This window comes from Heptranchias perlo, chromosome 42 (genome assembly GCF_035084215.1).
Source record: "Heptranchias perlo isolate sHepPer1 chromosome 42, sHepPer1.hap1, whole genome shotgun sequence".
Taxonomy (NCBI): domain Eukaryota; kingdom Metazoa; phylum Chordata; class Chondrichthyes; order Hexanchiformes; family Hexanchidae; genus Heptranchias; species Heptranchias perlo.
This window is the reverse complement of record NC_090366.1, coordinates 10031317-10102526: the sequence shown is the minus strand read 5'-3', so window position 1 is coordinate 10102526 and position 71210 is coordinate 10031317. Positions and strand designations below refer to the sequence as shown.

The window sequence follows — 71210 nt, the reverse complement described above, 5'->3', positions numbered from 1 at the left end:
CCCTCACTCCCTGCCTCCTCCCCGTCCCTCACTCTCTCCCTCCTCCCCGTCCCTCACTCTCTCCCTCCTCCCCGTCCCTCACTCTCTCCCTCCTCCCCGTCCCTCACTCTCTCCCTCCTCCCCGTCCACTCTCTCCCTCCTCCCCGTCCACTCTCTCCCTCCTCCCCGTCCCTCACTCTCTCCCTCCTCCCCGTCCCTCACTCTCTCCCTCCTCCCCGTCCCTCACTCTCTCCCTCCTCCCCGTCCCTCACTCTCTCCCTCCTCCCCGACCCGCACTCTCTCCCTCTGCCCCGTCCCTCACTCTCTCCCTCCACCCCGTCCCTCACACTCTCCCTCCGCCCCGTCCCTCACTCTCTCCCTCCTTCCCGTCCCTCACTCTCTCCCTCCGCCACGGCCCTCACTCTCTCCCTCCGCCCCGTCCCTCACTCTCTCCCTCCGCCCCGTCCCTCACTCTCACCCTCCTCCCCGTCCCTCACTCTCTCGCTCCTCCCCGTCTCTCACTCTCTCCCTCCTCCCTGTCCCTCACTCTCTCCCTCCTCCCATTCCCTCACTCTCTCCCTCCTCCCCGTACCTCACTCTCTCCCTCCTCCCCGTCCCTCACTCTCTCCCTCCTCCCCATCCCTCACTCTCTCCCACCTCCCCGTACCTCACTCTCTCCCTCCTCCCCGTACCTCACTCTCTCCCTCCTCCCCGTCCCTCACTCTCTCCCTCCACCCCGTCCCTCACTCCCTGCCTCCTCCCCGTCCCTCACTCTCTCCCTCCTCCACGTCCCTCACTCTCTCCCTCCTCCCCGTCCCTCACTCTCTCCCTCCTCCCCGTCCCTCACTCTCTCCCTCCTCCCCGTCCACTCTCTCCCTCCTCCCCGTCCCTCACTCTCTCCCTCCTCCCCGTCCCTCACTCTCTCCCTCCTCCCCGTCCTTCACTCTCTCCCTCCTCCCCGTCCTTCACTCTCTCCCTCCTCCCCGTCCCTCACTCTCTCCCTCCGCCACGGCCCTCACTCTCTCCCTCCTCCCCGTCCCTCACTCTCTCCCTCCTCCCCGTCCCTCACTCTCTCCCTCCTCCCCGTCCCTCACTCTCTCCCTCCTCCCCGTCCCTCACTCTCTCCCTCCTCCCCGACCCGCACTCTCTCCCTCTGCCCCGTCCCTCACTCTCTCCCTCCACCCCGTCCCTCACTCTCTCCCTCCGCCCCGTCCCTCACTCTCTCCCTCCTTCCCGTCCCTCACTCTCTCCCTCCGCCACGGCCCTCACTCTCTCCCTCCGCCCCGTCCCTCACTCTCTCCCTCCTCCCCGTCCCTCACTCTCTCCCTCCTCCCCGTCCCTCACTCTCTCCCTCCTCCCCGTCCCTCACTCTCTCCCTCCTCCCCGTCCCTCACTCTCTCCCTCCTCCCCGTCTCTCACTCTCTCCCTCCTCCCTGTCCCTCACTCTCTCCCTCCTCCCATTCCCTCACTCTCTCCCTCCTCCCCGTACCTCACTCTCTCCCTCCTCCCCGTCCCTCACTCTCTCCCTCCTCCCCATCCCTCACTCTCTCCCACCTCCCCGTACCTCACTCTCTCCCTCCTCCCCGTACCTCACTCTCTCCCTCCTCCCCGTCCCTCACTCTCTCCATCCGACCCGTCCCTCACTCTCTCCCTCCTCCCCGTTCGTCACTCTCTCCCTCCTCCCCGTCCCTCACTCTCTCCCTCCTCCCTGTCCCTCACTCTCTCCCTCCTCCCTGACCCTCACTCTCTCCCTCCGCCCCGTCCCTCACTCTCTCCCTCCACCCCGTCCCTCACTCTCTCCCTCCTCCCCGTCCCTCACTCTCTCCCTCCGCCCCGTCCCTCACTCTCTCCCTCCGCCACGACCCTCACTCTCTCCCTCCGCCCCGTCACTCACTCTCTCCCTCCTCCCCGTCCCTCACTCTCTCGCTCCTCCCCGTCCCTCACTCTCTCCCTCCTCCCCGTCCCTCACTCTCTCCCTCCGCACCGTCCCTCACTCTCTCCGTCCTCCCCGTCCCTCACTCTCTCCCTCCTCCCCGTACCTCACTCTCTCCCTCCTCCCCGTCCCTCACTCTCTCCCTCCACCCCGTCCCTCACTCTCTCCCTCCTCCCCGTCCCTCACTCTCTCCCTCCTCCCCGTACCTCACTCTCTCGCTCCTCCCCGTACCTCACTCTCTCCCTCCTCCCCGTCCCTCACTCTCTCCCTCCGCCCCGTCCCTCACTCCCTGCCTCCTCCCCGTCCCTCACTCTCTCCCTCCTCCCCGTCCCTCACTCTCTCCCTCCTCCCCGTCCCTTACGCTCTCCCTCCTCCCCGTCCCTCACTCTCTCCCTACTCCCCGTCCACTCTCTCCCTCCTCCCCGTCCACTCTCTCCCTCCTCCCCGTCCCTCACTCTCTCCCTCCGCCCCGTCCCTCACTCTCTCCCTCCTCCCCGTCCCTCACTCTCTCCCTCCTCCCCGTCCCTCACTCTCTCCCTCCTCCCCGTCCCTCACTCTCTCCCTCCTCCCCGACCCTCACTCTCTCCCTCCGCCCCGTCCCTCACTCTCTCCCTCCACCCCGTCCCTCACTCTCTCCCTCCGCCCCGTCCCTCACTCTCTCCCTCCGCCCCGTCCCTCACTCTCTCCCTCCGCCACGACCCTCACTCTCTCCCTCCGCCCCGTCCCTCACTCTCTCCCTCTGCCCCGTCCCTCACTCTCTCCCTCCTCCCCGTCCCTCACTCTCTCGCTCCTCCCCGTCCCTCACTCTCTCCCTCCTCCCCGTCCCTCACTCTCTCCCTCCTCCCCGTCCCTCACTCTCTCCCTCCTCCCCGTACCTCACTCTCTCCCTCCTCCCCGTACCTCACTCTCTCCCTCCTCCCCGTCCCTCACTCTCTCCCTCCGCCCCGTCCCTCACTCTCTCCCTCCTCCCCGTCCCTCAGTCTCTCCCTCCTCCCCGTCCCTCACTCTCTCCCTCCTCCCCGTCCCTCAGTCTCTCCCTCCTCCCCGTCCCTCACTCTCTCCCTCCTCCCCATCCCTCACTCCCTCCCTCCTCCCCGTCCCTCACTCCCTCCCTCCTCCCCGTCCCTCACTCCCTCCCTCCTCCCCGTCCCTCACTCCCTCCCTCCTCCCCGTCCCCAACTCCCTCCCTCCTCCCCATCCCTCACTCTCTCCCTCCTCCCCGACCCTCACTCTCTCCCTCCGCCCCGTCCATCACTCTCTCCCTCCACCCCGTCCCTCACTCTCTCCCTCCGCCCCGTCCCTCACTCTCTCCCTCCGCCCCGTCCCTCACTCTCTCCCTCCGCCCCGTCCCTCACTCTCTCCCTCCGCCACGACCCTCACTCTCTCCCTCCGCCCCGTCCCTCACTCTCTCCCTCCGCCCCGTCCCTCACTCTCTCCCTCCTCCCCGTCCCTCACTCTCTCCCTCCTCCCCGTCCCTCACTCTCTCCCTCCGCAACGACCCTCACTCTCTCCCTCCGCCCCGTCCCTCACTCTCTCCCTCCGCCCCGTCACTCACTCTCTCCCTCCTCCCCGTCCCTCACTCTCTCGCTCCTCCCCGTCCCTTACTCTCTCCCTCCTCCCCGTCCCTCACTCTCTCCCTCCTCCCCGTCCCTCACTCTCTCCCTCCTCCCCGTACCTCACTCTCTCCCTCCTCCCCGTCCCTCACTCTCTCCCTCCACCCCGTCCCTCACTCTCTCCCTCCTCCCCGTCCCTCACTCTCTCCCTCCTCCCCGTCCCTCACTCTCTCCCTCCTCCCCGTACCTCACTCTCTCCCTCCTCCCCGTACCTCACTCTCTCCCTCCTCCCCGTCCCTCACTCTCTCCCTCCGCCCCGTCCCTCACTCTCTCCCTCCTCCCCGTCCCTCAGTCTCTCCCTCCTCCCCGTCCCTCACTCTCTCCCTCCTCCCCGTCCCTCATTCTCTCCCTCTGCCACGACCCTCACTCTCTCCCTCCGCCCCGTCCCTCACTCTCTCCCTCCTCCCCGTCCCTCACTCGCTCCCTCCTCCCCGTCCCTCACTCCCTCCCTCCTCCCCGTCCCTCACTCTCTCCCTCCTCCCCGTCCCTCACTCTCTCCCTCCGCCCCGTCCCTCACTCCCTGCCTCCTCCCCGTCCCTCACTCTCTCCCTCCGCCCCGTCCCTCACTCTCTCCCTCCGCCCCGTCCCTCACTCTCTCCCTCCGCCCCTCCCTCAGTCTCTCCCTCCTCCCCGTCCCTCACTCCCTCCCTCCTCCCCGTCCCTCACTCCCTCCTCCCCGTCCCTCACTCTCTCCCTCCTCCCCATCCCTCACTCTCTCCCTCCTCCCCGTCCCTCACTCTCTCTCCCTCCTCCCCGTCCCTCACTCTCCCTCCTCCCCGTCCCTCACTCTCTCCCTCGTCCCCGTCCCACTCTCTCCCTCCTCCCCGTCCACTCTCTCCCTCCTCCCAGTCCCTCACTCTCTCTCCCTCCGCCCCGTCCCTCACTCTCTCCCTCCTCCCCGTCCCTCACTCTCTCCCTCCGCCCCGTCCCTCACTCTCTCCCTCCTCCCCGTCCCTCACTCTCTCCCTCCTCCCCGTCCCTCACTCTCTCTCCCTCCGCCCCATCCCTCACTCTCTCCCTCCTCCCCGTCCCTCACTCTCTCCCTCCGCCCCGTCCCTCACTTTCTCCCTCCTCCCCGTCTCTCACTCTCTCCCTCCTCACCGTCCCTCACTCTCTCCCTCCTCCCCGTCCCTCACTCTCTCCCTCCTCCCCGTCCCTCACTCTCTCCCTCCTCCCCTTCCCTCACTCTCTCCCTCCACCCCGTCCCTCACTCTCTCCCTCCTCCCCGTCCCTCACTCTCTCCCTCCTCCCCGTCCCCCACTCTCTCCCTCCTCCCCGTCCCTCACTCTCTCTCCCTCCTCCCCGTCCCTCACTCTCTCCCTCCTCCCCGTCCCTCACTCTCTCCCTCCTCCCCGTCCCTCACTCTCTCCCTCCTCCCCGTCCCTCACTCTCTCCCTCCTCCCCGTCCCTCACTCTCTCCCTCCTCCCCGTCCCTCACTCTCTCCCAACTCTCCGTCCCACTCTCTCCCTCCTCCCCGTCCAACTCTCTCCCTCCTCCCCGTCCCTCACTCTCTCCCTCCTCCCCGTCCCTCACTCTCTCCCTCCTCCCCGTCCCTCACTCTCTCCCTCCTCTCCGTCCCTCACTCTCTCCCTCCGCACCGTCCCTCACTCTCTCCCTCCGCCCCGTCCCTCACTCTCTCCCTCCTCCCCGTCCCTCACTCTCTCCCTCCTCCCCGTCCCTCACTCTCTCCCTCCGCCCCGTCCCTCACTCTCTCCCTCCGCCACGACCCTCACTCTCTCCCTCCGCCCCGTCCCTCACTCTCTCCCTCCGCCCCGTCCCTCACTCTCTCCCTCCTCCCCGTCCCTCACTCTCTCCCTCCTCCCCGACCCTCACTCTCTCCCTCCGCCCCGTCCCTCACTCTCTCCCTCCGCCCCGTCCCTCACTCTCTCCCTCCGCCCCGTCCCTCACTTTCTCCCTCCGCCCCGTCCCTCACTCTCTCCCTCCGCCCCGTCCCTCACTCTCTCCCTCCGCCCCGTCCCTCACTCTCTCCCTCCGCCCCGTCCCTCACTCTCTCCCTCCGCACCGTCCCTCACTCTCTCCCTCCTCCCCGTCCCTCACTCTCTCCCTCCTCCCCGACCCTCACTCTCTCCCTCCGCCCCGTCCCTCACTCTCTCCCTCCGCCCCGTCCCTCACTCTCTCCCTCCGCCCCGTCCCTCACTTTCTCCCTCCGCCCCGTCCCTCACTCTCTCCCTCCGCCCCGTCCCTCACTCTCTCCCTCCGCCCCGTCCCTCACTCTCTCGCTCCTCCCCGTCCCTCACTCTCTCCCTCCTCCACGTCCCTCACTCTCTCCCTCCTCCCCGTCCCTCACTCTCTCCCTCCTCCCCGTCCACTCTCTCCCTCCTCCCCGTCCCTCACTCTCTCCCTCCGCCCCGTCCCTCACTCTCTCCCTCCGCCCCGTCCCTCACTCTCTCCCTCCTCCCCGTCCCTCACTCTCTCCCTCCTCCCCGTCCCTCACTCTCTCCCTCCTCCCCGTCCCTCACTCTCTCCCTCCTCCCCGACCCTCACTCTCTCCCTCCGCCCCGTCCCTCACTCTCTCCCTCCACCCCGTCCCTCACTCTCTCCCTCCGCCCCGTCCCTCACTCTCTCCCTCCGCCACGACCCTCACTCTCTCCCTCCGCCCCGTCCCTCACTCTCTCCCTCCGCCGCGTCCCTCACTCTCTCCCTCCTCCCCGTCCCTCACTCTCTCCCTCCTCCCCGTCCCTCACTCTCTCCCTCCGCACCGTCCCTCACTCTCTCCCTCCTCCCCGTCCCTCACTCTCTCCCTCCTCCCCGTACCTCACTCTCTCCCTCCTCCCCGTCCCTCACTCTCTCCCTCCACCCCGTCCCTCACTCCCTCCCTCCTCCCCGTCCCTCACTCTCTCCCTCCTCCCCGTCCCTCACTCTCTCCCTCCGCCCCGTCCCTCACTCCCTGCCTCCTCCCCGTCCCTCACTCTCTCCCTCCTCCCCGTCCCTCACTCTCTCCCTCCTCCCCGTCCCTCACTCTCTCCCTCCTCCCCGTCCCTCACTCTCTCCCTCCTCCCCGTCCACTCTCTCCCTCCTCCCCGTCCACTCTCTCCCTCCTCCCCGTCCCTCACTCTCTCCCTCCGCCCCGTCCCTCACTCTCTCCCTCCGCCCCGTCCCTCACTCTCTCCCTCCTCCCCGTCCCTCACTCTCTCCCTCCTCCCCGTCCCTCACTCTCTCCCTCCTCCCCGTCCCTCACTCTCTCCCTCCTCCCCGACCCGCACTCTCTCCCTCCGCCCCGTCCCTCACTCTCTCCCTCCACCCCATCCCTCACTCTCTCCCTCCGCCCCGTCCCTCACTCTCTCCCTCCACCCCGTCCCTCACTCTCTCCCTCCGCCACGGCCCTCACTCTCTCCCTCCGCCCCGTCCCTCACTCTCTCCCTCCTCCCAGTCCCTCACTCTCTCCCTCCGCCCCGTCCCTCACTCTCACCCTCCTCCCCGTCCCTCACTCTCTCGCTCCTCCCCGTCTCTCCCTCCTCCCCGTCCCTCATTCTCTCCCTCCTCCCATTCCCTCACTCTCTCCCTCCTCCCCGTACCTCACTCTCTCCCTCCTCCCATTCCCTCACTCTCTCCCTCCTCCCTGTCCCTCACTCTCTCCCTCCTCCCATTCCCTCACTCTCTCCCTCCTCCCCGTACCTCACTCTCTCCCTCCTCCCCGTCCCTCACTCTCTCCCTCCTCCCCATCCCTCACTCTCTCCCACCTCCCCGTACCTCACTCTCTCCCTCCTCCCCGTACCTCACTCTCTCCCTCCTCCCCGTCCCTCACTCTCTCCCTCCGACCCGTCCCTCACTCCCTCCCTCCTCCCCGTTCCTCACTCTCTCCCTCCTCCCCGTCCCTCACTCTCTCCCTCCTCCCTGTCCCTCACTCTCTCCCTCCTCCCCGACCCTCACTCTCTCCCTCCGCCCCGTCCCTCACTCTCTCCCTCCACCCCGTCCCTCACTCTCTCCCTCCTCCCCGTCCCTCACTCTCTCCCTCCGCCCCGTCCCTCACTCTCTCCCTCCGCCACGACCCTCACTCTCTCCCTCCGCCCCGTCCCTCACTCTCTCCCTCCGCCCCGTCCCTCACTCTCTCCCTCCTCCCCGTCCCTCACTCTCTCGCTCCTCCCCGTCCCTCACTCTCTCCCTCCTCCCCGTCCCTCACTCTCTCCCTCCGCACCGTCCCTCACTCTCTCCGTCCTCCCCGTCCCTCACTCTCTCCCTCCTCCCCGTACCTCACACTCTCCCTCCTCCCCGTCCCTCACTCTCTCCCTCCACCCCGTCCCTCACTCTCTCCCTCCTCCCCGTCCCTCACTCTCTCCCTCCTCCTCGTACCTCACTCTCTCCCTCCTCCCCGTACCTCACTCTCTCCCTCCTCCCCGTCCCTCACTCTCTCCCTCCGCCCCGTCCCTCACTCCCTGCCTCCTCCCCGTCCCTCACTCTCTCCCTCCTCCCCGTCCCTCACTCTCTCCCTCCTCCCCGTCCCTTACTCTCTCCCTCCTCCCCGTCCCTCACTCTCTTCCTCCTCCCCGTCCACTCTCTCCCTCCTCCCCGTCCACTCTCTCCCTCCTCCCCGTCCCTCACTCTCTCCCTCCGCCCCGTCCCTCACTCTCTCCCTCCTCCCCGTCCCTCACTCTCTCCCTCCACCCCGTCCCTCACTCTCTCCCTCCTCCCCGTCCCTCACTCTCTCCCTCCTCCCCGACCCTCACTCTCTCCCTCCGCCCCGTCCCTCACTCTCTCCCTCCACCCCGTCCCTCACTCTCTCCCTCCGCCCCGTCCCTCACTCTCTCCCTCCACCCCGTCCCTCACTCTCTCCCTCCGCCACGACCCTCACTCTCTCCCTCCGCCCCGTCCCTCACTCTCTCCCTCTGCCCCGTCCCTCACTCTCTCCCTCCTCCCCGTCCCTCACTCTCTCGCTCCTCCCCGTCCCTCACTCTCTCCCTCCTCCCCGTCCCTCACTCTCTCCCTCCTCCCCGTCCCTCACTCTCTCCCTCCTCCCCGTACCTCACTCTCTCCCTCCTCCCCGTCCCTCACTCTCTCCCTCCTCCCCGTCCCTCACTCTCTCCCTCCTCCCCGTCCCTCACTCTCTCCCTCCTCCCCGTACCTCACTCTCTCCCTCCTCCCCGTACCTCACTCTCTCCCTCCTCCCCGTCCCTCACTCTCTCCCTCCGCCCCGTCCCTCACTCTCTCCCTCCTCCCCGTCCCTCACTCTCTCCCTCCGCCCCGTCCCTCACTCCCTGCCTCCTCCCCGTCCCTCACTCTCTCCCTCCGCCCCGTCCCTCACTCTCTCCCTCCGCCCCGTCCCTCACTCTCTCCCTCCGCCCCTCCCTCAGTCTCTCCCTCCTCCCCGTCCCTCACTCCCTCCCTCCTCCCCGTCCCTCACTCTCTCCCTCCTCCCCGTCCCTCACTCCCTCCTCCCCGTCCCTCACTCTCTCCCTCCTCCCCATCCCTCACTCTCTCCCTCCTCCCCGTCCCTCACTCTCTCTCCCTCCTCCCCGTCCCTCACTCTCCCTCCTCCCCGTCCCTCACTCTCTCCCTCGTCCCCGTCCCACTCTCTCCCTCCTCCCCGTCCACTCTCTCCCTCCTCCCAGTCCCTCACTCTCTCTCCCTCCGCCCCGTCCCTCACTCTCTCCCTCCTCCCCGTCCCTCACTCTCTCCCTCCTCCCCGTCCCTCACTCTCTCTCCCTCCGCCCCATCCCTCACTCTCTCCCTCCTCCCCGTCCCTCACTCTCTCCCTCCGCCCCGTCCCTCACTTTCTCCCTCCTCCCCGTCTCTCACTCTCTCCCTCCTCACCGTCCCTCACTCTCTCCCTCCTCCCCGTCCCTCACTCTCTCCCTCCTCCCCGTCCCTCACTCTCTCCCTCCTCCCCTTCCCTCACTCTCTCCCTCCACCCCGTCCCTCACTCTCTCCCTCCTCCCCGTCCCTCACTCTCTCCCTCCTCCCCGTCCCCCACTCTCTCCCTCCTCCCCGTCCCTCACTCTCTCTCCCTCCTCCCCGTCCCTCACTCTCTCCCTCCTCCCCGTCCCTCACTCTCTCCCTCCTCCCCGTCCCTCACTCTCTCCCTCCTCCCCGTCCCTCACTCTCTCCCTCCTCCCCGTCCCTCACTCTCTCCCTCCTCTCCGTCCCACTCTCTCCCTCCTCCCCGTCCAACTCTCTCCCTCCTCCCCGTCCCTCACTCTCTCCCTCCTCCCCGTCCCTCACTCTCTCCCTCCTCCCCGTCCCTCACTCTCTCCCTCCTCTCCGTCCCACTCTCTCTCTCCTCCCCGTCCAACTCTCTCCCTCCTCCCCGTCCCACTCTCTCTCCTTCCTCCCTGTCCAACTCTCTCCCTCCTCCCCGTCCCTCACTCTCTCTCCCTCCTCCCCGTCCCTCACTCTCTCCCTCCTCCCCGTCCCTCACTCTCTCCCTCCTCCCCGTCCCTCACTCTCTCCCTCCTCCCCGTCCCTCACTCTTTCCCTCCTCCCAGTCCCTCACTCTCTCCCTCCTCTCCGTCCCACTCTCTCCCTCCTCCCCGTCCAACTCTCTCCCTCCTCCCCGTCCCTCACTCTCTCCCTCCTCCCCGTCCCTCACTCTCTCCCTCCTCCCCGTCCCTCACTCTCTCACTCCTCCCCGTCCCACTCTCTCTCCCTCCTTCCCGTCCCACTCTCTCTCCCTCCTTCCCGTCCCTCACTCTCTCCCTCCTCCTCGTCCCTCACTCTCTCCCTCCTCCCCGTCCCTCCTTCTCTCCCTCCGCCCCGTCCCTCACTCCCTCCTCCCCGTCCCTCACTCTCTCCCTCCTCCCCGTCCTTCACTCTCTCCCTCCTCCCATCCCTCACTCTCTCTCCCTCCTCCCGTCCCACTCTCTCTCCCTCCTCCCCGTCCCTCACTCTCTCCCTCCTCCCCGTCCCTCACTCTCTCCCTCCTCCCCATCCCTCAGTCTCCCTCCTCCCCGTCCCTCACTCTCTCACTCCTCCCCGTCCCACTCTCTCTCCCTCCTTCCCGTCCCTCACTCTCTCCCTCCTCCTCGTCCCTCACTCTCTCCCTCCTCCCCGTCCCTCCTTCTCTCCCTCCGCCCCGTCCCTCACTCTCTCCCTCCTCCCCGTCCCTCACTCTCTCCCTCCTCCCCGTCCCTCACTCTCTCCCTCCTCCCCGTCCCTAACTCTCTCCCTCCTCCCTGTCCCTCACTCACTCCCTCCTCCCCGTCCCTCACTCTCTCCCTCCTCCCCGTCCCTCACTCTCTCCCTCCTCCCCGTCCCTCACTCTCTCCCTCCTCCCCATCCCTCAGTCTCTCCCTCCTCCCTGTCCCACACTCTCTCCCTCCTCCACCTCCCACACTCCCTCCTCCCTGTCCCACAATCTCTCCCTCCTCCACCTCCCACACTCCCTCCTCCCTGTCCCACAATCTCTCCCTCCTCCACCTCCCACACTCCCTCCTCCCTGTCCCACAATCTCTCCCTCCTCCCCATCCCACACTCCCTCCGCCCCGTCCCTCACTCTCTCCCTCCTCCCTGCCCCACACTCCCTCTCCCTCCTCCCAGCATCCTCACTGTGTTGAAATCCAGACTCATCGCCCAGTCTCCTGCTCTTCACTCATCCCTCCCTCCCTCCCTGTGAAATTGTTCATCCCCCTCAAACTTCACTTCCTCCTGAACTCTGCACTATTTTAAAACCCACACTTAATGGCTTTTAATCACTGCCTTGATGATTCACCGTTTTTTTTTGCTATCACAACACTCGGTAACTTCCCCATTCATTTATGCTTCAATGATGTTGAATAAAACATCCTGGATTGAATAGCACGCCTTTTTTGAGGAGAATTTGTGGGCACGGAGACTGACCGACAACCAACAGGACACACATTCCCCAGCCACAATCCTTACTTCCTGCTAACTTGAATTTTTGACATGCTTTTCTGTCCGTTTTTAGTGGCTCAGTCGGTCTGACCCTCTCCTTCCAGTCCAAAGGTCATGGGCTCGAGCCCCCACTCCAGAGACCTGAGCCCTGAATCCAGGCCGACGCTCCCCGGTGCCAGTCTTGAGGGAGTGCTGCACTGTTGGAGGCGCCGTCTTTCGGATGAGATGCTAAACCGAGGCCCCGTCTGCCCCTCCCAGGTGGATGTGAAAGATCCCCAGGGCCACTGTGTCGAAGAAGAGCAGGGGAGTTCTCCCCAGTGTCCTGCGGCCAATATTTATCCCTCGACCAACATCACTAAAACAGATTATCCAGTTATTCATCTCATTGCTGTTTGTGGGATCTTCCTGTGCGCAAATTGGCTGCCGCGTTTCCTACATTACGACAGTGACTACACTTCATTGGCTGTAAAGCACTTTGGGATGTCCTGAAGTCGTGTAAGGTGCTGTAGAAATGCACGTTCTTTTTTTCTTTATTGTAAATTTCTATGTCAACATTCCCCATTCTATTTTGCTATGTCAACTGTCACAGTGTAGTTGTAGGACCTGATCGGCCATGATCTGATTGAAAGGGGGCAACAGGCTCGAGGGGCTGAGCGGCCTCCTCTTGTTCCTATGCCCCTGGCCACTCGGCAGCTCTGCGGAGCTAGCTTCTGAAATAAATCTCCCAGCTCCACCACTTCCTGTAACTGTAACGCTTACTTCCTGTCACGCTTCTTGTCACATTTTTGCCGTCACACTATCTCCATCCTGCCTGGCTGTGGTGTTCAAGTTTATTTATTTGCTATATTTGCCTCTGATTCAGCCTCCCCAGCTCCTGTTTCAAGGTAGGCCTCACAAGGCCTCAGGCCTGTAGCAATCAGGCCTCTGGTCTGACACCCACTCCTGTCGCCTCTCCTGCCCCCCAAGTAGATTTCCCACGCTGTCCACTACCACCTCATGCTCGCCTGTGCCTTTGTCTATCCTCACCGCTGCCTAATCTACGCCCGCAAGTAATGCCTTTAAGCCAAGTTCCCGACTATGACCCACTAAGTGGTTCTTTGACCCTTGGTAAAGGATAAATCATGTCCAACAAACTTCGTTCAATTTTTTGAGGTAACTTTTTCTTTATTCGTTCACGGGATGTGGGCGTCGCTGGCGAGGCCAGCATTTATTACCCATCCCTAATTGCCCTTGAGAAGGTGTTGGTGAGCCGCCTTCTTGAACCGCTGCAGTCCGTGTGGTGAAGGTTCTCCCACAGTGCTGTTAGGAAGGGAGTTCCAGGATTTTGACCCAGCGACGATGAAGGAACGGCCGATATATTTCCAAGTCGGGATGGTGTGTGACTTGGAGGGGAACGTGCAGGTGGTGTTGTTCCCATGCGCCTGCTGCCCTTGTCCTTCTAGGTGGTAGAGGTCGCGGGTTTGGGAGGTGCTGTCGAAGAAGCCTTGGCGAGTTGCTGCAGTGCATCCTGTGGATGGTACACACTGCAGCCACAGTGCGCCGGTGGTGAAGGGAGTGAATGTTTAGGGTGCCAATCAAGCGGGTTGCTTTGTCCTGGATGGTGTCGAGCTTCTTGAGTGTTGTTGGAGTTGCACTCATCCAGGCAAGTGGAGAGTGTTCCATCACACTCCTGACTTGTACCTTGTAGATGGTGGAAAGGCTTTGGGGAGTCAGGAGGTGAGTCACTCGCCACAGAATACCCAGCCTCTGACCTGCTCTTGTATTTATATGGCTCGTCTAGTTAAGTTTCTGGTCAATGGTGACCCCCAGGATGTTGATGGTGGGGGATTTGGCGATGGTAATGCCATTGAATGTCAAGGGGAGGTGGTTAGACTCTCTCTTGTTCGCAAATGAGGGAGTGTCCATGGATGTTAGTTATATGGACTTCCAGAAGGCATTCAATAAGGTTCCATCAAGTGACTTTTAACAAAAATGAGAGAGCATGGAATTAGAGACAATGGATAGGGAATTGGTTCAGAGGTGGGAGACAGAGAATAGGGATAATGGGAATGTACTCAAATTGGAAGGAAGTGACTAGTGGTGTCTGCACTGGGGCCTTAGCTTTTCACTATATTTCTTGATGACTTCAATTAAGGAATGGAGAGCCTTAATTCCAAGTTTGCTGACGACACTAAGTTAGGAGGCACAGTAAATAGTGTAGACGGGAGCAGCAAGTTACAAAGGGGCATTGAGAGATTCAGTGAGTGGGCAAGTCCGTGGCAGGTGGAGTTCAATGTGGGAAAGTGTGAGGTCATCCACTTTGGACCTGAGAAAGATAAATCAGAGTATTTTCTCAATGGCGAGAAGCTCGGAACTGTGGAGGAGCGGAGAGATTTAGGGGTCCAGGTACAGAAGTCACTAAAAGCTAGTGGACAGTTAAGATGATTGAAGGATTTGATAGGGTCGATAGAGAGAAACTATTTCCTCTGGTGGGGGGTGTCCAGAACGAGGGGGCATAACCTTAAAATTAGAGCCAGGCCGTTCAGGGGTGATGTCAGGAAGCACTTCTTCACACAAAGGGGAGTGGGAATCTGGAACTCTCTCCCCCCAAAAAGCTGTCAAGGCTGGGGGTCAATTGAAAATTTCAAAACTGAGATTGATCGATTTTTGTTGGGTGAGGGGATTAAAGGTTACAGAACCAAGGTGGGTAAATGGAGTTAAGATACAGATCAGCCATGCTCTCATTAAATGGCGGAACAGGCTCGAGGGGCTGAATGGCCTCCTCCTGTTGCTGTGTTCTTCATGTCAACAACAACAACTTGCATTTATATAGCGCCTTTAACGTAGTAAAACGTGTGTGTGTGTGTGTTTTCTGTGTATGTGTGTGTTTCTATGTGTCTGTGTGTGTATGTGTGTGTCCCTATATCTGTGTGTGCGCGCCAGTATGTATGTGTGTGTGTGTATGTGTATATGTGTCTGTGTGTGTGCCTGTGTGTCTCTCTCTCTGTATGTGTGTGTGTCGCTCTGTGTCTGTATGTGTGTGTTTGTGTGTGTGTCTGTGCGTGTGTCTGCGTATGTGTGTGTGACTGTGTCTGTTTGTGTGTCTGTGTATATGTGTGCGTGTGTCTGCGTATGTGTGTGTGACTGTGTCTGTTTGTGTGTCTGTGTATATGTGTGTGTGTGTCTGTGTGTCTGTGCATATGTGTGTATATGCGTGTGTGTCTGTGTCTGTGTATATGTGTGTGTGCCTGTGTCTGTGTATATGTGTGTGTGCCTGTGTGTGTCTATGTGTATATGTGTGTGTGTCTGTGTGTATCTATGTCTGTGTATATGTGTAAAGGTGCCTGTGTTGTGTATATGTGTGTATGCCTGTGTCTGTGTATATGTGTGTATGTGTCTGTGTATATGTGTGTGTGTGTCTGTGTGTACCTGTGTCTGTGTATATGTGTGTGTGTCTGTGTCTGTGTATATGTGTGTATGTGTCTGTGTCTGTGTATCTGTGTGTATGTGTCTGTGTATATGCATGTGTGTCTGTGTGTATCTGTGTCGGGATATATGTGTGTGTGTCTGTGTCTGTGTATATGTGTGTGTGTCTGTGTCTGTGTGTATATGTCTGTATGTGTCTGTGTCTGTGTATATGTGTGTATGTGTCTGTGTCTGTGTATATGCATGTGTGTCTGTGTGTACCTGTGTCTGTGTATATGTGTGTGTGTCTGTGTCTGTGTATATGTGTGTGTGTCTGTGTCTGTGTATATGTGTGTGTGTCTGTGTCTGTGTGTATATGTCTGTATGTGTCTGTGTCTGTGTATATGTGTGTGTGTCTGTGTCTCTGTGTACAGACAGATATCTTTACTGATCTAAGTTGTGTTACAGATTTCCTCAGTTTGGTTTACTCCGGGGCAATTTGCAGGGTCCACAATCCATGGCCGAAACTGCAAAAAAAAAGCAAGAGACAACAGATTAAAAAAACTCCGTGTTATAATCTGGCAATTTACATCAAATACTCTACCTTGTGCGGATGTAAACAAAGGCAGAAAATGCTGAGTGAAGCAGGCGTGGCCCCTTTAAGGACAGAGGGGTGGAGTATACCTGCAGCAGGAAGCTACCGATTTCGGAAAGTCGAGCTGGATTTGAACACAGAAAACGGAGGCGTTCGTTTTACGCCATTGTGCGATTCAATCAACCCCCTCCCGGCCCCCCCCATTTCTCCCCGTGGCCAGATGCAGCATCTTTCTCCGCTGACGAGGCGGGGTCCCCGGAATAAAGACTGAGTGGGCCCCACCGCAGGTCAGAGGCCATCTGAGTGGGTCAAAGAGGAGAACAGGTAATACTGTGAGCTAGCAACCGGTCGAACGGGATCCTCATTATGTTTTTCAATCTCACTGAGTATCGATCACGCTGAAAACACATTCCATCTCAAACCACATTTCAAACGCTTCATGAAATAATTTCTCCAGCAAACATAGTGGGTTTGATACAACTGAGGGGCTCACTTCCAAAATCTGGTAAGACTCAACCACGTGGCTGTGCGACCGGAGTTCGAGCCCCCACTCCAGAGACTCGAGCCCCATAATCCAGGCCCAGCACTCCGCAGTGCCGGTACTGAGGGAGTGCCGCACTGTCGGAGGCGCCGTCTTCCGGACGAGACGTTAAACCGAGGGCCCCGTCTGCCCCTCTCAGGTGGGTGTAAAAGATCCCACGGCCACTGTTGGAAGAAGAGCAGGGAGGGGGGGCGGGGGGAGTTCTCCCCGGTGTCCTGGGGCCAGTATTTATCCCTCAACCAACATCACTAAAACAGATTAGCTGGTCATTATCACATTGTTGTTTGTGGGAGCTTGCTGTGCGCAAATTGAGTGCCACAATTCCTACATTACAACAGTCACTACACTTCAAAAGTACTTCATTGGCTGTAAAGCACTTTGGGACGTCCTGAGATGGTGAAAGGCGCTATATAAATGCAAATTCTTATTTTCCCTCAACTTCTCCCCTTGGCACCTCCCTCCCAGCCTTCAAAAACCTCCTTAAGACCCTCGCCCTCCCCCATGAGCCTCTCCTTTCCAGGTTCCCCCCCACCTCGGCTGACACCCCACTCACTCCACACCAAAGGGCTGCCTGATCACACTCCTGGCACTGAACGGCTGCCACAGGAATGCAGCTCGTCGCCTACCTAAAATAATCGGCCCCCAGGAATTTCTTTTAATTTCATCCTCTTCTCCCCCTGAAGGTGCTCGCTCTCGCTGAGGTCGGGTTAACCAGCTGTTCGACTGTGGGGGGCATCGCGGCCAAGAAGGCTCCCAGTTCTCCCAGCGGTCTCTAAATCAGGAGCGGGTAGGGACTCACTGCCCTCAACCCCCCCGGGAGAATCAGAATCGAAAACCTATTGCCCTGAACCCACGCTAATGCTACCTGAAGTCAATCATCTCGTCCCTTACAATCTGGGGATGGAGGAGATAACCCGCAGGGCTTTGCGTAATTCGACTGCCCATCTTGGGGGAAGCAGGAAATCTGGTTCAGACTCTTTTTTAGCCTGAACTTTAACCTTTCAAACGGCTGCTTGACGCAGATATTCTCCAGAATGCTGATGGCCTTTTAACCAGTCGGGATAAACTGCTGTCAGCCTCTTCCTGTAATAAACCTGTCCCCCAACAATTCCGCATTCCTCAAATACTGAAGCTGCTACTCCCTGGTCTGTAGAAGTTTCTCTCCACGCACAGGGCAGTGGATACGGAGCTGCAGCTTTCATGATCCACGCACAAAGCGTCCAGACCCGGAGCAAACCCGTGACGTTTGCATCAAGCAAGTTGGATTCCCAGACAGTCAACGATTCCAGAGGGAGATCAGGGAATGCAGAGCATCCCCGCACATATAGACACACAACTGCGATCAATATCGACATCAAGGGAAGTGCTCGTATCCCCCGAGCAGACGGGCTTCACAGACAGACATTCGGTGTGTGAACAGGTGAATATCTCAGGTGTATCACACCTTGTCCGACAGGTTTTATCTTGTGGTGTTTCAGTGTTCGTAGAATCTGACAGCACAGAAGGAGGCCCTTTGGCCCATCGTGCCTGTGCCTGCTCTCTGGAAGTGGGATTTAATTATTCCCACTCAAACCTGCCCTTTTCCCGTAGCCCTGCAAATTTTTTTTTCCCCTTTTCAAGTATTTCTCCAATTCCCTTTTGAAAGTTATTATTCAATCTGCTTCCTCCGCCCTTTCCAGCAAAGCATAACTCGCCGCGTAAAAAAATCTCTCTCTTAATCTCCCCCTCTAGTTCTTTTGCCGATTACCAATTAAGTCATTTTTGGGGGTGGAAAGTTGGCGAGGGCAATGCCTACTGGGCATCAGGGAACATTTCAGACTGCTTCGCAAGTCGGTGAACAGAAGCAAATGGCGGAGAGCGACAGAAGGCACAAAAGGTAGGTAGAAGGTCACTGACGGATTTCAACAGCTGGGAGAGAGTTACAAAGCCAAATTATTCTGGAAAAGGACTCCAGAGGGAAATGGCGTGATGGTTTCTTAAAATTATTTCTCGGGATGTAGTTGCCCCTGGCAACACAGGGACAGGAGGAGGCCGTTCAGCCCCTCGAGCCTGTTTCGCCATTCAGTTAGATCATGGCCGTTGTGTATCTCAACTCCATCGCCCAGCCTTTATCCCAGAATCCTTAATAACCTTGCCTGACAAAAATCTATCGATCTCCGTTTTGAAATGTTCAATTGGCCCCCCGGCCTCAACTGCTTTTTGGGGGGAGAGAATTCCAGATTCCCACTCCCCTTTGTGTGAAGAAGTGCTTCCTGACATCACCCCTGAACGGCCTGGCTCTAATTTTAAGGTTATGCCCCCCTTGTTCTGGACTCCCCCCACCAGAGGAAATAGTTTCTCTCTATCTACCCTATAAAATCCTTTAATCATCTTAAACACCTCAATTAGATCACCCCTTAATCTTCTATATTCAGGGGACAAGCCTAGTCTGGCAACTTGTCCTCATAAATTTTAGCCCCGGTATCATTCTGGCGAGGCCGGCATTTATTGCCCATCCCTAGTTGCCCCTTGAGAAGGTGGTGGTGAACCGCTGCAGTCCGTGTGGTGAAGATTCTCCCACAGTGCTGTTAGGGACGGCAGTTCCAGGATTTTGACCCAGCGACGATGAAGGAACGGCCGATACATGTCCCAGTTGGGATGGTGCGAGACTTGGAGAGGAACTCGGTTAAAGCTTCGCACTATTCTCCAAGGGAAAGAGTGTGAAGATACAACAACAAGGAGGTTATGCCTGAGGGGGCGTTGGAGAGATTGATGGGGCCGGAGCCAGTAGGTGCTGAAAGAGATGGCTTTGGTTTTTGCAGACATTGAGCTGGAAGTAATTTCGACTCATTCCGAAAGTTTGGCAACATTCTTGGAGTCAACAGTGGAGGTAGAGAGATAGAGTTGAGTGTGACAGACATACTTGTGGGAACCAATGCCACACTCGAAGATGAGTTTGGCGAGAGCAAGTGTGTAAATAATCAGGAGAAGATCCAGGACGGAGCCCTGGGGCATCCCGGAGATGACCGGACGGACAAAGGAGAGGACATTTGAGGATGTCGGGACAAGAAGGCCTGGAGAGGGGAGAGTCACGGAGGTGGAGGAGAATGGAGTTGAAGAGGAAGAGGAAGGACAGTGAATCATGATGGTAGTCCCACAGCAGGTCATTGGTAATCTCGGCCACGGCAATCTTGGTGCGTTGGTGGGGTGGTGGGCAAGGAACTGGGCCGGAGAGTCCAAGCGAAGAACAATGGAAGAGGCAAGCGGGAAGTTGAGTGGCAAGGAGATATTCGGGAGCCACGGAGAGAAGCAGTAGGTTGGAGCTGGGCCAATAGTTCGAGACAATGGAGGCGGTCAAGGGGAGTGACAAACAGTGGGTTGTAAGGAGTGGCAGAGGACTAAGGTGGACGTTGGTGATATCAGCAGGCATGAGGACGGGAAGGGGAAGCTTGGTCATTGGGAGATGGGTGGCATGGAGGTCGATGGAGCAGATGTTTCGACCTATCTCTGTTGGTTCTGGGCACCGCACCTCAGGAAGGATATATTGGCCTTGGAGGGGGTGCAGAGCAGATTCACCAGACGGCTACTAAAAGGGTTTAATCATGAGGACAGATTGCACAGACTAGGCTTGGTGTTTCCTTGAGTATAGAAGATTAAGGGGTGATCTAATTGAGGTGTTTGAGATGATTAAAGGATTTAACAGGGTAGATAGAGAGAGACTATTTCCTCTGGTGGGGGGGAGTCCAGAACAAGGGGGCAGAACCTTAAAATTAGAGCCGGGCCGTTCAGGGGAGATGTCGGGAAGCACTTCTTCACACAAAGGGGAGTGGGAATCTGGAACTCTCTCCCCCAAAAAGCTGTTGAGGCCGGGGATCAATTGAAAATTTCAAAACTGATGATTGATCGATTTTAGTTTGGGAAGACTATTAAGCAATATGGAAACAAGACGGAGTTAAGATACTGATCAGCCATGATCTGATTGAATGGCAGAACAGGCTCGAGGGGCCGAATGGCCTCCTCCTGTTCCTATCTTCCTATGCTCCTATGGCAGGCAGATGTATGTTTTCATGTGTGTGATTAATTAGTAACAGAATCATAGAATCATAGAAGGTTACGACACAAAAGGAGGCCATTCGTCCCATCGTGTCCGTGCCGGCCGAAAAAGAGCTTAATCCCACTTTCCAGCACTTGGTCCGTAGCCCTGTAGATTACGGCACTTCAAGTGCACATCCAGGTACTTTTTAAATGAGTTGAGGGTTTCTGCCTCTACCACCCTCTCAGGCAGGGAGTTCCAGACCCCCACCACCCTCTGGATGAAAAAAATTCTCCTCAGCTCCCCTCTAATCCTTCTACAAATCACTTTAAATCGATGCCCCCTGGTTATTGACCCCTCTGCTAAGGGAAGTAGGTCCTCCCTATCCACTCTATCTAGTCCCCTCATAATTTTATACACCTCAATTAAATCTCCCCTCAGCCTCCTCTGTTCCAAAGAAAACAACCCCAGCCTATCCAATCTTTCCTCATAGCTAAAATTCTCCAGCCCTGGCAACACCCTCGTAAATCTCCTCTGCATCCTCTCTAGTGCAATCATATCTTTCCTGTAATGCGGTGACCAGAACTGTAATGTGGTGACCAATCAGTTTCGATGTGTTAATTGATGCTTCTGATTTTATTTCAGACACTCCGAGACAGACACCAATCGATCGAGTTGTAATCAGAGACAGAAAGGAGCACATTTAATTCAGAGTAGCATGGGACATGCAGCAACGCAGGATCTGGCTTGTCTGTTTGTCTTAATAGGTAATGTGTAACTCTCAGACCTGTGTGTGAGAACAAGAGAATCAAAGTGGCAGGGAATGAATGAGGTACAAAAACTAGAGACAGGGAATGAGTATAGGCGCAGTGAATTCCTGACACGATGAGATATTTGCAGTCATAAAACTAGAGTCAATAAGTATGAAAAAGCAACATATCCACAGACAGAGAGAGAGAGGAGATGCAAACAGACAGAGAGAGAGAGAGAGGAGAGAGGGACAGACAGAGAGAGAAGGAGACAGGAAGAGAAGGAGAGAGAGACTGACAGAGAGGGGGGCAGAGAGAGGGGGAAGAGACAGATAGATAGAGAGGCTGAGAGAGACAGGGAGAGGGAAGGAGACAGAAAGCGAGAGAGAGAAAGAGAGACAGAGAGGGAGAGAGAGAGACAGAGAGAGCGGGAGAGTGAGATAAAGAGAGAGTCAGAGAGAGAGGGAGGGAGACACATAGAGAGAGAGATAAAGAGAGAATCAGAGAGAGAGAGGGGGAGAGAGAGAGAGGGAAAGTGAGACAGAGAGACAGGGAGAGAGAGACAGACAGAGAGAGAGGGAGAGAGAGACAGACAGAGAGAGAGGGAGAGCGAGAGGGAGAGAGTCACATAGAGAGAGAGAGTCAGAGAGAGAGGGAGAGAGACACATAGAGAGAGAGATAAAGAGAGAATCAGAGAGAGTGAGGGGGGAGAGAGAGAGAGAGAGGGAAAGTGAGACAGAGAGAGAGGGAGAGAGAGACAGACAGAGAGACGGAGCGAGAGAGAGAGAGAGAGGCAGAGAGACACAGAGAGATGAAGAGAGAGTCAGAGAGAGGGGGAGAGGGAGAGGGAGAGAGGGAAAGTGAGAGGGAGAGAGAGTCAGAGAGAGGGAGAGAGAGAGGGAGGGAAAGCAAGAGACACACCACCCATAGATCAGGAATTTCTCATGGACCTCTAGCTGGGTTTTGCACCGATCTTGCACCAATATTCCAGCAGCCGATCAGGAGAAGCCCTGAGGAAATTCCCGGCATTAATATATGTAGAAGACAGAGAAATGTGAAGTGATACATTTTGGTAGGAAGAATGAGGAGAGGCAATATAAACTAAATGGTATAATTTTAAAGAGGGTGCAGGAACAGAGAGATCTGGGGGTGTATGTACACAAATCTTTGAAGGTGTCAGAACAAGTTGTTAAAAAACCTATACAGGATCCTGGGCTTTATTAATAGAGGCGTAGAGTACAAAAGCAAAGAAGTTATGCTAAACCTTTATAAAACACTGGTTAGGCCTCAGCTGGAGTATTGTGTCCAATTCTGGGCACCGCACTTTAGGAAGGATGTCCAGGCCTTGGAGAGGGTGCAGAGGAGATTTACCAGAATGGTCCCAGGGATGAGGGACTTCAGTTATGTGGAGAGACTGGAGAAGCTGGGATTGTTCTCCTTAGAGCAGAGAAGGTTAAGGGGAGATTTAATCGAGGTGTTCAAACTCATGAAGGGTTTCGATCGAGTAAATAAGGAGAAATTGTTTCCAGTGGCAGGAGGGTCGGTAACCAGAGGACACGGATTTAAGGTGATCGTCAAAAGAGCCAGAGGCGAGAGATGACGAAACATTGTTTTACGCAGCGAGTTGTTATGATCTGGAATGCGCTGCCTGAAAGGGCGGTGGAAGCAGATTGAATAATAACTTTCAAAAGGGAATTGGATAAATACTTGAAGGGAAAAAAATTACAGGGCTTTGGGGGAAGAGCCGGGGGAGTGGGACTAATTGGACAGCTCTTTCAAAGAGCCGGCAGAGGCCCGATGGGCCGAATGGCCTCCATCTCAGCTGTATGATACTATGATACAGTAAAGTGTAGGAATGAATGTCGCTGATAATGTTGATTTGACAGCCCTTGGTTCACTCGATCAGTGAGGGTCGAGCCCAGTTAAAGCAAACACAGTAACGCCTACGATGAACTGACAAGCAGAGGAATTTCACAGGAATGTGTTACACAACTCGGGCGAGTGTAGACAAGACCAAAATCTCCCGACTGACGGGATGGGGAGAAGGGGGCTGCCACAAATTCCTGCTCCCACCCTACGATCCGCTGTGCCGCCTATCCACTTAGCTCTGTTGTCCCGACTACGCGGTGCTGAGGGAGTGCTGCACTGCCGGGGGTGCCGTCTTTCGGATGAGACATTAAACCAGTCTGCCCCCCCACCCCCCCCCCCCCCGGGTAAAAGATCCCCACGGCCACTATTTCGAAGAAGAGCAGTGGGTGGGATGGAGTTCTCCCCGGTGTCCTGGGCCCAGATATTTATCCCTCAACCAACATCACTAAAAAAAACAGACGATGTGGTCGTTATCACATTGCCGTTTGTGGGATCTTGCTGTGCACAAATTGGCTGCCACGTTTCCTGCATTACAACAGTGACCACACTTCAAAAAAGTGGTTGCAAATTGCTTTGGGGCATCCTGAGGCGTTTTTGGCAATGTAAGGTCCTTCTTTAAAAAGCTAATGGATAGGAGCAGGAAGAGCGAGGGGTACAGGGAAGAGGGGCGACTGAGTAACAGAGGCCAGCAAATTAATAAGCAGTGGGAAAGAAGGTAAGATAGGAACCGAGGGAATCAACACAGTAGCAAGACTAGAGTAAAAATGATACAGGGGAGCTTCAAAGGCTATATGAGCAACAGCACGTAACCTAAAATTACAAGGTAAGATAATGAGCTTATTATTTGAATTTTGCCATGATGTTGAGCTGAGTTATTTTAATTGAGGGGTTCAGTTTAAACAGGATTAAATAGGCCTCTGTTTCCGGCCTTGTGCGTAGGTGTCAGCCCTGGCTCAGTGGTTAGCATGCTCGCCTCTGACTCAGAAGGTCGCGGGTTCCATAAACCCCATTCCTGAGAGGTCGGCGTACATAATCCAGGCTGGCACTCCCAGCGCCAGTACTGAGTGAGTGCTGCACTGTTGGAGGTGCCGTCTTTCGGATGAGATGTTAAACAGAGGGCCCCTCTGCCCCTCTCACGAGGGACGTCCCACGGCCACTGTTTCGAAGAATGATCAACCAACGCCACTTAAAAAAAACCCAGATTATCTGCTTATTTATTTCATCACTGTTCATGGGATCTTACTGTGCCAGGATTACGACATTTCAAGAAGTATTAAGTGCTTAGTGGAGTCCTGAGGTTGTGAAAATATATAATTGGTGCATTGTGTCCAATTCTGGGCACCGCACTTTAGGAAGGATGTCAAGGCCTTCGGGAGGGTGCAGAGGAGATTTACTAGAATGGTCCCAGGGATGAGGGACTTCAGTTACGTGGAGAGACTGGAGAAGCTGGGATTGTTCTCCTTAGAGCAGAGAAGGTTAAGGGGAGATTTGATAGAGGTGTTCAAAATCATGAGGGGTTTTGACAGAGTAAATAAGGAGAAACTGTTTCCAGTGGCAGGAGGGTCGGTAACCAGGGGACACAGATTTAAGATAATTGGTGAAAGAACCAGAGGGGGAGATGAGGAGAATTTTTTTTACGCAGCGAGTTGTTCTGATCTGGAATGCGCTGCCTGAAAGGGCGGTGGAAGCAGATTCAATAATAACTTTCAAAAGGGGAATTGATAATGAACAAAATGCAGGGCTATGGGAAAAGAGCAGTGCGGGGGGTGGGGGAGATTGGGACCAATTGGATAGCACTTCCAAAGAGCCGGCACGGGCACAATGGGCCGAATGGCCTCCTTTTGCGCTGTATCGTTCTATGATGGTATGAATAAAAGCAGCCAGCTGTTTCAGGCTTTGGTAACCACTGCCCAGCTGTTGCGATCAATGGAAGTTCTTTCTGCCTTCCAGCTTCCTGGCTCTTTCGCCTCGCCGAGCCCGTTTCGGTCACGATCGTGGTCGAGAGGAACCCGGTGCAGACCGGAGTAGGTTGGAACACCACCCTCTCAGTCGCCAACGCCTCCGAGCTTTACCGCGTGGAGTGGAAAGATCCCACCGGAGGTACCATCCTGACCAGGTTCCCAGCACAACTCATTGTCAAAGGCGGCACGCGGTATGTGGATCGAGTCCAACTGCACCCCAATGGCTCGCTCGCCATCGCCTCCGCAAACCGAGCAGACGAAGGGGACTACACCGTAAGCATGGAGTCTCCTGGGGGCGTGAATCTGACTCCCGGCAGCAGAGCTGTGACGCTGCTGGTTTACGGTGAGCTTTCGACCTCTCTATCTTTGTCTTCCCCACCCAACCTTCTCGGCGTCTCAGTGGGTAGCACTCGGGCCTCTGAGTCAGAAGGTCGTGGGCTCGAGCCCCAACTCCGGAGACTTGAGCCCCGTGATCCAAGCCGACGCTCGCAGTGCCGGTACTGAGGGAGCGCTGCACTGCCGGAGGTGCCGTCTTTCGGATGAGACGTTAAACTGAGGGCCCCTCCCAGTCAGATCTCAGGGCTACCATTCAAGGAAAAGCAGGGGGGAGGTGTCCTGGGGCCAATATTTATCCCTCAACCCACATCACTAAAAAACAGATCATCCAGTCGTTCTCTCATTGCTGTTTGTGGGATCTTGCTGTGCGCAAAGTGGCTGCCGCGTTTCCCACATTACAACAGTGACCACACTTCAAAAGTATTTAAGAACTTTGGGACGTCCTGAGGTTGACAAAAGGTGCTACAGAAATGCAAATGTTTCCTTCTTTCTCTGTGTCACACTCTCCCTCCCCGTCTTTTTCTGAAGGGGCTAACTCATTGTCTCACGTCCTCTGGTACCCCACCCAGCATGGACCTCCCTCACTGGGTGAGTGTAGTCAGCCTACCGAGGTTTGATCTCTGACCGATTACCATTCAGTGAACGCCCACCAACCTTCTCAGGGCAACCAGCGACGGGCAATAAATGCCAGCCTTGCCAGCGACGCCCAAATCATACACCAAACACCATATGCTTCGGGACTGGATGGCCTAATCCAATTCCTATGGGCCTGTGGTGGCTCAGGGGGTAGCAATCTTAGCCTCTGAGTCAGAAGGTCGTGGGTTCGAGCCCCACTCCAGAACATAATCCAGTACTGAGGGAGTGCTGCACTGTCGGAGGTGCCACCTTTTGGATGAGATGTCAAACCAAGGCCCTGTCTGCCCTCTCAGGTGGGACGTCGAAGATCCCAAAAGGCCGCTATTGCAAGAAGAGCAGTGGAGCGTGCCCTGGGGCCAATATTTATCCCTCAACCAACAGGTGATCTGGTTGTTTATCACTTTGCTGTTTGTGGGATCTTGCTCTGCGCAAATTGGCTGCCGCGTTTCCTACATTACAACAGTGACTACACTTCCAAAATTGGCTGTAAAGCACTTTGGTACGTCTTGAGGTCATGAAAGGCGCAGTAGAGATGCAACGTTCTGCTAGGAACGAGGGCAGGCGCCCATTTAAAGGAACTGACTGTGCGTGCTTTCTTGTCTCTCTGATGTAGAGCAAATCAGAAACGTGTCCATCACAGTCTCCACGGCTGACGTGTTGGAGGGACAGCCCTCAGTCACTCTGACCTGCACTGTGCGCAGTGGGACCAGAATGACCTTCACCTGGGAGAAGGATAACGCAGCCGTGACCAACTCGACCCGCGTCGCCATTACGGGCAGCGTGCTCGCGATCCAGCAGGTGAGACGAGGGGACACGGGCTCCTACACCTGTCACGTGGAGAACGCCATCAGCAGAGGCTCCAACACCCAGAGTCTCACCGTCTACTGTAAGTACTGTCTGCTTATCATTCTCTCCCCCTTCTCACCTGATGGTGCGGGGGTGGGCACACAGGTGGGGGTCACAGGGGGGGTTTACAGTTCAATTGGCAAATGGAATTCAATCTGGAGAAGTGTGAGGTAATGCATTTGGGGAGGGCAAACAAGGCAAGGGAGTACACAATAAATGGGAGGATACTGAGAGGTGTAGAGGAAGTGAGGGACCTTGGAGTGCATGTCCACAGATCCCTGAAGGTAGCAGGACAGGTAGATAAGGTGGTTAAGAAGGCAGACGGGATACTTTCCTTTATTAGCTGAGGCATAGAATATAAGAGCAGGGAGGTTATGCTGGAACTGTATAAAACACTGGTTAGTCCACCACTTAAGTCCTGCGTACAGTTCTGGTCACCACATTACAGGAAAGATGTGATTGCACTAGAGAGGGTGCAGAGGAGATTTATGAGGATGTTGCCAGGACTGGAGAATTTTAGCTATGAGGAAAGATTGGAATAGGCTGGGGTTGTTCTCTTTGGAACCCCCGACCTTATTCCCACTTGGCTGATGCTCCACTTTTCTGTGAAGGATTTAATCTTCTCGGAATCACTCTTTCCCCTGCTAACCTACAACCCTCCCAGATCTCTGCGCTCCTCCAATTCTGGCCCCTCGTTCCCCCCCCCTCCGATTTCCATCGCTCCACCATTGGCGGCCGTGCCTTCAGCTGCCCGGGCCCTAAGCTCTGGAATTCCCTCCCTAAACCTCTCCGCCTCTCTCTCCTCCTTTAAGACGCTCCTTAAAACCTACCTCTTTGACCAAGCTTTTGGTCGCCTGTCCTAATATCTCCTTGTGCACTTTGGCAGGAAAAATCAGCGAGCAAGTTATTATCTTAATGGCGAGAAACTGGAAAGTACTGCAGTACAAAGGGATCTGGGGGTCCTAGTGCAAGAAAATCAAAAAGTTAGTACGCAGGTGCAGCAGGTGATCAAGAAGGCCAACGGAATGTTGGCTTTTATTGCTAGGGGGATAGAATATAAAAACAGGGAGGTATTGCTGCAGTTATATAAGGTATTGGTGAGACCGCACCTGGAATACTGCATACAGTTTTGGTGTCCATACTTAAGAAAAGACATACTTGCTCTCGAGGCAGTACAAAGAAGGTTCACTCGGTTAATCCCGGGGATGAGGGGGCGGACATATGAGGAGAGGTTGAGTAGATTGGGACTCTACTCATTGGAGTTCAGAAGAATGAGAGGCGATCTTATTGAAACATATAAGATTGTGAAGGGGCTTGATCGGGTGGATGCGGTAAGGATGTTCCCAAGGATGGGTGAAACTAGAACGAGGGGGCATAATCTTAGAATAAGGGGCTGCTCTTTCAAAACTGAGATGAGGAGAAACTTCTTCACTCAGAGGGTAGTAGGTCTGTGGAATTTGCTGCTCCAGGAAGCTGTGGAAGCTACATCATTAAATAAATTTAAAACAGAAATAGACAGTTTCCGAGAAGTAAAGGGAATTGGGGGTTACGGGGAGCGGGCAGGAAATTGGACATGAATTTAGATTTGAGGTTAGGATCAGATCAGCCATGATATTATTGAATGGCGGAGCAGGCTCGTGGGGCCGATTGGCCGACTCCTGCTCCTATTTCTTATGTTCTTATGTTGTGTGGCTCTGTGTCAAATTTTGTCTGATTTACGTTCCTGTCAAGCGTCCTGGGACGTGTTACCAAGTTAAAGGCGCTACATAAATGCAAGTTGTTCCCACTCACCATTTTGAAGCCTGGATCTTGCTCCTTTCCATCTTTCTCTCCAAGTTGGTAACTTGAGTGTGCCTTTCATTTGTCTCCGTTATGCTGCAGATGGGCCAGAATCTACCAGGGTTCAGAAGGAGTTTAATTCCGACTGCGTGGTCCCTGACCAGGTGATCCTGGGCAGGAGCGGGAGGTTCGACTGCCAGGCCGATTCTGTCCCGCCCGCCCAATACTCCTGGGTCGTCAATGGCCAGGCCCAGCACCAAGGGAGTTCAGTCAACATCAGCGGCCTGACATCTGAGCAGGCCGGGAACTACACCTGCATCGTGAGAAACATCAAAACTGCCAGGCAGGACTCGGCCTACATCAACATCAACTCCGTGGGTAAGTGAGGATACAACCCGCGATAAGCCCCCACCCTCTGAACCCCTCGATCAGATTCCAGTCTGTAACTCACGCCCGGGTATCTGTTATTCTATATATAAACCCCCCGAACCCCTCGATTAGATTCCAGCCTGTAACTCACTCCCGGGTATCTGTTATTCTATATATAAACCCTCTGAACCCCTCGATTAGATTCCAGCCTGTAACTCACTCCCGGGTATCTGTTATTCTAAATATAAATCCCCGAACCCCTCGATCAGATTCCAGTCTGTAACTCACTCCCGGGTATCTGTTATTCTATATATAAACCCCCCCAACCCCTCGATTAGATTCCAGTCTGTAACTCACTCCCGGGTATCTGTTATTCTATATATAAACCCCCCCGAACCCCTCGATTAGATTCCAGTCTGTAACTCACTCCCGGGGTGTCTGTTATTCTAAATATAAACCCCCCCGAACCCCTCGATTAGATTCCAGTCTGTAACTCACTCCCGGGTATCTGTTATTCTATATATAAACCCCCCCGAACCCCTCGATTAGATTCCAGTCTGTAACTCACTCCCGGGGTGTCTGTTATTCTATATATAAACCCCCCCGAACCCCTCGATTAGATTCCAGTCTGTAACTCACTCCCGGGGTGTCTGTTATTCTATATATAAACCCCCCCGAACCCCTCGATTAGATTCCAGTCTGTAACTCACTCCCGGGTATCTGTTATTCTATATATAAACCCTCCGAACCCCTCGATTAGATTCCAGTCTGTAACTCACTCCCGGGTATCTGTTATTCTATATATAAACCCCCCCGAACCCCTCGATTAGATTCCAGTCTGTAACTCACTCCCGGGGTGTCTGTTATTCTATATATAAACCCCCCCGAACCCCTCGATTAGATTCCAGTCTGTAACTCACTCCCGGGGTGTCTGTTATTCTATATATAAACCCCCCCGAACCCCTCGATTAGATTCCAGTCTGTAACTCACTCCCGGGTATCTGTTATTCTATATATAAACCCTCCGAACCCCTCGATTAGATTCCAGCCTGTAACTCACTCCCGGGAATCTGTTATTCTATATATAAACCACCTGAACCCCTCGATTAGATTCCAGCCTGTAACTCACTCCTGGGTATCTGTTATTCTATATATAAACCCCCCCGAACCCCTCGATTAGATTCCAGCCTGTAACTCACTCCCGGGTATCTGTTATTCTATATATAAACCCCCCCGAACCCCTCGATTAGATTCCAGTCTGTAACTCACTCCCGGGTATCTGTTATTCTATATATAAACCCTCCGAACCCCTCGATTAGATTCCAGCCTGTAACTCACCCCCGGGTATCTGTTATTCTATATATAAACCTCCCGAAACCCCTCGATTAGATTCCAGCCTGTAACTCACCCCCGGGTATCTGTTATTCTATATATAAACCCTCCGAACCCCTCGATTAGATTCCAGCCTGTAACTCACTCCCGGGTATCTGTTATTCTATATATAAACAACCTGCACCCCTCGATTAGATTGCAGCCTGGAACTCACTCCCGGGTATCTGTTATTCTATATATAAACCACCTGAACCCCTCGATTAGATTCCAGCCTGTAACTCACTCCCGGGTATCTGTTATTCGATATATAAACCCCCCGATACCCTCGATTAGATTCCAGCCTGTAACTCACTCCCGGGTATCTGTTATTCTATATATAAACCCTCCGAACCCCTCAATTAGATTCCAGCTTGTAACTCACGCCCGGGTATCGATTATTCTATATATAAACCCCCTGAACCCCTCGATTAGATTCCAGCCTGTAACTCACTCCCGGGTATCTGTTATTCTATGTATAAACCTCCCTGAACCGCTCAATTAGATTCCAGTCTGTAACTCACTCCCAGGTATGTGTTATTCCATATATAAACCCCCCGAACCCCTCGATTAGATTCCAGTCTGTAACTCACTCCCGGGTATCTGTTATTCTATATATAAACCCCCCCGAACCCCTCGATTAGATTCCAGTCTGTAACTCACTCCAGGGTATCTGTTATTCTATATATAAACCTCCCGAACCCCTCGATTAGATTCCAGCCTGTAACTCACTCCCAGGTATGTGTTATTCCATATATAAACCCCCCGAACCCCTCGATTAGATTCCAGTCTGTAACTCACTCCCGGGTATCTGTTATTCTATATATAAACCCCCCCGAACCCCTCGATTAGATTCCAGTCTGTAACTCACTCCCGGGTATCTGTTATTCTATATATAAACCCCCTGAACCCCTCGATTAGATTCCAGCCTGTAACTCACTCCCGGGTATCTGTTATTCTATATATAAACCCCCCGAACCCCTCGATTAGCTTCCAGCCTGTAACTCACTCCCGGGTATCTGTTATTCTATATATAAACCCCCCCGAACCCCTCGATTAGATTCCAGTCTGTAACTCACTCCCGGGGTGTCTGTTATTCTATATATAAACCCCCCCGAACCCCTCGATTAGATTCCAGTCTGTAACTCACTCCCGGGTATCTGTTATTCTATATATAAACCCCTCCGAACCCCTCGATTAGATTCCAGTCTGTAACTCACTCCCGGGGTGTCTGTTATTCTATATATAAACCCCCCCGAACCCCTCAATTAGATTCCAGTCTGTAACTCACTCCCGGGGTGTCTGTTATTCTATATATAAACCCCCCCGAACCCCTCGATTAGATTCCAGCCTGTAACTCACTCCTGGGTATCTGTTATTCTATATATAAACCCCCCCGAACCCCTCGATTAGATTCCAGCCTGTAACTCACTCCCGGGTATCTGTTATTCTATATATAAACCCCCCCGAACCCCTCGATTAGATTCCAGTCTGTAACTCACTCCCGGGTATCTGTTATTCTATATATAAACCCTCCGAACCCCTCGATTAGATTCCAGCCTGTAACTCACCCCCGGGTATCTGTTATTCTATATATAAACCTCACAAAACCCCTCGATTAGATTCCAGCCTGTAACTCACCCCCGGGTACCTGTTATTCTATATATAAACCCTCCGAACCCCTCGATTAGATTCCAGCCTGTAACTCACTCCCGGGTATCTGTTAGTCTATATATAAACCACCTGCACCCCTCGATTAGATTCCAGCCTGCAACTCACTCCCGGGTATCTGTTATTCTATATATAAACCACCTGAACCCCTCGATTAGATTCCAGCCTGTAACTCACTCCCGGGTATCTGTTATTCTATATATAAACCCCCCGAAACCCTCGATTAGATTCCAGCCTGTAACTCACTCCCGGGTATCTGTTATTCTATATATAAATCCTCCGAACCCCTCAATTAGATTCCAGCTTGTAACTCACGCCCGGGTATCGATTATTCTATATATAAACCCCCTGAACCCCTCGATTAGATTCCAGCCTGTAACTCACTCCCGGGTATCTGTTATTCTATGTATAAACCTCCCTGAACCGCTCAATTAGATTCCAGTCTGTAACTCACTCCCAGGTATGTGTTATTCCATATATAAACCCCCCGAATCCCTCGATTAGATTCCAGTCTGTAACTCACTCCCGGGTATCTGTTATTCTATATATAAACCCCCCGAACCCCTCGATTAGATTCCAGCCTGTATCTCACTCCCGGGTATCTGTTATTCTATATAGAAACCCCCCGAACCCCTCGATTAGATTCCAGCCTGTAACTCACTCCCGGGTATCTGTTATTCTATATATAAACCCCCCCGAACCCCTCGATTAGATTCCAGTCTGTAACTCACTCCCGGGGTGTCTGTTATTCTATATATAAACCCCCCCGAACCCCTCGATTAGATTCCAGTCTGTAACTCACTCCCGGGTATCTGTTATTCTATATATAAACCCCCCCGAACTCCTCGATTAGATTCCAGTCTGTAACTCACTCCCGGGGTGTCTGTTATTCTATATATAAACCCTCCGAACCCCTCGATTAGATTCCAGCCTGTAACTCACTCCCGGGTATCTGTTATTCTGTATATAAACCCCCCCGAACCCCTCGATTAGATTCCAGCCTGTAACTCACTCCTGGGTGTCTGTTATTCCACATATAACCCCCCCCCCGAACCCCTCGATTAGATTCCAGCCTGTAACTCACCCCCGGGTATCTGTTATTCTATATATAAACCCCCCCGAACCCCTCGATTAGATTCCAGCCTGTAACTCACTCCTGGGTATCTGTTATTCTATATATAAACCCCCCCGAACCCCTCGATTAGATTCCAGCCTGTAACTCACTCCCGGGTATCTGTTATTCTATATATAAACCCCCCCGAACCCCTCGATTAGATTCCAGTCTGTAACTCACTCCCGGGTATCTGTTATTCTATATATAAACCCTCCGAACCCCTCGATTAGATTCCAGCCTGTAACTCACTCCCGGGTATCTGTTATTCTATATATAAACCCCCCGAAACCCCTCGATTAGATTCCAGCCTGTAACTCACCCCCGGGTATCTGTTATTCTATATATAAACCCTCCGAACCCCTCGATTGGATTCCAGCCTGTAACTCACCCCCGGGTATCTGTTATTCTATATATAAACCCTCCGAACCCCTCGATTAGATTCCAGCCTGTAACTCACTCCCGGGTATCTGTTATTCTATATATAAACCACCTGAACCCCTCGATTAGATTCCAGCCGTAACTCACTCCCGGGTATCTGTTATTCTATATATAAACCACCTGAACCCCTCGATTAGATTCCAGCCTGTAACTCACTCCCGGGTATCTGTTATTCTATATATAAACCCCCCGAAACCCTCGATTAGATTCCAGCCTGTAACTCACTCCCGGGTATCTGTTATTCTATATATAAACCCTCCGAACCCCTCAATTAGATTCCAGCTTGTAACTCACGCCCGGGTATCGATTATTCTATATATAAACCCCCTGAACCCCTCGATTAGATTCCAGCCTGTAACTCACTCCCGGGTATCTGTTATTCGATGTATAAACCTCCCTGAACCGCTCAATTCGATTCCAGTCTGTAACTCACTCCCAGGTATGTTTTATTCCATATATAAACCCCCCGAACCCCTCGATTGGATTCCAGTCTGTAACTCACTCCCGGGTATCTGTTATTCTATATATAAACCCCCCGAACCCCTCGATTAGATTCCAGTCTGTAACTCACTCCCGGGTATCTGTTATTCTATATATCAACCCCCCCGAATCCCTCGATTAGATTCCAGCCTGTAACTCACTCCCGGGTATCTGTTATTCTATATATAAACCACCTGAACCCCTCGATTAGATTCCAGCCTGTAACTCACTCCTGGGTATCTGTTATTCTATATATAAACCCCCCCGAACCCCTCGATTAGATTCCAGCCTGTAACTCACTCCCGGGTATCTGTTATTCTATATATAAACCCCCCCGAACCCCTCGATTAGATTCCAGTCTGTAACTCACTCCCGGGTATCTGTTATTCTATATATAAACCCTCCGAACCCCTCGATTAGATTCCAGCCTGTAACTCACCCCCGGGTATCTGTTATTCTATATATAAACCTCCCAAAACCCCTCGATTAGATTCCAGCCTGTAACTCACCCCCGGGTATCTGTTATTCTATATATAAACCCTCCGAACCCCTCGATTAGATTCCAGCCTGTAACTCACTCCCGGGTATCTGTTAGTCTATATATAAACCACCTGCACCCCTCGATTAGATTCCAGCCTGTAACTCACTCCCGGGTATCTGTTATTCTATATAATAACCACCTGAACCCCTCGATTAGATTCCAGCCTGTAACTCACTCCCGGGTATCTGTTATTCTATATATAAACCCCCCGAAACCCTCGATTAGATTCCAGCCTGTAACTCACTCCCGGGTATCTGTTATTCTATATATAAACCCCCCGAAACCCTCGATTAGATTCCAGCCTGTAACTCACTCCCGGGTATCTGTTATTCTATATATAAACCCTCCGAACCCCTCAATTAGATTCCAGCTTGTAACTCACGCCCGGGTATCGATTATTCTATATATAAAACCCCTGAACCCCTCGATTAGATTCCAGCCTGTAACTCACTCCCGGGTATGTGTTATTCCATATATAAACCCCCCGAACCCCTCGATTAGATTCCAGCCTGTAACTCACTCCCGGGTATCTGTTATTCTATATATAAACCCCCCCGAACCCCTCGATTAGATTCCAGTCTGTAACTCACTCCCGGGTATCTGTTATTCTATATATAAACCCCCCGAACCCCTCGATTAGATTCCAGTCTGTAACTCACTCCCGGGTATCTGTTATTCTGTATATAAACCCCCCCGAACTCCTCGATTAGATTCCAGTCTGTAACTCACTCCCGGGGTGTCTGTTATTCTATATATAAACCCTCCGAACCCCTCGATTAGATTCCAGCCTGTAACTCACTCCCGGGTATCTGTTATTCTGTATATAAACCCCCCCGAACCCCTCGATTAGATTCCAGCCTGTAACTCACTCCTGGGTGTCTGTTATTCCACAAATAACCCCCCCCCCGAACCCCTCGATTAGATTCCAGCCTGTAACTCACCCCCGGGTATCTGTTATTCTATATATAAACCACCTGAACCCCTCGATTAGATTCCAGCCTGTAACTCACTCCTGGGTATCTGTTATTCTATATATAAACCCCCCCGAACCCCTCGATTAGATTCCAGCCTGTAACTCACTCCCGGGTATCTGTTATTCTATATATAAACCCCCCGAACCCCTCGATTAGATTCCAGCCTGTAACTCACTCCCGGGTATCTGTTATTCTATATATAAACCCCCCCGAACCCCTCGATTAGATTCCAGTCTGTAACTCACTCCCGGGTATCTGTTATTCTATATATAAACCCTCCGAACCCCTCGATTAGATTCCAGCCTGTAACTCACTCCCGGGTATCTGTTATTCTATATATAAACCCCCCGAAACCCCTCGATTAGATTCCAGCCTGTAACTCACCCCCGGGTATCTGTTATTCTATATATAAACCCTCCGAACCCCTCGATTGGATTCCAGCCTGTAACTCACCCCCGGGTATCTGTTATTCTATATATAAACCCTCCGAACCCCTCGATTAGATTCCAGCCTGTAACTCACTCCCGGGTATCTGTTATTCTATATATAAACCACCTGAACCCCTCGATTAGATTCCAGCCGTAACTCACTCCCGGGTATCTGTTATTCTATATATAAACCACCTGAACCCCTCGATTAGATTCCAGCCTGTAACTCACTCCCGGGTATCTGTTATTCTATATATAAACCCCCCGAAACCCTCGATTAGATTCCAGCCTGTAACTCACTCCCGGGTATCTGTTATTCTATATATAAACCCTCCGAACCCCTCAATTAGATTCCAGCTTGTAACTCACGCCCGGGTATCGATTATTCTATATATAAACCCCCTGAACCCCTCGATTAGATTCCAGCCTGTAACTCACTCCCGGGTATCTGTTATTCGATGTATAAACCTCCCTGAACCGCTCAATTCGATTCCAGTCTGTAACTCACTCCCAGGTATGTTTTATTCCATATATAAACCCCCCGAACCCCTCGATTGGATTCCAGTCTGTAACTCACTCCCGGATATCTGTTATTCTATATATAAACCCCCCGAACCCCTCGATTAGATTCCAGTCTGTAACTCACTCCCGGGTATCTGTTATTCTATATATCAACCCCCCCGAATCCCTCGATTAGATTCCAGCCTGTAACTCACTCCCGGGTATCTGTTATTCTATATATAAACCACCTGAACCCCTCGATTAGATTCCAGCCTGTAACTCACTCCTGGGTATCTGTTATTCTATATATAAACCCCCCCGAAACCCTCGATTAGATTCCAGCCTGTAACTCACTCCCGGGTATCTGTTATTCTATATATAAACCCCCCCGAACCCCTCGATTAGATTCCAGTCTGTAACTCACTCCCGGGTATCTGTTATTCTATATATAAACCCTCCGAACCCCTCGATTAGATTCCAGCCTGTAACTCACCCCCGGGTATCTGTTATTCTATATATAAACCTCCCAAAACCCCTCGATTAGATTCCAGCCTGTAACTCACCCCCGGGTATCTGTTATTCTATATATAAACCCTCCGAACCCCTCGATTAGATTCCAGCCTGCAACTCACTCCCGGGTATCTGTTAGTCTATATATAAACCACCTGCACCCCTCGATTAGATTCCAGCCTGTAACTCACTCCCGGGTATCTGTTATTCTATATAATAACCACCTGAACCCCTCGATTAGATTCCAGCCTGTAACTCACTCCCGGGTATCTGTTATTCTATATATAAACCCCCCGAAACCCTCGATTAGATTCCAGCCTGTAACTCACTCCCGGGTATCTGTTATTCTATATATAAACCCCCCGAAACCCTCGATTAGATTCCAGCCTGTAACTCACTCCCGGGTATCTGTTATTCTATATATAAACCCTCCGAACCCCTCAATTAGATTCCAGCTTGTAACTCACGCCCGGGTATCGATTATTCTATATATAAACCCCCTGAACCCCTCGATTAGATTCCAGCCTGTAACTCACTCCCGGGTATCTGTTATTCTATGTATAAACCTCCCTGAACCGCTCAATTAGATTCCAGTCTGTAACTCACTCCCAGGTATGTGTTATTCCATATATAAACCCCCCGAACCCCTCGATTAGATTCCAGCCTGTAACTCACTCCCGGGTATCTGTTATTCTATATATAAACCCCCCCGAACCCCTCGATTAGATTCCAGTCTGTAACTCACTCCCGGGGTGTCTGTTATTCTATATATAAACCCCCCCGAACCCCTCGATTAGATTCCAGTCTGTAACTCACTCCCGGGTATCTGTTATTCTATGTATAAACCTCCCTGAACCGCTCAATTAGATTCCAGTCTGTAACTCACTCCCAGGTATGTGTTATTCCATATATAAACCCCCCGAACCCCTCGATTAGATTCCAGCCTGTAACTCACTCCCGGGTATCTGTTATTCTATATATAAACCCCCCCGAACCCCTCGATTAGATTCCAGTCTGTAACTCACTCCCGGGGTGTCTGTTATTCTATATATAAACCCCCCCGAACCCCTCGATTAGATTCCAGTCTGTAACTCACTCCCGGGTATCTGTTATTCTATATATAAACCCCCCCGAACTCCTCGATTAGATTCCAGTCTGTAACTCACTCCCGGGGTGTCTGTTATTCTATATATAAACCCTCCGAACCCCTCGATTAGATTCCAGCCTGTAACTCACTCCCGGGTATCTGTTATTCTGTATATAAACCCCCCCGAACCCCTCGATTAGATTCCAGCCTGTAACTCACTCCTGGGTGTCTGTTATTCCACATATAACCCCCCCCCCGAACCCCTCGATTAGATTCCAGCCTGTAACTCACCCCCGGGTATCTGTTATTCTATATATAAACCACCTGAACCCCTCGATTAGATTCCAGCCTGTAACTCACTCCTGGGTATCTGTTATTCTATATATAAACCCCCCCGAACCCCTCGATTAGATTCCAGCCTGTAACTCACTCCCGGGTATCTGTTATTCTATATATAAACCCCCCCGAACCCCTCGATTAGATTCCAGTCTGTAACTCACTCCCGGGTATCTGTTATTCTATATATAAACCCTCCGAACCCCTCGATTAGATTCCAGCCTGTAACTCACTCCCGGGTATCTGTTATTCTATATATAAACCCCCCGAAACCCCTCGATTAGATTCCAGCCTGTAACTCACCCCCGGGTATCTGTTATTCTATATATAAACCCTCCGAACCCCTCGATTGGATTCCAGCCTGTAACTCACCCCCGGGTATCTGTTATTCTATATATAAACCCTCCGAACCCCTCGATTAGATTCCAGCCTGTAACTCACTCCCGGGTATCTGTTATTCTATATATAAACCACCTGAACCCCTCGATTAGATTCCAGCCGTAACTCACTCCCGGGTATCTGTTATTCTATATATAAACCACCTGAACCCCTCGATTAGATTCCAGCCTGTAACTCACTCCCGGGTATCTGTTATTCTATATATAAACCCCCCGAAACCCTCGATTAGATTCCAGCCTGTAACTCACTCCCGGGTATCTGTTATTCTATATATAAACCCTCCGAACCCCTCAATTAGATTCCAGCTTGTAACTCACGCCCGGGTATCGATTATTCCATATATAAACCCCCTGAACCCCTCGATTAGATTCCAGCCTGTAACTCACTCCCGGGTATCTGTTATTCGATGTATAAACCTCCCTGAACCGCTCAATTCGATTCCAGTCTGTAACTCACTCCCAGGTATGTTTTATTCCATATATAAACCCCCCGAACCCCTCGATTGGATTCCAGTCTGTAACTCACTCCCGGGTATCTGTTATTCTATATATAAACCCCCCGAACCCCTCGATTAGATTCCAGTCTGTAACTCACTCCCGGGTATCTGTTATTCTATATATCAACCCCCCCGAATCCCTCGATTAGATTCCAGCCTGTAACTCACTCCCGGGTATCTGTTATTCTATATATAAACCACCTGAACCCCTCGATTAGATTCCAGCCTGTAACTCACTCCTGGGTATCTGTTATTCTATATATAAACCCCCCCGAACCCCTCGATTAGATTCCAGCCTGTAACTCACTCCCGGGTATCTGTTATTCTATATATAAACCCCCCCGAACCCCTCGATTAGATTCCAGTCTGTAACTCACTCCCGGGTATCTGTTATTCTATATATAAACCCTCCGAACCCCTCGATTAGATTCCAGCCTGTAACTCACCCCCGGGTATCTGTTATTCTATATATAAACCTCCCAAAACCCCTCGATTAGATTCCAGCCTGTAACTCACCCCCGGGTATCTGTTATTCTATATATAAACCCTCCGAACCCCTCGATTAGATTCCAGCCTGTAACTCACTCCCGGGTATCTGTTAGTCTATATATAAACCACCTGCACCCCTCGATTAGATTCCAGCCTGTAACTCACTCCCGGGTATCTGTTATTCTATATAATAACCACCTGAACCCCTCGATTAGATTCCAGCCTGTAACTCACTCCCGGGTATCTGTTATTCTATATATAAACCCCCCGAAACCCTCGATTAGATTCCAGCCTGTAACTCACTCCCGGGTATCTGTTATTCTATATATAAACCCTCCGAACCCCTCAATTAGATTCCAGCTTGTAACTCACGCCCGGGTATCGATTATTCTATATATAAACCCCCTGAACCCCTCGATTAGATTCCAGCCTGTAACTCACTCCCGGGTATCTGTTATTCTATGTATAAACCTCCCTGAACCGCTCAATTAGATTCCAGTCTGTAACTCACTCCCAGGTATGTGTTATTCCATATATAAACCCCCCGAATCCCTCGATTAGATTCCAGTCTGTAACTCACTCCCGGGTATCTGTTATTCTATATATAAACCCCCCGAACCCCTCGATTAGATTCCAGCCTGTATCTCACTCCCGGGTATCTGTTATTCTATATATAAACCCCCCGAACCCCTCGATTAGATTCCAGCCTGTAACTCACTCCCGGGTATCTGTTATTCTATATATAAACCCCCCCGAACCCCTCGATTAGATTCCAGTCTGTAACTCACTCCCGGGGTGTCTGTTATTCTATATATAAACCCCCCCGAACCCCTCGATTAGATTCCAGTCTGTAACTCACTCCCGGGTATCTGTTATTCTATATATAAACCCCCCCGAACTCCTCGATTAGATTCCAGTCTGTAACTCACTCCCGGGGTGTCTGTTATTCTATATATAAACCCCCCCGAACCCCTCGATTAGATTCCAGTCTGTAACTCACTCCCGGGGTGTCTGTTATTCTATATATAAACCCTCCGAACCCCTCGATTAGATTCCAGCCTGTAACTCACTCCCGGGTATCTGTTATTCTGTATATAAACCCCCCCGAACCCCTCGATTAGATTCCAGCCTGTAACTCACTCCTGGGTGTCTGTTATTCCATATATAAACCCCCCCCCGAACCCCTCGATTAGATTCCAGCCTGTAACTCACCCCCGGGTATCTGTTATTCTATATATAAACCACCTGAACCCCTCGATTAGATTCCAGCCTGTAACTCACTCCTGGGTATCTGTTATTCTGTATATAAACCCCCCCGAACCCCTCGATTAGATTCCAGCCTGTAACTCACTCCCGGGTATCTGTTATTCTATATATAAACCCCCCCGAACCCCTCGATTAGATTCCAGTCTGTAACTCACTCCCGGGTATCTGTTATTCTATATATAAACCCCCCGAAACCCCTCGATTAGATTCCAGCCTGTAACTCACCCCCGGGTATCTGTTATTCTATATATAAACCACCTGAACCCCTCGATTAGATTCCAGCCTGTAACTCACTCCCGGGTATCTGTTATTCTATATATAAACCACCTGAACCCCTCGATTAGATTCCAGCCTGTAACTCACTCCCGGGTATCTGTTATTCTATATATAAACCCCCCGAAACCCTCGATTAGATTCCAGCCTGTAACTCACTCCCGGGTATCTGTTATTCTATATATAAACCCTCCGAACCCCTCAATTAGATTCCAGCTTGTAACTCACGCCCGGGTATCGATTATTCTATATATAAACCCCCTGAACCCCTCGATTAGATTCCAGCCTGTAACTCACTCCCGGGTATCTGTTATTCTATGTATAAACCTCCCTGAACCGCTCAATTCGATTCCAGTCTGTAACTCACTCCCAGGTATGTGTTATTCCATATATAAACCCCCCGAACCCCTCGATTGGATTCCAGTCTGTAACTCACTCCCGGGTATCTGTTATTCTATATATAAACCCCCCGAACCCCTCGATTAGATTCCAGTCTGTAACTCACTCCCGGGTATCTGTTTTTCTATATATAAACCCCCCCGAATCCCTCGATTAGATTCCAGCCTGTAACTCACTCCTGGGAATCAGTATCATTATTGAACATTATTGGCGTGTTATGTTTTTGAGACTTGTTACCTGCTGAATTCTGATTTGATTCCCTGTTGTGCATTTGTTTCACAGTGAATCTAATCATTAATAACAGACAGCAGGGTATGGCTCAGTTTTAATTTAAGTCAATCTCCTGTTGTATTGAATAGTATTGACTTTCAGGAAATCTGTTCAGATTGTTCCATTTTCAAGCTAGATACATTTAATGAGGTTTCTCGATCAGACATAATTGGGCTCCAAAACTAGCCTCCAAGATGGAAAGAAGTGTTCAAGGAGACAGGAGAAGGGGGGAGAGAGAGAGAGACGCACAGATGGACAGACGGAAAGGGAAGGAGACAGAAAGAGTGATAGAGGCAGTGAAACGGACAGAGGGTTTTGGAAAAGCAGAAAGGGAGATTGAAGGAGAGAATCAGAGGAGGTCGTCAGAGGGAGGGAGAGAGAAATGGAGAGAGATGGAGAGAGAGAGGGAAGTAGAGAGTGTCAAATGGAATGAGAAATAGTTTCTTAAACTATCCTGTATGGTGGTTAAAAAAACAATAGAGTGTAAAAGAGAGAGAGGGGAGAATGGGAAGGTGAGAGAGAGAAGGAGTGGGTGAGAGAGACATAAATTAAGAGGGAAACAGGGATAATGAAAGAGATAGAGAGAAACCAGAACCAGGGGGCATAACCTTAAAATTAGAGCCAGGCCGTTCAGGGGTGATGTCAGGAAGCACTTCTTCACACAAAGGGGAGTGGAAATCTGGAACTCTCTCCCCCCAAAAAGGCTGGGGCTCAGTTGGAGCTTTCAAGACTGAGACTGCTAGATTTCTGTTTGGGTGAGGGTATCGAGGGATAGGGAGCAAAGGCGGGTAAATGGAGTTAAGATACAGATCAGACGTGATCGAATTGAATGGCAGAACGGGCTCCGAGTGGGCAGAGTGGCCTCTCCCTGTTCCTGGAGAGTGCGAGAGAGAGAAGCAGCTGGGGGGAGGAAGAGAAAGCAGGAGACAGGGAAGGGAGGGGGGGAGCGAGGGGAGAGAGAGATAAGTGGGGAAACGAACAAGCCGGAGAGGTAGGCAGAGTTTGCGGAAACGCAGAGAAAATCAGTTGAAGAGACAGAGGCAGAGGATTGAATAATTTTCGTGGCGGAGAACGGGGCCTGTGATGCTGTGGCGCTAATGCCAGTGTATCACAGGGTGACTCCCCACCGGGAATGTGGGACCATCCCAGTTATCAGCCTCAAAGAGCAATTCTGACCCTCATGCCTCAGATTCTCTTCCCACAAGCTATGCCCCGGGATTCGTTAACACCCTGACGTTCTGCTTATTTCTCAGATTACTGTCTGAGTATAGGTGCTGTAGTGGGAATCGCCATCGGCGGACTGGCTGCACTCCTCCTCCTGATCCTGCTGATTGTACTCCTGGTGAGATGCAAGCGTGAGTATAACTCCGACTCCGGCCAAAAGCCAAAGATTTATTCCGTGTTTTTCCTGGAGGTTCCGACTCTCCGTGGGGCTCGGACCCTCGGGCACTAACTGGCTCGCCACTACTTCATCAAAGTGCCCCGCTTGGTTCTGGGAGCCCTGATAGTGAGTGCGTGCCGCCCGGCTATTCGACCATGACGGGCATCGCAGACGAACCTGATCATTTGCTCACCTGTCATCCACACACAGAATTGTGCATACTCACACTCACACACACTCACACTCACACACACTCACACTCACTCACTCACTCACACTCACTCGTGCACACTCACACACACTCACACTTTCATTCACACACACACTCACATTCACACATGCAGTCACTCTCACACTCTCACACACTCAAACACACGCACACACACTCAAATTCTCACGCTCTCTCACACTCACACGCACACGCACATTCTCACACTCTCCCACACTCACACACACGCACATTCTCACACTCTCATTCACAATCACACATACTCACATACACTCACACACACACTCACAAATGCTCACTCACTCACACTCACTTGTGCACACTCACACACACTCACACTTTCATTCACAAACACACTCACATTCAGACATGCAGTTCATACACACTCACTCTCACACTCACACACTCAAACACACTCACACACACACACTCAAATTCTCACGCTCTCTCACACTCACACGCACATTCTCACACTCTCATGCACAATCACACATACTCACACACACACACTCGCACGCACTCACTCACACTCTCGCACGGACACACACACAAAGACGCTCTCGCACTCCCTCGTACACACTCACACACGCACTCACACTCTCCCACACTCACACTCTCTCACTGTTCCACACACCACTCACCCTCTCACACACACACACACACACACACACATACACACACTCACACTCATGCATACACACTCACAAACACTCACACCCTCTCACACAAAGTAACACACACTCAACTGCTTTTTGGGGGGTGGTGGGGGAGAGTTCCAGATTTCCACTCCCCTTTGTGTGAAGAAGTGCTTCCTGACATCACCCCTGAACGGCCTGGCTCTAATTTTAAGGTTATGCCCCCACCTTATTCTGGGCTCCCCCAAAGGAGGTGTCATCACTGTTGTAATGTAAGATACACAAAAGCCAATTTTGCAGGTCCCACAGACAGCATGATGGATCTTGGAACTTCCCTGGGCGAGGTGAAACTTTAATTGGGGCTGGATTCAGACCTGGCATTCAGAGCTGATAGGAAAGTGTCTAAAGCATGACCTCACCCAGTCCCGTGACATGTTTTGCAATCAGACCTAAGAATAGAACAGGGCCTGTACCGCGCTATCTCTTAAAGGGGAAGAGTCACGTATTATTCTGATATTATTCCGACGCACTGAACCTCAGTGTTTCACCCAACAGGTACAGAGAAGAAGAAGGTCCTGACGAGCAAGAAACCAATGAGAGCATCGACCGACGGCAACGCAAAGGTAAGGATCGCCCAGCCCGTCAGCACACCCCTCCCCCAGATGTTACCATCGAATCTCAGCAGGCCTTTCAGAGCGATATCTCCAAACTGTTTTCATTTGCCCCTTCGGTTTTAGTTTTGGAGAGGAGAAAGAGAAATCCTGGGAGGGTTTATGCTGTAAAATTAACAACGAGGCTGATAGTATTCCCTGTTATTTCTGTGCATCGGGTAAAAGGCCATAGAAAAGGGCAAACCCAGCACTGGGGTTCATCTCTACAGTGATGGAATTCAAAAGCAGAGAAGTTGTGCTAAACTTGTATCGAACCTCGGTTAGACCACACTTGGAGCACTGTGCTCAGTTCTGGTCTCCGTATTATAGAAAGGATATAGAGGCACTGGAGAAGGTGCAAGAAAGATTTACTGGGATGATACCAGAACTGACAGGATATAATTATCAGGAAAGGCTGAACAGGCTGGGGCTCTTTTCTCTCGATAAGAGAAGGCTGAGGGGTGACCTGATCGAGGTCTTTAAGATAATGAAAGAGTTTGATAGGGTAGACGTAGAGAAGATGTTCCCACTTGTGGGGGAGACCAGAACTAGAGGTCATAAATATAAGATAGTCGCTAATAAATCCAATCGGGAATTCAGGAGAAACTTCTTCACCCAGAGAGCGGTGAGAATGTGGAACTCGCTCCCACAAGGAGCAGTTGAGGCGAATAGCAAAGATGCATTTAAGGGGAAGCTGGATGAGGGAGAAAGGGATAGAAGGATATGCTGATCGGGTGAGATGAAGTAGGGAGGGAGGAGGCTCGTGTGGAGCATAAACACCAGCATCGAGCAGTTGGGCCGAATGGCCTGTTTCGGTGCTGTCGTTTCGATGTGACCTGATGGTAACAACTTCCAGCGACAGCCCACGCGCGGTTAAACCCGGAAATCGGGAAGTTGCTGTCCCAGGTGCGACCCTCTTCCGTGAGCTCTGTGCATCGCGTCGTCTGGCCGCCCGTTCAACGGCGTGAAGTTCCTGCACTCGCGTCGTAGCTACGTGCCAGAAACAGTCGCAGCTTGTCCATTCCGACGTAAGTACCCTCTCAACCTGGTCGCCCTTAATGACTGCCAGACAACCTCTCTGCTTCAATCTGTTTGGATAAGGAGATTCTCGGCTGCCTTGCCCTGTTCACACAGGTCCCAGAGGCCCTGGAGAGGGCATGGCGCGTTTTGGCCCTCGAATTTACAGGCTTTTAGACTGTCTAGGGGCGAGGGTAAGTCCAACAAATGGCTGGCACTATCGCTCAGAGCAAAATCCAGCCATTGACTTTCTCAGTCCTGGAAAATGGAACCAAAAGACTTGCATTTATATAGCGCCTTTCACAACCTCAGGATGTCCCAAAGCATTTTACAGCCAATGAAACACTTTATTGAAGTGTTGGAGTGAAACGCGACAGACAATTTGCCCACAGCAAGGTCCCACAAAACAGTAATGGGATATCGCTTTTCGATGTTGGTTGAGGGATAATTAATTTTTTTTATTCGTTCATTGGATGTGGGCGTCGCTGGCGAGGCCAGCATTTATTGCCCATCCCTAATTGCCCTTGAGAAGGTGGTGGTGAGCCGCCTTCTTGAACCGCTGCAGTCCGTGTGGTGAAGGTTCTCCCACAGTGCTGTTAGGAAGGGAGTTCCAGGATTTTGACCCAGCGACGATGAAGGAACGGTGATATATTTCCAAGTCGGGATGGTGTGTGACTTGGAGGGGAACGTGCAGGTGGTGTTGTTCCCATGTGCCTGCTGCTCTTGTCCTTCTAGGTGGTAGAGGTCGCGGGTTTGGGAGGTGCTGTCGAAGAAGCCTTGGCGAGTTGCTGCAGTGCATCCTGTGGATGGTACACACTGCAGCCACAGTGCGCCGGTGGTGAAGGGAGTGAATGTTTAGGGTGGTGGATGGGGTGCCAATCAAGCGGGCTGCTTTGTCCTGGATGGTGTCGAGCTTCTTGAGTGTTGTTGGAGCTGCACTCATCCAGGCAAGTGGAGAGTATTCCATCACACTCCTGACTTGTGCCTTGTAGATGGTGGAAAGGCTTTGGGGAGTCAGGAGGTGAGTCACTCGCCGCAGAATACCCAGCCTCTGACCTGCTCTCGTAGCCACAGTATTTATGTGGCTGGTCCAGTTAAGTTTCTGGTCAATGGTGACCCCGAGGATGTTGATGGTGGGGGATTCAGCGATGGTAATGCCGTTGAATGTCAAGGGGAGGTGGTTAGATTCTCTCTTGTTGGAGATGGTCATTGCCTGGCACACGGACTGCAGTGGTTCAAGAAGGCGGCTCACCACCACCTTCTCAAGGGGCAATTAGGGATGGGCAATAAATGCCGGCCTCGCCAGCGACGCCCATATCCCATGAACGAATGAAAAAAAACACTGCCCAGATGTTCCAGTGCTGCCTCGCTGCTCCAGACTGCGGTCAGTGCTGTCCAGCTGTTCCAGACACCAGTCAGCATGACCCAGCTGTTCCAGATAACGGTCAGCACAGCCCAGCTGTTCCAGATGCCGGTCAGCACGGCCCAGCTGTTCCAGATACCGGTCAGCACGGCCCAGCTGTTCCAGATACCGGTCAGCATGGTCCAGCTGTCCAGATCCCGGTCAGCACAGTCCAGCTGTTTATAGTGCACTTAAGCAGTGTTGTTGAACAGCTGGACAGACCAGCTGTGCTCACAGTGCCAGATTTGTGCAAGTTCTAATTTCATTACTTCGTAAAGTTTATTCTCGTTCGTTCCCTCACAAAATCCTTCCCACGCCCCCCGCCGACCCACCGCCCTCCGACTTTCCTTGATGCTGTGTTGGGCTGAGCACGGGGAATGATGCAGAGGCTCCTTCTCAGCGCCCGATTGTTTAGAATTCCAGCTGCCGGCCATGGCTCAGCGAGTTCGAGTCCCTACTCCCAGAAACTTAAACACAAAACTCGGGCCGCCACTCCCGAGGGAGTGCTGCACTGTCGGAGGTACCGTCTTTCAGATCAGATGTCAAACCGAGGCCCGATTGACCCCTCTCAAGTGGATGTGAAAGATCCCACGGCCACTATTTCAAAGAAGAGCAGGGGGGGAGTTCTGCCCTGGGGCCAATATTTATCCCTCAATCAACATCACTACAAAAAACGGATGATCTGGTCATTTATCACATTGCTGTTTGTGGGATCTTGCTGTGCGCAAATTGGCTGCCGCGTTTCCTACATAACAACAGTGACCGCACTTCATTGGCTGTAAAACGCTTTGGGATGTCACGAGCAGTGCGATAGAAATGCTAGTTTGTTCTTCTGTCGAGGATCAGTTAACTCCCTGGGAACGTAAGCTCAGGTTTTGCTGGTGATAACTCCCCACTGGGTGGATGCAATTGCCCGGGGAGATTCGCTGTCTTTAATGGCGAATCTTTCTCTCTTTGCAGGTCCTTCCATGGATCAACAATTACCCCACCGAAAACCGGAGCATCTCCCCCACACCAGTCTACCACACGGACCAGACGTTCTCATACAGCTACCCGGTAACTCTGACCAGCTCGCGACCTCCAGTCTGATTTCCAAATGGGGCGCGAGGTGATAATCTCTCTAACCTTCTTCCTTTTATCTTCCTCTCTCTCTCCCTCCCCTCCCTTCTGCAGCCCTCCATTGGCTCGATGGTGGCATCAACGGTGGACGGGAGAATGAGCATCATCAGCCAGGACAGCTACACTGGAAAAGTATCGACCTTGGTGTGAGCCATCTCGAACGGCCGCCATGGGGCAGCAAGGGGGACAGGGGAAGGGTGACATTTCTTACCGTCACACGCCGAATTTCTTCAAAACGCTTGTCGGAAGACCGTGCCGTTATCTGTCTCGTTCCTGCGAGGGGGGTTCACTCCCTTCCTGATCTGCCGTTCACTCCCTCGCCGTCCCGCGCCCTGGGTTGTTTCGCGCTCCGAGAGAGGGGATGGGGGCCGGGGGATTCGCGCCATTGTTGTGATGTGTGACTGCACCCTCTTCTGTCTTCCTCATTCGGCCCTGCTACCTGGGCAAACCAAGATCGTTGGGTTGTTGGGTGTTGGGGCAGTCCTAATGTTGGTCGATGGCGTACAATGGGTAATATTGATTTATTCTCCTTGTTATGAATGGAATTTCCTTTCCAATAAGTCAACAGGAGGCAAAATCGGGCCTGTTGCACATTCAATCTGTTTTAATCCATCGTCCAATGTTAAAACTATCCCATTAGGCCGTGTTCTGTCAAGGTGGAAGGCCCATTTAGGAGCACAGTTCCTCTCTCAAAGACTCCATCCCTCTATCTCTCACCATTTGGTACGTGACCACTTCCACTCGTTGGCTAAGGATCCATATCCCTCTCGGGCTGTCAGCCCTGCCTCAGTGGGGGTAGCACTCTCCCCTCCTGAGTCAGACGGCCGTGGGCTCGAGCCCCCACTCCAGAGACTTGAGCCCCGTAATCCAGGCCGACGCTCCCAGTGCCCAGAGCTGAGGGAGCGCTGCTCTGTCGGAGGTGCCGTCTTTCAGATGAGACGTTAAACCGAGGGCCCCGTCTGCCCCTCTCAGGTGGGACGTAGAAAGTCCCAGGGCCATTATTTCGAAGAAGAGCAGGGGGGAGATACTCCCGGTGTCCCGTGCCCAATATTAATCCCTCAACCAACATCGCTAAAAACAGATGATCTGCTCGTTTATCACGTTGCTGTCTGTGGGATCTTGCTGTGCGCAAATTGGCTGCCCCGTTTCCTACATCACAACAGTGGCTACACTTCAAAAAAGCACTTCTTGTCAAGCGCTTTGGGACTGAGGTCATGAAAGGCGCGATAAAATGCACGTCTTCCGTTTGGAGAATCTCAACGTCCGCCTCCTACGGCCGCACTGGGTCGTAGCCAGGACGTCTTCTGTACGTTGCTGCGATGGCGAACCGACTCCGAGGGCAACGGGGACCTTAGTGAGCGACGGGACCAACGGCTCCTCGCTGAGATTTAAGGATTGAGAGGGAGCGAAAGATTAAGAGAGAGATAAAAGAGACAGAAAGGGGAAAGAAGCAAAATTTTTAAAACCTGCAGGAACGAGGCGTCACGTCTTAATTGTTCCCTTTCGGGGCAGGGGCTTTGGCCGTCGTCCGTTAAGTGCCCTTTACGATGCATCGGTGCCGTTGGAGGAGTTAAGATCAGCCTGTAGTACTGCCTTGCCACCAGCAGACGGCAGCGTTGCACACCCTAAGACAAGGGCCCAGATTTCTTGCTCCCAAAATCAACGGGACGGTCATTGGCGCCGGCAAACCGGCCAGCGAATTGCGGCAAGGACGAGAATCCCCCTCCCCCCCGCCGCTCCCCCGTTAGCCTCGCGCAAACGGCAGCTCCCCCTCGCCCCCCCCCCCCGGCCGCCGCCGTGTGTTTCGCTGCATTTGCGCATTAAACTCGCCGCAGAAAGTTAGGGCTGGTACTTAACAGCGTAAGGACGCTTTGAACGAAGGGTTTTATATTCCTGCGATGGCAAACGGCCTCTCCAGCCCAGGAAGGGAACAATTTAAACCGTGACGCCTCATTCCTGCAGGTCGTAAATTGTTGGTGGAGATTTTTAAAAGGTTAAATTTCATTTCTTTCCCTTTCTGTCTCTTTTCTCTCTCTCTCTCTTAATCCACTCTTTCTCTCCCTCTCTTTGTTTCTCTTTCCGCACCTGATTTGACTTCAATCCCGCTGATTCCTTCCTCTCTTCTTATTGCTCAATCCTTAAATCCCAATAAGGGGATAGATTGATGGTCCCGTCGTTCACTAAGGACCCCAGTGCCCCGTGGTGAGATTCCAACCTGGAAGAGGGAGCCATTTTAAGCAGGCGATCCCTGAACTCTGACCCTTCACATCTGCCAGCCGCAGAGTTCATTTAGTCAGGAAATTCTTTCCACTGTGATTTTCTTCTTTAAATCTCACATCCTTTTTGAAGGATGTCAAGGCCTTGGAGAGGGTGCGGAGGAGATTTACCAGAATGGTCCCAGGGATGAGGGACTTCAGTTATGTGGAGAGACTGGAGAAGCTGGGATTGTTCTCCTTAGAGCAGAGAAGGTTAAGGGGAGATTTGATCGAGGGGTTCAAAATCATGAAGGGTTTTGATGGAGTAAATAAGGAGAAACTGTTTCCAGTGGCAGGAGGGTCGGTAACCAGAGGACACAGATTTAAGGTAATTGGCAAAAGAGCCAGAGGGGAGATGAGGAGAATGTTTTTTACGCAGCGAGTTGTTCTGATCTGGAATGCGCTGCCTGAAAGGGCGGTGGAAGCAGATTCAATAATAACTTTCAAAAGGGAATTGTATAAATACTTGAAGGGGAAAAATTTACAGGGCTACGGGGGAAGAGCAGGGGAGTGGGACTAATTGGATCGCTCTTTCAAAGAGCCAGCACAGGCACGATGGGCCGAATGGCCTCCTTCTGTGCACGAGTCTTTCAGCCAAATGCATGATGGGAAGGGTAGCCAAGCTGTTTGGACGTGAACTTCCAAAATGGCCACCAGCAACGTCGGAGGAAATGATTGGTTCAATGTAAGAACATCAGAAATAGGAGCGGGAGTAGGCCATTCGGCCCCTCGAGCCTGCTCCGCCATTCAATCAGATCGCGGCTGATCTTCGACCTCAACTCCACTTTCCCGCCCGATCCCCATATCCCTTGATTCCATAAGTCCAAAAATCTATCGATCTCAGCCTTGAATATACTCAATGACTCACAGCCCTCTGGGGTAGAGAATTCCAAAGATTCACAACCCTCTGAGTGAAGAAATTCCTCCTCATCTCAGTCTTGAATGGCCGACCCCTTTTCCTGAGACTATGCCCTCTAGTTCTAGACTCTCCAGCCAGGGGAAACAGCCTCTCAGCATCTACCCTGTCAAGCCCCCTCGGAATCTTATATGTTTCAATGAGATCACCTCTCATTCTTCTAAACTCCAGAGACTCCTGCACAATGGTCCAATTTGCTGAAGACAAGATTTTGCTAGCAATTTAGAACAAAACATTCATTTCTAACAATTAAATTTAGGACATTAAGAATAAGAGTACAAAAATGTACAAATAAGGGATAGAGTACAAAAGTATGGAAGTCATGATGAACCTTTATAAAACACTGGTTCGGCCACAACTGGAGCATTGTGTCCAGTTCTGGGCACCGCACTTCAGGAAAGATGTGCAGGCCTTAGAGAGGGTGCAGAAGAGATTTACTAGAATGATTCCAGGGATGAGGGACTTTAGTTACCTGGATAGACTGGAGAAGCTGGGATTGTTCTCCTTGGAACAGAGACGGTTGCGAGGAGATTTGATCGAGGTGTTCAAAATCGTGAAGAGTCTCGACAGAGTGGATAGAGAGAAACTGCTCCCATTGGCGGAAGGGTCAAGAACCAGAGGACGTAGATTTAAGGTGATTGGCAAAAGAACCAAAGGCGACATGAGGAAAAACTTTATTACACAGCGAGTGGTTAGGATCTGGAATGCACTGCCCGAGGGGGAGGTGGAGGCAGACTCAATCATGGTCTTCAAAAGGGAACTGGATAAGTACTTGAAAGGAAAAAATTTGCAGGGCTACGGGGAGAGGGCGGGGGAGTGGGACTCGCTGGATTGCTCTTGCAAAGAGCTGGCACGGACTCGATGGGCAGAATGGCCTCCTTCCGTGCTGTAACCTTTCTATGATTCCATAAGAAGTGATGTCAAGTGGAACTTTTCCACCTAAAGAGGATTCGAGTCCTGGGATGAGGTGGCAGGGGGGGGCGACTTTAGCAGGAAGTACAATGGTATTCAGGAGACAGTTGGTTGTGTTTCTGGAGGAGGAAGGGGTCGACGGAGATGGTGAGGAAGGGATAGGTGGGGTTGTGAAGGGGACGGAGTTTGTCGGGCCCACTCTTCCCCTTTCTAACAACTCTTATCCATGAGACTACAAACACAGGCATCAGCCGAAGCTCGCTGGGTGTCTCTCTCTCTCTCTCTCTCGCCTCTGAGTCCGAAGGTCATGGGTTCGAGCCCCGCTCCAGAGACTTGAGCCCCGTAATCCAGACTGTGTTCTCCTCGGTGCTCTGGGGCCGATATTTATCCCTCAACCGACGTCGCTCAGACAGAATACCTGATCATTATCATGGTGTTGTTTGTGGGATCTTGCTGTGCGCAAATTGGCTGCTGAGTTTCCTGCATGACAACAGTGACCACACTTCAAAAAGTACTTCGTTGGCTGTAAAGTGCTTTGGGATGTCCTGAGGTCGTGAAACGGGCTTTACTGTGACCTGACTGGGATCAACCTGCATGGCACAGACCAGGCATTCCTGGCTTGGAGGGTAAAACCAGGGACGGTAAAACCAGGGACGGTAAAAACCAGGGACGGTAAAACCAGGGACGGTAAAAACCAGGGACGGTAAAACCAGGGACGGTAAAACCAGGGACGGTAAAAACCAGGAACAGTAAAACCAGGGACAGTAAAAACCGGGGACGGTAAAACCAGGGATGGTAAAAACCGGGGACGGTAAAACCAGGGATGGTAAAAACCGGGGACGGTAAAACCAGGGATGGTAAAACCGGGGACCGTAAAACCAGGGACAGTAAAACCAGGGACAGGAAAACCAGGGACAGTAAAAACCGGGGATGGTAAAACCAGGGACGGTAAAACCGGGGACAGTAAAACCAGGGACAGTAAAACCAGGGACTGTAAACATAGGGGACGGTAAAACCAGGGACGGTAAAACCGGGGACGGTAAAACCGGGGACAGTAAACACAGGGGACGGTAAAACCAGGAATGTTAAAAACCGGGGACAGTAAACACAGGGGACGGTAAAACCAGGGACCATAAAACCAGGGACAGTAAAAACCGGGGATGGTAAAACCAGGGACGGTAAAACCAGGGACGGTAAACACAGGGAATGGTAAAACCAGGGACGGTAAACACCGGGAATGGTAAAACCAGGGACGTAAAACCGGGGATGGTAAAACCAGGGATGGTAAAAACCGGGGATGGTAAAACCAGGGACAGTAAAAACCAGGAACGGTGTAAACCGGGGACGGTAAAACCAGTGACGGTAAAAACCAACTGCATATCCTGACTGGATTTGGTGGTTTTGTACTTTTATTAATATTACTGAGACAATGTACAAGAATTCTATTTTTGTAACGGAACGTCCGTGTGGCGTTTAGAGCCGGAGATCTCGGGGTGAATCTACCGCTGGGCGGGGAATCGGGCGGGAGCAGGGGCGGTCGCCAACCCTCCAGGGTTGCCCTGGGGTCTCTGGGGAATCTCAAGATTAATCTCCTGGACTCTGCTCCGAGCAAGAAGCCAGGAGAAAAGTCAGAAGGTCGGCGGAGGGGGCATTAAAATCTTGTTGCCAAAATATTGGAGTTGGCACAAAAAATCGTTTGACCGTGCGGAGGCAAATGGAGGAAGGAGGTCATGTGATGAAGCCTCCAGGAATACGTCCAACCAGAGTTGGCGACCCTAGCGGGGCAATCAATTCCCGCCCATTTTTCCGTTTCTCTTTCGCTGGGTGATATCTGCTGCGCGACCGTGTAATTTTCCACCTCTGTTATTAAATATTGTGTCTAAGATTTGCACCCGTGTGTTAAAATGTCTTTGCGTGGGCCAGCTCCTTATCCCGTTCCTTGGGGCAAGGACGCGGTTGGGCTCGGATACGACCCTCCCACGGTCGCATAGCTCACCCGCAGAATAGCCACGTGGGTGGGATATTGGAGAGGGGCCGGGGGTAAGGCCTGTGGAGCTGGGCCCCCCCCGCAATAAGAGGCAGTGCCCTCAAGAACAGGGAGGGTGAGATGGGGGTCGGGAGGCTAATGAGTTTATTCATTTTGTTACAGCCACACAAAGCCCTGGATAGACCACATCTGGAGTATTGTGTTCAGTTCTGGGCACCGCACCTTCGTAAGGAGATATTGGCCCTGGAGGGAGTGCAGGGTAGATTTACTAGAATGATACCTGGACTCCGAGGAGAGATTACACAAACCAGGGTTGTATTCCCTGGAATTTAGAAGATTAAGGGGTGATTTGATTGAAGTTTTCAAGATATTAAGGATAGGGTAGATAGAGAGAAACTATTTCCGCTGGTTGGGGAGTCTAGGAGTAGGGGACACAGTCTAAAAATTAGAGCCAGGACTTTCAGGAGTGAAGATAGGAGATACTCCTATACACAAAGTGTTGGAGAAGTTTGGAACTCTCTTCTGCAAATGGTAGTTGATGCTAGCTCAATTGTGAATTTTAAATCTGAGATTGATGGATTTTGGTTAACAGAAGGTATTAAGGGCTATGGGGGTATATGGAGTTAGGTCAGCCATGATCTCATTGAATGGCGGAACAGGCTCGAGGGGCTGAATGGCCTCCACCTGTTCTTATGTTCCTATAATGGGCATCGTAACAACAGCAAGAAGTCCGCAAACTACTCGAACAAGGAGTCAGGAGTCGGACCCTGGAGGTGGCGCGTGGAACGATTTGGAGGTACTGGGCGGATCTGTGTCCGCCTCACCTTTCAACTTCTGTTGTGCAATGGACTGAGTTCCAGGGTGGGTGCGGAGTGTTAGGTTTCACCTATCTGGGGTGCGGAGGGGTGGTTGGGGTCACTGTACCCCTCTGTCACACTGCTATGCCCGAGGGTATGTCCGAGAGAGGTGTGATAACGTCTTTCTATTCTGAGTTACTGGCCCACGACCTGTCCTGCCGTCCCCTCTCTGAGTGGGGACATGAATCAGGATCGGTGGTGATGCCTCGCCATAGTTGAATATCCGCTTGGGTGGGGTTCCAGAGGACCTGCAGGGAGAAACTGGAGAAAAGGAGAGAGCCCTCGACCCGAACTCGCCCATAACTTGCTCAGTCGTTGAGTATATTTAAGTCTGAGATCGATAGATTTTTGGAGTAGGAGGGAATCAAGGGATATGGGGATCGGGCAGGAAAGTGGAGTTGATGTCGAAGGTCAGCCATGATCTGATTGAATGGTGGAGCAGGCTCGAGGGGCCGAATGACCTACTCCTGCTCCTATTTCTGATGTTCTTATGTTCTTATAATGAGGTCCTGCCATTCAGAACCATCCCTGGGTCTCGAGCCTGGTTGAACTTCCCAATGGACGGTCGCCAACATTTCCTGATATAGGCAGCTGGTCAGCAACGGTCCATTTCAGTAGCGCGCCCTCAGAAAATCACAGCCCATTGGACCTGAGGAGTCCGTTCAAGGCTTGGGCTGATAAGTGGCAAGTAACGTTCGCGCCAGACAAGTGCCAGGCAATGACCATCTCCAACAAGAGAGAGTCTAACCACCTCCCGCTGACATTCAATGGCATTACCATCGCCGAATCCCCCACCATTGACCAGAAACTTAACTGGACCAGCCATGTAAATACTGTGGCTCCAAGAGCAGGTCAGAGGCTGGGTATTCTGCGGCGAGTGACTCACCTCCTGACTCCCCAAAGCCTTTCCACCATCTACAAGGCATAAGTCAGGAGTGTGATGGAATACTCTCCACTTGCCTGAATGAGTGCAGCTCCAACAACACTCAAGAAGCTCGACACCATCCAGGACTAAGCAGCCCGCTTGATTGGCACCCCATCCACCACCCTAAACATTCACTCCCTTCACCACCGGCGCACTGTGGCTGCAGTGTGTACCATCCACAGGATGCACTGCAGCAACTCGCCAAGGCTTCTTCGACAGCACCTCCCAAACCCGCGACTTCTACCACCTAGAAGGACAAGAGCAGCAGGTACATGGGAACAACACCACCTGCACGTTCCCCTCCAAGTCACACACCATCCCGACTTGGAAATATATCGCCGTTCCTTCATCGTCGCTGGGTCAAAATCCTGGAACTCCCTTCCTAACAGCACTGTGGGAGAACCTTCACCACACGGACTGCAGCGGTTCAAGAAGGCGGCTCACCACCACCTTCTCAAGGGCAATTAGGGATGGGCAATAAATGCCGGCCTCGCCAGCGACGCCCACATCCCGTGAACGAATAAAAAAATAACAACCCTGGCGTCTACTTTTAGACTCAAAGGTCAATATGAGAAGAGGCTGGAGCAGTAATCCCAGTTGTCCAAGAGGCGTCTACAGCAACGTAGTGACAAGTCGTCTCCTGACCGCCAACGGAGGTAGGTCTGGGGAAAAATCAGGAAGCAGATCGCCTCAAATCCCTCCCCTCCCCTACATTCATCGAGGGATATAACAACAACTTGCATTTATATAGCGCCTTTAACTTAGTAAAACATCCCAGGACGCTTCACAGGAGCGATTATCAGACAAAATTTGATAAAAGGCCAAGTAGGGAGATATTAGGACAGGTGACCAAAAGCTTGGTCAAAGAGGTAGGTTTTAAGGAGCATCTTAAAGGAGGAGAGAGAGGCGGAGAGGTTTAGGGAGGGAATTCCAGAGCTTAGGGCCCAGGCAGCTGAAGGCACGGCCGCCAATGGTGGAGCGATAAAAATCGGGGCTGTGCAAGAGTCAAGAATTGGAGGAGCGCAGAGATTTCGGAGGGTTGTAGGGGCTGGAGGAGGTTACAGAGATGCCTTAATGTGTGAGGAGGGGCTCGGTGATAGGATGCAGATCATGCACCTCCCTACCCACCCCCCCCACCGTATAGTTGTAACCTGTACAACTTTGCCATTCCTAAAAGGCCTGGACATGCTTGTTCCTGAGGAGCTTGCCCGAGCTGATTTGGAGACAGAAGAACACAGAGGAGAGCATCTGGATGTGACTGCCTCAGGAATTGCTGCAAGAGACACCCAATGTTCTCCTGGCCGGCCTCCCATCTTCCACCCTCTGGAAACTTCAGCTCATCTGATACTCTGCTGCCCCCATATCCTAACTCGCACCAAGTCCCGTTCACCCATCACCCCCCTGTGCTCGCTGACCTACATTGGCTCCCGGTCCGGGAACGCCTCGATTTTAAAATCCCTCCATGGCCCTCGCCCCCCCTCCCTATCTCTGTAACCTCCTCCAGCCCCTACAACCCTCCGAGATCTCTGTGTTCCTCCAATTCTGGCCTCTTGCGCATCCCCCGATTTTAATCGCTCCACCATTGGCGGCCGTGCCTTCAGCTGCCTGGGCCCTAAGCTCTGGAATTCCCTCCCTAAACCTCTCCGCCTCTCTCTCCTCCTTTGAGGCAGTTAGAAAACTGTTCCCATCGGCAGAAGGGTCAAGAACCAGAGGAGGTAGATTTAAGGTGATTGGCAAAAGAACCAAAGGCGACATGAGGAAAAACTTTTTTACGGAGCGAGTGGTTAGGATCTGGAATGCACTGCCCGAGGGGGTGGTGGAGGCAGATTCAATCATGGCCTTCAAAAGGGAACTGGATAAGTACTGGAAAGGAAAAAATTTGCAGGGCTATGGGAGGGGGAGGGGGACTAGCTGGATTGCTCTTGCAGAGAGCCGGCATGGACTCGATGGGCCGAATGGCCTCCATCCATGCTATAACCTTTCTATGATTCCATAAGAAGTGATGTCAAGTGGAACTTTTCCATAAAACCTATCTTTTTGACCAAGTTTTTTTGCTCACCTGTCCTAATATCACCTGATGTCAATTCTCGTCTGATTAACGCTCCTGTGAAGCGCCTTGGGACGTTAAAGGCGCTATATAAATGCAGGTTGTTGTTGTTATTGCAGCCGCCATAACTCCTCGTCCACCTTCAAACAAATGACATGCTTCAATCCAGTAGCCATCCTATAATATGCCAGCACCCCCTCACGAAAATAAGGGGGAAAACTGACAACAGAATAAAAGTAAACGTGCTGTTTCCGGGAACAGGAGGAGGCCATTCAGCCCCTCAAGCCCGTTCCTCCACTCAATTAGATCATGGCTGATCTGTATCTTAACTCCATTTACCTGCCTTGGTTCCATAACCCTTAATCCCCATCCCCAGCAAAAATCTATCAGTCTCATTTTTGAATGTTCTGATTGCCCCTTGGTATCCATCGCCTTTTCGGGGAAGAGAGTTCCAGATTCCCACTCCCCTTTGTGTGAAGAAGTGCTTCCCGACATCACCCCTGATCGGCCTGGCTCTAATTTTAAGGTTATGCCCCCTCGTTCTGGACTCCCCCCACCAGAGGAAATAGTTTCTCTCCATCTACCCTATCAAATCCTTTAATCATCTTGAACACCTCAATTAGATTATCCCTCAATCTTCTACACTCGAGGGAATACAAGTCTAGTCTGTGCAACCTGTCCTCGTAATTTAACCCTTTTAGCCCCGGTCTCATTCTGGTGAAACTGCGCTGCACCCCCTCCAAGGCCAATATCTCTTTCCTGAGGTGCTGTGGCCAGAACTGAACGCGGTGTCTCCAGACGGGGTCTCCAGACCAGAGCTTTGTATAACTGGAATAGACAAGGAGTACCTTATTGCCCTTCATGTGAGGTTCTGCTCTAGTGACTGTGATTGGTTACGATACCAGAACTGAATATTGTGGTCTCACCTCAAGGGAGTTTTCCAGAAAATATGGGAATGTGATCATGGCTGGTCAGACCATCAGGTTTTGCAAAGGATTTGATCGGGTAGATAGAAACATAGAAAATAGGAGCAGGAGTAGGCCAATCGGCCCTTCAAGCCTGCTCCGCCATTCAAAATGACCATGGCTGATCCTCTATCTCAATACCATATTCCCGCTCTCTCCCCATACCCCTTGATGCCTTTTGTGTCTAGAAATCTATCTAGCTCCTTCTTAAATATATTCAGTGACTTGGCCTCCACAGCCTCCTGTGGTAGAGAATTCCACAGGTTCACCACCCTCTGAGTCAAGAAATTTCTCCTCATCTCAGTCCTAAATGTCCTACCCTGTATCCTGAGACTGTGACCCCCCCGTTCTGGACCCCCCAGCCAGGGGAAACATCCTCCCTGCATCCAGCCTGTCCAGCCCTGTCAGAATTTTAGATGTTTCAATGAGATCCCCTCTTAATCTTCTAAACTCGAGTGAATACAGGCCTAGTCGACCCAATCTCTCCTCATACGACAGTCCTGCCATCCCAGGAATCAGTCTGGTGAACCTTCGCTGCACTCCCTCTATGGGGGAAGTCCAGAACAAGGAGGGGGGGTGCAGAGCCTTAAAATTAGAGCCAGGCCGTTTCGGGGTGATGTCGGGAAGCACTTCTTCACACAAAGGGGAGTGGGAATCTGGAACTCTCTCCCCCAAAAAGCTGTTGAGGCCGGGGGTCAATTGGAAATTTCAAAACTGAGATTGATCGATTTTTGTTGGGTGAGGGGATTAAGGGTTACAGAACCAAGGCAGGTAGATGGAGTTAAGATACAGATCAGCCATGATCTAATTGAAAGGCGGAACAGGCTCGAGGGGCTGAATGGCCTCCTCCTGTTCCTATATTTCTATATTCCTAGTCCAATGTAACTGCTGCTCATTATGACCTTTGCCAGTGGAGGGACCCTCTACAGTGAGTCTCCAAGTCTGATTTTACTTTCTGAGGTACAGGGAGTCGGCAGACATTTCAGTGAATACATCTATTGAGCACTGGGGCCAGGTTTGATCTGTAGTCTATGATCGAGTAGCAAGTTAGGGGTCAGCCGTGGCTCAGTGGGTCTCGCACTTGTCTCTGAATCTAGGAGGTTGTGGGTTCGAGTCCCACTCCAGAGACTCGCGCCCCATAATCCAGGCCAACACTCCCAGTGCCAGTACCGAGGGAGCACTGCACTATCTTTCAGTATGAGATGTTAAGCCAAGGCCCTATCTGCCCTCCGAGGTGGACGTAAATAGATCTCACAGCCCCTTTTGGAAGAAGAGCAGGGGGAGGTGTCCTGCGGCTAATATTTATCCCTCAACCAGCAACACCAGCTTCTTGCAGTCAGCTACAACAGGACAAAGGGGCAGGAGCATAGAAACAGGAGGAGGCCATTCAGCCCCTCGAGCCTGTCCTGCCATTCAATTAGATCATGGCTGATCTGTACCTCAATCCCGTTTACTCAAACCTCCTCCGCTGGGAACAGGCTGCCCAGTGTCACCTTGCTATTTGTGGGATCTTGCTGTGTGCAAATTGGTTGCATTGCTGCAAAGTGCTTTTGGATATCCTGAGTTTGTGAAAGGCGCTATATAAATGCAAGCCCTTTTTTTCACACCAGTTACCATGAGCTTCCTGATGAGATCAGCTCCTGTGGTTGTTACTGTCGTCTAGGATTACAGTAAGTGTTTTGTATAAATTGCTGTTTAGCTCATAAACGACTACTTGGAAATGGGCTGTAGAAGTCAATACTGTGAAATTCGTCACCTTCAAAGATAATGTTTTTATTTTACACTCGACTTGACAGCTGTAGGCAAACGAGACAGTTATTTAACCATCCCATGCCCCTTAACAATTATCGAACCCCTTTACAGACAGAATCTCTCCACCTGAACCTTCTTAAAGAGGAAAAGCTAAAAGAAAAAACTTGCATTTATATAGCGCCTTTCACGACCCCTGAAGGACCTCCCAAAGCTCTTTCCAGCCAACGAACCACTTTTGAAGTTGTAATGTAGGAAACGCAGCAGCCGATTTGCGCACAGCAAGATCCCACAAACAGCGATGTGATAAACGACCAGATCGTCTGTTTTTTGCAATGCAGCGAAAGACCGGAGTGGATTTTTGACTTGCACTCCAGATTTCCCGGTCGCTGTCTGTCGTCCTCTCTTTTTTTTTTGGTCTTCGTTTCGGTCGGTCCTGCAGTGCTTCAGGGGCTCTCTCTGCAGCATCAGAGTGAATACTGTCCTGCCAAATACATCCAGATATTGGAAGGACACTTTAACTAAGCAATGTGATTCAATTGTGAGGAAAGTGCTTTGGGACACTCCTGAAAGTTGCGTTTCCAGCATCTTATCAATGCTTTTATTTTCCCGGAGGTCAGTTTAATTAATTGTTAAAATACCGCGTTTTCGAGCGCAGAACTGGTGGCTTTTGTTTCGAAAGTTGGACTTGTTCGACGGTGGTTTTATATTGTAATGGAGCTAGGTCCTGAGGATCTGTTTTCTCGCAGTCAGCCGCGACAGGTCAAGGGGCAGGAACATAGCAACAGGAGGAGGCCATTCAGCCCCTCGAGCCTGTTCTGCCATTCGATTAGCAAACGGCAATTGACGCTAGCTCAATTGCTAAATTTAAATCTGAGATGGATGGCTTTTTGGCAACCAAAGGTATTAAGGGATATGGGCCAAAGGCAGGTATATGGAGTTAGATCACAGATCGGCCACGATCTTATCAAATGGCGGAGCAGGCACGAGGGGCTGAATGGCCTCCTCCTGTTCCTGTGTTCCTAATTAGATCATGGCTGATCTGGACCTCAATCCCATTTACTCAAATCTCCTCCGCTGGGTACAGACTGCCCGGTGTCTGACCACAACCGAGGAGAGGCGGGTGAAAGGGTTAATCCCACCCCCCCCCCGGCTGCCGAAGAAGAAAAAAATAACTTTACAACATTATATTTTCCCAAGTCCAATCCCAGAAGATTGGGTCCGGGAGTTGAAAGTGTTGTGGAATGCGGTTTTCAGGGATTAACATCCAGGAATGTTTCACCCTCAAACGTCAATCAGATAAGAGGAACAATGTTAAAAGGAAGAATAGACATTCTAATTTGGGTTTTTTAAGGGATTCCAAGAAAGGCTTAGCATAGAATCTTTTGGCAGGTCCTAGAGGCCAGACTTTCATGGAAACATCTCAGTATGTCTGCCAGCTTCTTGCCTAGTGTTTTTGTATCCATGCATTGTTTCTGTTTGAGAAAGCAACTCAGAGCTTCACTTCCAGGGAAATCTTGCTGCTTTCCCATGGGGGCTTCATTGACTACTCCATCGCCCGTAGCTCAGGGGGGGGGTCTCACTCCCGCCTCCAGGGCTCGTGCTTCACTCCGGAGACGTGCGCGCAAAATCCAGGCCGAGGCTCCCAGTGTGCCAGTACACGAGGGAGTGCTGCGCTGTCGGAGGTGCCGTCTTTTGGATGAGATGTCAATCCGAGGCCCCCGTCTGCCCCTCCCAGGTGGGACGTGGAGGTCGCCCCTGGCCCCCTCAACCAACATCGCCGAAAAAACACCGAATCAAAAGTGAAAATCTGAAATAAAAACAGAAAAAGTCTGGAAATATTCAGCATGTCGAGGGGGGAGGAGGAGGAGGGGAACAAAAGGGAAGGTCTGCGATAGGGTGGAGGTGATTAAACGACAAACGGGATTAAAGGACGAAACAACGCTAAAACTAGAGGGCATAGTCTCAGAATAAGGGGTCGCCCGTTTAAGACGGAAATGAGGAGGAATTTCTTCTCCCAGAGGGTCGTGAATCTTTGGAATTCTTTACCCCAAAAAAGCTGCGGAGGCCGAGTCATTGAATACAGTCAAGGCTGAGTTAGACGAATTTTTGATCAGCGAGGGAGTCAGAGGATAGGGGGAAAGGGCGGGAAAGTGGAGCTAAGGTAAAAATCAGATCAGCCACGATCTCATTAAATGGCGGAGCAGGCTCGAGGGGGCCGAATGGCCTGCTCCTGCTCCTATCTCTTACGGTCTTACGGGATGACGGTGACCCCTCGCTCGTTCCCTGGCTCCGTACTTGCTCAAAAACGGTTAAATCTCAAACTCCTTCCAGCTCCGACGAAAGGTCATCGACCTGAAACGTTAACTGGGATTTTTTTTTTTTTTTCTTCACAGACGTTGAAGGGATCACATAAAATTTACGGCGCAGAAGGAGGCCATATGGCCCATCGTGTCCGTGCTGGCCGAAAATGAGCCACCCCGCCTAATCCCACTTTCCAGCACTTGGTCCGTAGCCCTGTAGGTTGGTGCACATCCAGGTACTTTTTAAATGAGTTGAGGGTTTCTGTCTCTCCCACCCTCTCAGGCAGTGAGTTCCAGACCCCCACCACCCTCTGGGTGAAAAATGTTTCCTCAGCTCCCCTCCAATCCTTCTACCGATCACTTTAAGTCTATGCCCCCTGGTTATTGACCTCTCCGCTAAGGGAGATAGGTCCTTCCGATCCACTCTATCTAGGCCCCTCATAATTTTGTACACCTCAATTAAATCACCCCTCAGCCCCCTCTGTTGGTTGAGGTAAGTGCCTAACCCAACTTGTTCTGTCAGCCCTGTTCGCCTAAACTGAAACAGGACGGTGACTGGGTGGATGGTGTGTTGCTCATTCCGAGCTGAGTGGGCGCAGGCTGAGGTCAGGAACGTGTTGTCAGATCATTGCTTCCTGACCCCGTGCCCTCCGGCAACACCACAATAAATCAAAGCAGATGTGACCGCAAAGGCAGGTTGCACAAATTTACGTGAGGAAGTCTCCCAGCTGTGCCCGCAGAATAGCCGGAGGAGTGGGAGTGGGAGGGAATTTAACAGGGAGGCACGGCTCAAGGTGCCGTCAAAGAAATCAGCTTCGAGGCTGAGGGAAATGGGTCTCAGAAGGGTAGAAGGAGAGAGCGGCAATGTAGGGGCTAACATCCCTGTCACCGATTGGGAGCAGGGACAGTGGAGTAAGAATGCCAAGATGTATAGTCGGAGGAGACTTGAAAGGTAATGTGCGACAAGGCTCTGGATGGTTTCAAGCTGGATCCATGAATCCATGGAAAATGGGGAGCCAACAAAGGTGGGCGAGGGCAACAACAACTTGCATTTATATAGCACCTTTCCCATCCCCAGGCACTCCTCAGGATTGTAAATCAGACAGAACTTGACGCCGAGTCACATAAGGAGATGTTAGGGCAGGTGACCAAGGAGCATCTTAAAGGAGGGGAGAGAGAGGCGGAGAGGTTTAGGGAGGGAATTCCAGAGCTTAGGGCCCAGGCAGCTGAAGGCACGGCCGCCAATGGTGGAGCGATGGAAGTCAGGGGGATGCGCAAGAGGCCAGAATTGGAGGAGCGCAGAGATCTCGGAGGGTTGCGGAGCTGGAGGAGGTTACAGAGAATAGGGCCATGGAGGGATTTGGAAACAAGGATGAGAATTTTAAAATGGAGGGGATAAGTGCTCGGGATTTAGTATGGGGCAGGAACATTAGGAGTAGGGAGTAGGGCCATTTAGCCCCTCGGGTCTGCTCCGCCATTCAATTCGAATTCCCAATGTGTGGGAGTTTATATGGGGAGGAGCTCGAGAGGATGGCGAAGGGAATGTTGTAGATATCAAGATTTGAAGTGACCAAGGATTTCTGAGATCGACAGGGAGGCAAGTGACAGTCCAGTGGTGGCAAAGGGTGGAGTCAGTGATCATAGAATCATAGAAGGTTACAGCACGGAGGGAGGCCATTCGGCCCATCGAGTCCGTGCCGGCTCTATGCCTGAGCAATCCAGCTAGTCCCACTCCCCCGCCCTTTCCCCCGTAGCCCGGCCCATTTTTTCCTTTCAAGTACTTATTCAGTTCCCTTTTGAAGGCCATGATTGAATCTGCCTCCACCACCCCCCTCGGGCAGTACATTCCAGATCCTAACCACTCGCTGTGTAAAAAAGTTTTTCCTCATGTCATCTTTGGTTCTTTTGCCAATCGCCTTAAATCTGTGCCCTCTAATTCTTGACCCTTCCGCCAATGGGAACAGTTTCTCTCTATCCACTCTGTCAAGACCCTTCGTGATTTTGAGTACCTCGATCAAATCTCCTCGCAACCGTTTCTGTTCCAAGGAGAACAATCCCAGCTTCTCCAGAAGGGCCGAGAGGGCCCACATTCCAATGTCTGTACCCCTTTATTATGCTTTGGCTTTCTCTCTTGCCGGGGCTCAGCGGGCCTCACTCTCGCCTCCGAGGCAGAAGATCTGTAGGTTCGAGCCCCCCACTCCAGAGACTTTGAGCCCATAATCCAGGCCGGCATTCCCAGTGTCAGTACTGAGGGAGCGCTGCACTGTCGGAGGTGCTGTCTTTCGGATGAGACGTTAAACCAAGACTCTCAGGTGGACGTAAAAAGGTCCCACCATGTCGAAGAAGATCAGGGGAGTTCTCCTCGGTGTCCTGGAGCCAATATTTATCCCTCAACCAACATCACTAAAGAACAGATTATCTGGTCATCATCTCATTGCTGTTTGTGGGACCTTGCTGTGACTTTAATAAGGTCATAAAAAAGGCAAACCCAGCACTGGGGTTCATTTCTAGAGGGATAGAATTGAAAAGCAGAGAAGTTATGTTAAACTTGTATAGAACCTTGGTTAGACCACACTTGGAGCATTGTGCACAGTTTTGGTCTCCATATTACAGAAAGGACTTAGAGGCATTGGAGAAGGTCCAAAAAAGATTCACAAGGATGATACCAGAACTGTGAGGATATCCTTATCAGGAAAGGCTGAACAGACTGGGGCTTTTTTCTCTAGAAAAGAGAAGGCTGAGGGGAGACCTGATCGAGGTCTTTAAGATAATGAAAGGGTTTGATAGGGTAGACGTAGAGAGAATAGGGGTGAAAAAAAATTGGATAGGGCCTGTTATTGGGCGGGGGTAGCACGATCTGGTTGCACACCACTAAATCCCACATCCTCCAATCGGCATGCCAGACCTCACCAATCTGCCGATCTGAGAGTCCGTGCACCAAGGCTCTCGGCTGATGCACCAGAGGCTTTGGTGCAAGAGGTGGACAGAAGGAGGGACATCCTGTATCCACGGTGGGGTAGAGGGGGGGAGCAAGAGGCCCTCCAGACATGCACCCAAAAGGCAATGGGAGGCAGTCGGGGATGAAGTCAATGCCAGGCGCACAGCATCATGAACATGGATGCAGTGCAGGAAGAAGTTCAATGCTCTGACATGAGTGGTCAAGGTGAGTGAGGTCAACTGTCAAGTGGCGTCTCCAACCAACTACACCATTAGCCGCATCCACTGCTCCACACAGTACACCCCCGTCACCCACCTACCAACAAACTCTTTCCATCAGTAATCAACTCTTCCAATCAGATGCTTCCTCTCACCCTCACACGTTACCACTCTTGCAAGCCGCCCACCCACAACTCACAGGCCACACACACTGGCAGCTATTCAACCATGACAGGCACATCAGCCAGACACACGTCCCGCTTTCTTGCAGGAGAAGATGGCGCATGTCAGGAGGCAGCAAGTGGCAGTGGCATTCAGCCCCTCGAGCCTGTTCCGCCATTCAATGAGATCATGGTGGACCTGTGACCTAACTCCATATACCCGCCTTAGCCCCATAACCCTTGGTTCACAGAAATCGATCAATCTCAGATTTAACATTCACAACTGAGCTAGCATCAACACTGTTTGCAGAAGAGAATTCCAAACATCTCCCAAACTTTTGGTGTAGAAGTATTTCCTAACTTCACTCCTGCACGTCCTGGCTCTAAATGTGAGTCTATGTCCCCTAGTCCTAGTATTCAAGTATAGGAGACCTCCAAAAACAGTTACAAATGTCTCGGCAGCCAGAATCAATAATCCAGCCACTAACCTGTAAATCCTGCATGGTCCCTTTAAATAGCACTGGTGGGGGGTCCTCCAGGCACTCTGAGATACGTTCAGATGGTCGGGGTTAATTAAGACTGTGCGTTGAGTTGAGCGTTAAGTCCCAAAATGGTGTCTATCACTTTAAATCAGCGTTTCACACTGATTGTATCCATTTTCTCCCTACTTTACATGATTCCAGCCTGCGCCTGTGCTAACTCCTATACCAAGATGGCGTCCAGCGAAGGTGATGCTGGACACATGCGTGCGCATCCAAGACGCCATCTTGGCACTGCGGGAGGCCGCGTAGCGCCGAAACAACGGACGCTACACGGCCCAATTTAGCGCCCAGTGTCTCCACTTGCGTGGGGAGTCCAAAACTAGAGGTCATAAATATAAAACAGTCGCTAATAAATCCAATCGGGAATTCAGGAGAAACTTCTTTACCCAGAGAGCGGTGAGAATGTGGAACTCGCTCCCACAAGGAGCAGTTGAGGCGAATAGCATAGATACATTTAAGGGGAAGCTGGATAAACACATGAGGGAGAAAGGAATAGAAGGATAGGCTGATAGGGTGAGATGAAGTAGGGAGGGAGGAGGCTCGTGTGGAGCATAAACACCAGCATAGACCAGTTGGGCCGAATGGCCTGTTTCTGTGCTGTAAATTCGATGTAAATTGGATTTCCCACATTACAACAGTGCCCGCACTTCAAAAAGTACTTCAGCAGCTGTAAAATGCTTTGGGAAGCCCTGAGGTTGTTAAAGGTGCTATATGAATGCAGGTCTTTTTATTAAAGAGAGACTGTGATCAGCATGTCGAAACTATATTACTCACAGTTGGTGCTAACTCATGTATGGGCTTATCGCTGGATCTCTGTTCTCACAATGACATCAACCCTCGTCCATGTAAACAATTGATAAAAATGAGCAGGCATTGCCTTCAAAAGGATAGTAATCTCAACGGTGACCTCCTGCTGCTCGTCTCAGTCCTTCAGTGCAGTGTGTGTGGTGTGATATTGGCTTACCAGCGGCAGGAAGACCCCAGACCGCGTCCCCGGAAGATGTCGACTCTGCCAATCTCAACAGGGTCAAGACTCCGGACGTTCTGACTGGGGAGAGGGTAAGGAGATACCAGCCAGAGTCCTCCCTCCTGATTGTCGCCCAGAGCAAAGAATTTACTTCAGCACGTCGGAGGGGGGACAGAATCAGCGAGTGGACAGAATCTTTGAGAGGGTCCTTCAGGGCAAGGTACCAGGGGCACCTCGGACATGCATCCCACCAAGTGTCAGTTCACCCGACGACAACAACTGGCATTTATACACTGCCTTTAATGTCGTAAAGCATCCCAAGCCATTTCACAGGAGGGCAATGAGCCAGATTTTTCTGGAGAGGGACATCTCATGACATGCCCTGTTAGATAGACTTGTTCCTGCATCTTTAGGTTTTAACATCATTTGCCCGCAAATTTGCCGGGAGCTCCGAGCTGATAATGGCATAGCAAGGCCAATGGGGCATCTGGGACCTTAGTGAATGTCCATCTCCTTGACCAATGAGATTTAAAGGTTGAGCAGTAAACAGAGGAGGGGCCGAGGAGGAAATCGGGTGAATTCGAGTCAAATCAGGTACAGAAAGAGAGGGAAAGAAAGGTTGGATTGAGAGAGAGAGAAAGGAAAAGTGTGAAAAGTGTGAAAATTTGACTTTTTCAAAACCTTCTAAAACAATTCATAACCTGAAGGAACGAGACTCCACACTTATAATTGTTCTCTTTCTGGGCAAGAGAGGCTGATTGTCAATCGTGAACAATTATCACTTTGTTGAAAGGGTACTTACGCTATTAATTACTAGACTTGGCTTTCTGCCGGGAGTTTAACGGGCAATGAAAAGCCAGCAACTTCAGGAAACTCACGGGGAGCGAGAGCGCAAAATTTGGCGGAGCCCGTTCGCGGTTGGCCGGTCGGCTGGCCGACTTGCGGGTTACTGACGGCGCGCGCCGTTCCCGGGGGGGCTGGCGTGGCTTCAGCAAAAGCTGGCTCGTTGTGTTTGTAAGTACAATGATTTGTATCTGAATGTGAAGACAAAAAATGGCCACACTTCACCAATCCATCGGCCGTAAAGCGCTTTGGGACGCCCTTCGGTCACGAAAGGCGCTATAAAAATGCAGGTCCTTTATTTAGCGAAGTCGAGATAAAAGATATTTTTAAAGATAATTTCCAACCACTTACTACACCTTAGCTGCCTTCATAATCTCTCAGGGAATTCTAGGGACTAAATAACAGTTATTATTTTTGGATGTTTCCATTGAAAGCCTGTTCCTGTTTAATGTTTTATTGTCTGTGTTTCCTTAGCAGGGAAGTCCCCTAAAGACAGCTGCTGTAAAGCCCCAGAGAGCCCTGATGCCTCAGAAAGCCCCTGTTGCAGCTTTTATATCCGCCCTGCTTCTCGCTGACCACAGAGTTTCGGTTCCTCTGCTTTCTCGTAAATCTCAAGGCGAACTGCCAGAGACCTCTCCTGAGTTAACCGTTTCCCTGCTCCTGGTTTCCTAGAGCAAAGTTCTTGGCAGTTTGTCTGAGTGTTATCCGTCCTGAGCCGTTGTCCAATTAAATCCTGGGCGTGAGACGCCAAAGGAATAAACATCGGAAGAGGAAATGAACAGGAGGAGGCCATTCAGCCCCTCGAGCCTGTTCCGTCATTCAATTCGATCATGGCTGATCCGTATCCGAACTCCATATAACGCCTCGGCTCCGTAACCATTGGCCAGCGAAAATCTATCCGATCTTAGTCTTTAAAGTTTCAATCGACCTCCCCCGGCCTCAACAGCTTTTTTGGGGGAGAGAGTTCCAGATTTCCACTCCCCTTTGTGTGAAGAAGTGCTTCCTGACATCACCCCTGAACGGCCTGGCTCTAATTTTAAGGTTATGCCCCCTTGTTCTGGACTCCCCCCGCCAGAGGAAATAGTTTCTCTCTATCTACACTATCAAATCCTTTAATAATCTTGACCACCTCAATTAGATCATCCCTTAATCTTCTATATTCAAGGGAATTCTGTCCTCAGAATTTAACCCTTTTAGACCCAGTATCATTCTGGTGAACCTGTGCTGCACCCCCTCCAAGGCCAATATATCCTTCCTGAGGTGCGATGGCCAGAACTGGACGCAGTATCTCCAGATGGGGTCTGCCATTCCTTTTAATTCCACGGGCCATTACATCTTTTATTCAGGTGCTCCATTGAGAATTCAGATGAACCATATCCTTTGATGAGGGGGTGAGGGGGCGGACATATGAGGAGAGGTTGAGTAGATTGGGACTCTACTCATTGGAGTTCAGAAGAATGAGAGGCGATCTTATTGAAACATATAAGATTGTGAAGGGGCTTGATCGGGTGGATGCGGTAAGGATGTTCCCAAGGATGGGTGAAACTAGAACTAGGGGGCATAATCTTAGAATAAGGGGCTGCTCCTTCAAAACTGAGATGAGGAGAAACTTCTTCACTCAGAGGGTAGTAGGTCTGTGGAATTTGCTGTCCCAGGAAGCTGTGGAAGCTACATCATTAAATAAATTTAAAACAGAAATAGACAGTTTCCTCGAAGTAAAGGGAATTGGGGGTTACGGGGAGCGGGCAGGAAATTGGACATGAATTTAGATTTGAGGTTAGGATCAGATCAGCCATGATCTTATTGAATGGCGGAGCAGGCTCGAGGGGCCGATTGGCCTACTCCTGCTCCTATTTCTTATGTTCTTGTGTATTTCATCTCACCCTATCACCATATCCTTCTATTCCTTTCTCCCTCATGTGTTTATCCAGCTTCCCCTTTAAATGCATCTTTGCTATTCGCCTCAACTACTCCTTGTGGGAGCGAGTTCCACATTCTCACCACTCTCTGGGTAAGAGAAGTTTCTCCTGAATTCCCGATTGGGTTTAATAGGGACTATCTTATATTTACGACCCCTAGTTTTGGACGTCCCCACAAGTGGAAACTCCTTCTCTACATTTCTATTCAAACGCTTCATAATTTCGTCCTGACTTATAGACTCTAGAATTCTCCAGAATGTTACCAGTGCTCCAATGGTTAAATTATGAGGAGACGTAATTGAGACTTGATTGAGGTGTACAAAATTATGAGGGGCCCAGATAAAGTAGACAGGAAGTATCTGTTTCCCCTAGCGGAGAGTTCAAGAACTAGAGGGCATAGATTTAAGCTAATTGATGGAAGGATTAGAGGGGACATGAGGAAAAACTTTTTTACCCAGAGGGCGGTGGGTGTATGGAACTCGCTGCCCGAATTGATGGTAGAGGCAGGGACCCTCAACTCTTTCAAAAAGTACCTGGACCTGCACCTAAAGTGCTGTAAGCTGCAGGGCTACGGACCGGGTGCTGGAAGGTGGGATTAGAATGGACACCTGGTTGTTCTTCGAGCCAGCACGGACACAATGGGCCGAATGGCCCCCTTCTGTGCTGCATCTTTTCGATGGTTCTGTGGTTCTACATTACATAAACTAGAAACATAGAAAATAGGAGCAGGAGTAGGCCATTCGGCTCTTCGAGCCTGCTCCGCCATTCAATATGATCATGGCAGATCCTCTATCTCAATACCATATTCCCGCTCTCTCCCCTTG

The 71210-nt window shown here is 51.7% G+C and overlaps 1 protein-coding gene across 3 annotated transcripts; it reads left to right on the top strand.

Annotated features, from left to right (window-relative positions):
* The first annotated feature begins 15521 nt into the window (after window positions 1–15521).
* Window positions 15522–53850, top strand: LOC137306176 (carcinoembryonic antigen-related cell adhesion molecule 6-like). 3 transcript variants are annotated; one of them, XM_067975250.1, is made up of 9 exons: window positions 15522–15635; window positions 20510–20631; window positions 24433–24786; window positions 26029–26301; window positions 28143–28418; window positions 42703–42804; window positions 44250–44317; window positions 47724–47819; window positions 47937–53850. In XM_067975250.1, exons 2-9 carry the CDS (start codon window positions 20583–20585, stop codon window positions 48030–48032), a joined length of 1314 nt encoding a protein of 437 aa, XP_067831351.1. In that variant the 5' UTR covers window positions 15522–15635; window positions 20510–20582; the 3' UTR covers window positions 48033–53850. The 3 variants fall into 3 exon arrangements, with proteins under 3 accessions (XP_067831351.1, XP_067831350.1, XP_067831348.1); XM_067975249.1 differs by lacking the exon at window positions 15522–15635 and adding an exon at window positions 16990–17260; XM_067975247.1 differs by lacking the exon at window positions 15522–15635 and adding an exon at window positions 16990–17272.
* The last annotated feature ends 17360 nt before the right edge of the window (window positions 53851–71210 follow it).

What these genes read in the sequence shown, in the direction of transcription:
- LOC137306176 (XM_067975250.1), top strand. Translation starts at nt 20,583, where the DNA reads ATGGGACATGCAGCAACGCAGGATCTGGCTTGTCTGTTTGTCTTAATA. An exon ending in TGTGACGCTGCTGGTTTACG is followed by an intron (nt 24,787 to 26,028) that starts GTGAGCTTTCGA and finishes TCTCTGATGTAG; the next exon opens with AGCAAATCAGAAACGTGTCC. An exon ending in CGTTCTCATACAGCTACCCG is followed by an intron (nt 47,820 to 47,936) that starts GTAACTCTGACC and finishes TCCCTTCTGCAG; the next exon opens with CCCTCCATTGGCTCGATGGT.